The sequence below is a fragment of the Pleurodeles waltl genome, chromosome 2_2 (assembly GCF_031143425.1).
Source record: "Pleurodeles waltl isolate 20211129_DDA chromosome 2_2, aPleWal1.hap1.20221129, whole genome shotgun sequence".
Classification (NCBI taxonomy): Eukaryota; Metazoa; Chordata; class Amphibia; order Caudata; family Salamandridae; genus Pleurodeles; species Pleurodeles waltl.
In genome coordinates, this window is record NC_090439.1 from 284584739 (window position 1) to 284656827 (window position 72089).

The window sequence follows — 72089 nt, forward strand, 5'->3', positions numbered from 1 at the left end:
CAGTGTTCTCTCCGTTGGAGTCAGGTATCCTGTGTGGGCTTTGCCCATGTGATTTGGGCCCAGTGGTCCACGAACAATGCCTGCTACAATGCTCAGACTTGTACATTTATGTATATAAGAGTTTTTGATGTGTATATATTTTTTTTGGGCAGTAATACAATATATTACAATGTTTATAATCATTTCCTTTTGTATTTGCATTCTTCCGGGGGGTTTGGAGGGTGTCACTCTGATGTGTTGTTATGCATTGATTTGTGTGTTATAGTGGGTGGGGGTGAGGGTGGGTGTGTCGCGTATGTGTGTACCCGTAATAATTTCCCATCCCCCCTCCCCTGTGTCGTAGGTGCAGTACTCACTGTTGTCTTCTGCGCCGGCGTTCGTGCCCCTGGTAGAGGAGCAGGAACACTATAGCTGGGAGTATGTGGAGTTCGGGTTCCATGCTGTCCTGATTTCTCGTGGGGTGTATGGAGGTGAGCGTTTTCCCTTCGAAATGGCTGTTTCCGCTGTGTTTTTCTCGGCGGGGCTACCGCCCCGGAAAAGGTGGCATATTGGTAGGTTGTGATACAGTGGGTGGTACATTGTCTCCCGCCTGTCTGTTGGCGGTGACCGCCGCGCTGTTTGTTTTTACTGCCGTGGCAGGCGGTGTGTTGATGTGGCGGTCGCTGTTGGCGGTTTCCGCCAGGGTCGGAATTCCATTTTTTTTCCCGCCAGCCTGTTTGCAGTTTGGCCGCAGCTTTAACACCGACCGCCAGGGTTGAAATGACCCCCTATAAGTAGTAAGTGTGATGCATAGTAATGATAATTTATAATAACATATTTGGCACTTATGGGGTATTTTAGAATGCCTATATGATTGTTTTTCCCCACTGTTCAATAATGAGGCCCTCATTACAACCCTAGCGGTTGGTGTTAAAGCAGCTGTAATACTGCCAACAAGCCGGTGGTAAAAAAAATGGGGTCACGACCACAGTGGGAACCAACAATACAGCCAGCCACTTTAACACTCTGACCGCCACGACGGTAGCAACAAACACCTTGGCGGTAACCGCCAACAGCCATGTGGAAGACAATGTACCTCCCACCCAATCACAACCCGCCAATCCACCAGCTTTTCCGGGACGGTACCAACGTCATGAAAAGCACGGCAGAAACATGACTTGGAAGGGAAACCACTCACCTCTCGTCACTCAACGAAGACCCAGGACACCATGGAGCCCGAGCTGCAGGTCCTGCCCGTGCTGGTCTACCTCCTCATCTACCAGGGATACGAAAGGCGGCAACGACGACCACGGTGAGTACTGCACCTGGTACACAGAGGATGGGGGGAGGAAAAAGAGAGTGACACACACACGCAACAAGCAACACCCCCACCCGCACCCTGACCCACAACACCGTACACACAACAACATGCATCAACATTACATTTACACCCCGTAAACCCCTGGAAGAACGCAAAGACAAAAGGAATTGAGTTAAACAGCAATATTTTAGAAATAGGCAGATAGCCATAATAACTAGAAAAACTGTATATACAAAAATATACAATATGTACATAAGACAGTACATTGTCGTTTCAAAATGTCCGTGAGCCACTAGGCCAAAAATCATTGGCCAAGCCCACACTTGACTCCTGCCTCAATACGGAGAGAACACTGCAGGGGCATCGGGTCAAAAACACAGGCACCTCAGGGGGATGGGGGTGGGGGTACATCAGCCAGAAGATGGAATAACGCCACTGCTCCTCGAGGGGGCTCCATGCCACTCCTTGGTCCTGGGGAGTGCAAGGCCACAGTCTCTCTAGTGGCTGGTTTGCCCACTGCTTGGTCCTGTGTAGTGCAAAGCCACAGTCTCACAAGTCTTTCAAGTGGGTGATTTGCCCACTGCTTGCTCCTGGGGAGTGCAAAGCAACAGTCTTACAAGTCTCTCAAGTGGGTTGTTTGCCCACTGCTTGGTCCTGGGGAGTGCAAAGCCACAGTCTCTCAAGTCTCTCAAGTGGGTGGTTTGCCCACTGCTTTATCCTGTGGAGTGCAAGGCCACAGTCTCTCTAGTGGGTGGTTTTCCCACTGCTTGGTCCTTGGTAGTGCAAAGCCACAGTCTCACAGGTCTCTCAAGTGGGTGGTTTGCCCACTGCTTGGTCCTGGGGAGTGCAAAGCCACAGTCTCACAAGTCTCTCAAGTGGGTGGTTTGCCCACTGCTTGGTCCTGGGAAGTGCAAGGCTACAGTCTCTCTAATGGGTGGTTTGCCCACTGCTTGGTCCTGGGGAGTGCAAGGCCACAGTCTCACAAGTCTCACAAGTGGGTGTTTTGCCCACTGCTTGGTCCTAGGGAGTGCAAAGCCACAGTCTCATAAGTCTCTCAAGTGGGTGGTTTGCCCACTGCTTGTTCCTGGGGAGTGCAAGTCCACAGTCTCTCTAGTGGGTGGTTTGCCCACTGCTTGGTCCTGGGCAGTACAAAGTCAAAGTCTTAAAAGTCTCTCAAGTGGGTGGTTTGCCCATTGCTTGGTCCTAGGGAGTGCAAAGCCACAGTCTCATAAGGCTCTCAAGTGGGTGGTTTGCCCACTGCTTGTTCTTGGGGAGTGCAAGTCCACAGTCTCTCTAGTGGGTGGTTTGCCCACTGGTTGGTCCTGGGCAGTACAAAGTCAAAGTCGCACAAGTCTCTCAATTGGGTGGTTTGCCCACTCCTTGGACCTGGGAGTTGCAAAGCCACAGTATCACAAGACTCTCAAGTGGGTGGTTTGCCCACTGCTTGCTCCTGGGCAGTGCAAGGTCACAGTTTTCCAAGTGGATGGCTTCTTCTACTGGTTCTGGAGGGGGCTTTGTGGCCAGTGTGCTTCATCCTGCCTAGGAGGGGGGAGTGGATGCCTTCTTCCACTGATCCTGGAGGGGGCCATGTGGCCATTGTGCTTCATCCTGCCAAGGATAGGGTGAGTGGATGCATATCTCCACTGGTTCTGGAAGGGGCTTTGTGCCAAGTGTACTTCATCATGCCAAAGAGGGGGTGAGTGGATGCCTTCTTCTACTGGTGTCTGGAGGGGGCTTTGTGCCCAGTGTGCTTCATCCTGCCAAGAAGGGGGTGAGTGAATGCCTTCTTCCACTGGTCCTGGAAGGGGCCTTGTGCCCAGTGTGCTTCATCCTGCCAGGCATAGGGTGAGTGGATGCATATCTCCACTGGTTCTGGAGGGAGCTTTGTGCCTAGTGTGCTTCATCCTGCCAAGGAGGCGGTGAGTGGATGCCTTCTTCCACTGGTTCTGGAGGGGGCTTTGTGCCCTTTGTGCTTCATCCTGCCAAGGAGGGGGGAGTGGATGCCTTCTTCCACTGGTTCTGGAGGGGGCTTTGTGCCCAGTGTGCTTCATCCTGCCAAGGAGGGGGTGATTGGATGCCTTCTTCAACTGCTTCTGGAGGGGGCTTTGTGCCCAATGTGCTTCATCCTGGATGGTGCAAGGTCACAGTCTCTCACCTGGGTGCGTGAGGCACGGGATTTGCAGGGAACAGGTTGCATGATAGTCCATGGAGGCAGGGATAGACTCCATCCTGTGGCGGGTAAGGCTGCAAACTGGTGGCAGTGCACTGCTGGTGGGGGTGCTGCCAGTGGTGGTGGGAGGCTTCAGCCCTTCTCCTGCAGCCCCAGACAGCTGCCCACTGGGGCTACTGCTGCTGGTAGTGGTCCTACTGTCAGCAGTGCAGGTGGCGGTACTTGCGGCGGGACCTGCGGCAGTGCTAATGGCAGGGCATGTGGCGGTGCTGCCTGTGGTGCAGGTGCCAGTGCTGCCAGTGGTGGAGGGAGGCTCCAGTCCTTCTCCTGCAGCCTCAGACAGCTGCCCACTGGGGCTGCTACTGCTGACAGTAGTGGTGCTAGCAGCAGTGCTGGTGGCGGGGCTAGCGGCGGGGATGCTGGCGGTGCTGGCCGCAGTGCAGGTGGTGGGGATGGCGGCTGTGCTGGTAGCCACCAGGCCTTCACCTGCAGCCTCCGATGGCTGAAGTGCCTTGCTAGGTGTTTTCTGCCCCTGAGGAGGCCTTGCTGGGTGGTTCGTGCTCCTTGCCCTTGCTGCATACTGTCCCCCTCTTCACCTTGGCAGGTGGTGGAATGGTTTTGTCCTTTGCAGGGGTTGGTGGCACACTGGCTGGGCTGACGGGTGCCCCCTTTGAGCCTCTGTGAGTTACAGGTACCACAGCGGATGTCGACTTGGTGGCTGTGGTGCTGGCCTGGGTTCTGGACACCCTGGCCTGAGTGGAAGGATGGGGGGGACGGAGAGGGAAGAGGTCAATGTTTGCCAGGAAAAGCTTCTTAGAGACACTAGGGAAGAAAGAGGGAGAGGGTTTGGGAGCGGAGGAAGAGGGAGTGGTTGTAGTCTCCCCTCCTGTCCCCGTCGTGGTACTCCCCTCGCCCTCCGTCCCACTGTTGCCCTCACCATTGGTGGATTCGGTCTCCAGGCCCATGTGGGATGCAGCTCCCTCCATCGCCAATGCCCCTGCTCCTCCACCAGATGATGCTAATGCACACAAGGACAGGGTGACAAGGGGGGAGACACAGAGGACACACTTGGCCAATGCCAGCAACACCACTACCGTTGGCGTACACAATACACAGGGGGCAGCCCTATGCACTAGGCCATGCTCTACCAGTTACTAAGATAGTCACCAGCCAATGGGGTACAATGCCTACTGCCATTATCTGCACACCTGAAACCCACAGGACCCTGCCCAGTAGTAGATGCCCACTAACACTAATGGGGTAGGAATGCTCCAGAGCCTGCACAACAAGGCACCTACCCTGCCATCTTCGCCCTGGCTGAGGGGCACCCATAGCCCACATCCCCCTCCCAGGCACCCAAAATCATGATTCAGAATCTGTACTCACCCCCTAGTGGCTGCTGTGATGCCTTCAAGCACCCATCAAACTCCAGATATGCCACTGCCAGGATGCGGAACATCAGGGGGTTCATGGTGTGACGGGCACCCCTTCCTCATTGGGAGGCCAGTCCAAGCTGGACCTCCTCCGTCTTCTTTGCCCAGCGGTGCAGGTCCTCTCAACTTTTGCGGCAGTGGGTGCTCCGCCTGTCAAAGACCCCCATGGTTGGCACCTCCTTGACGATGGCACACCAAATACCCTTTTTCTGGTGGGTGCTGACCTGCAGGGAAAAGACAGCAGGAAAAGGATTAGTCATACTGTCCTGTCATCCTCATGGCCCACCATATCCTCAAATCCCCTTACACACATACAGTAGCCACCATACATGTGGCACTCTGCCCAGCACCCCTCAGCCCCCCTACATGTGGCTTACACACACAGCACTCCATACATTCATGGCCCATGCATCATGCTCACAGTGTACTCACCTGTTTGTCTGGAGGACCGTAGAGTAACGTGTACTGGGGTAGGATCCCATCCACCAGTTTCTCCAACTCCTCTGCAGTGAAGACAGGGGGCCTTTCCCTAGACACATGAGCCATTGTCGCTTCCAGACACAGGTCACAGCAGCACTTGCAGTGTAGGTCCTCTCTTGTTGAAGGTCACGTAGCAAGTGAGAGAACAGATAGAAAATGGCGGTCACGTCCTTGGCGGTGCGTACTGTCATCGCCGGTGTAAATCGCCATTGGCTCCTTGAACCCATAGGGCCCAATGATAACCAATGCTAAGTTGCGTGGCGGTCTTTGGCTGCCTACCGCGACGGCGCACAACGCCAGTGGAATTACCTTATTTTCACCTGTGACTCTTCACAGGTCAGGCAGACGCCATTTCAGGGGGGGGGCACAAGGCATGGCACCTAACTGCTTCACAGTAGACACTGGCACAGCAACTGACTTTTGGATTCACATACTGGTTCTGTAAAGGAAAAAAATCATCATTAGTGCAATAGATGTGTGAATATGACCCTCTGCTCACCATTTTCTTCCATAGTCTTCAACCGCTGAGGCTGAATATGAGATGGTGACATCCTCCAGTGTACAGACCACTGGTGGACCTTGCAACAATGGAGGACAGATACATTATCCTAACCTACAGACTTGATCGGGCCACAATCCAAGAACTGCGTTCCCAATTGGAGCCAGACCTGATGTCAGCTATCCGCCAGCCCACAGGTATCCCCACTCTAGTGCAGGTCCTGTCAGTACTCCATTTCCTGGCAAGTGGTTCCTTACAAACAACAGTGGCCATGGCATCAGGGATGCCTCAGCCAATGTTCTCCAACGTGTTGACAAGAGTGTTGTCAGCCCTGCTGAAACACACACGCAGCTACATCGTTTCCCCCAGGTGGATGATTTGGCCACAGTGAAAGCTGACTTTTATGCCCTGGGACATATCCCAAACATCATTGGTGCCACTGATGGTACACATGTTTAAAGGAAAGGAAAAAGCTATCACTCTAGGAATGTGCAGATGGTGTTTTTGGCGGACCAGTACATCTCCCATGTGAATGCCAAATATCCTGGCTCTGTGCATGATGCCTTTATCTTGAGGAATAGCAGCATCCCATATGTGATGGGCTTACTCAAGGGGCACCGGCTGTGGCTAATAGGTGAGCCCAAGGTCCCCACACAGTATAAGTAGGTGTCTGGGTATGGGGTTTTCCCTAAGGGTTAGTGTGTGTCTAACAAGTATCCCTCGATATTTGCAGGTGACTGGTTATCCCAACCTCTCATGGCTACTGACCCCAGTGAGGAATGTCAGGACAAGGGCAGAGGAACGATACAAAGAGGCACATGGGCATACAAGGAGGATTATTGAGCAGACCTTCAGCCTCATGAAGTCAAGGTTCCAGTGCCTCCATCTGACAGTTGGATCCCTGTACTACTCACCCAAGAAGGTGTGCCAGATCATCGTTGCATGTTGTATGTTGCACAACCTGGCCTTGAGACACCAGGTGCATTTCCTGCAGGAAGATGAGCCTGAAGATGGTGTTGTGGCAGTGGTGGAACCTGTGGACTGTGAGGAAGAGGAGGCAGAGGAAGATGTTGACATGCACAAGATGGCACCGATAGATACAATAACACTGCTTTTGCTGTATTATATGGGTGTGTTTCCCTGTATGATTGTGATTTCCCTGTCAGCTTTGCCTTGTGTGCGTGGTGATTTTGTGAGCTGGGTGAGTCTCTCTACTGGGCATGCTGTGGTGATGGGTGTTCATGGAGGTCTGTGATGGGGGCCCATGCATTGGTGTTACATGCAGAGCTTGGTATTGGGATGGGTGGGTTGTGATAGTGGGGTATGTGTGAGGTGGTGGAGTGATGGGGTGAGGGTAGGGGTAGGAGTTTGTTATGGCATGCAGGTAGGGCGGGGAGATAAAGTAGCAAAATTTGACTTACCAGAGTCCAGTCCTCCTGCTACTCCTGCGAGGCCCTCAGGATGCATTATTGCCAAGACTTGCTCCTCCCATGTTCTTAGTTGTGGGGGAGGAAGTAGGGGTCCACTGCCAGTCCTCTGTACGGCTACCTGGTGTCATGCAACCACGGAACGTGCCTTCTACCTCTTCCTGATGTCATCCCTAGTTCTGGGGATGCTGTCCCACGGCGTTGACCCTGTCCATGATCCTCTGCCATTGCTCCATCTTCCTTGCAATGGACGTCTGCTGCACCTGTGATCTGAATACCTGTGGCTCTACCCGGATGAGTTCCTCCACCATGACCCTTAGCTCCTCCTCTGAAAACCTGGGGTGTCTTTGGGGTGCCATGGATGTGGTGTGAGTGGTATGTATGAGGATGTGTGGGGTGATGTGTGGGGTGCTGTGTTGTGAGGTGCGTTGATGATGTATGGGTGATGATGTATTGTGCCTCTCATTGAGTGGGTGCTCGTGGCTTGTCTCTCTTTGCTTGCTATCTTTTTTTTTCACTGTAAGGGGTTGTGGGTAATGTGGGTGGGTGTTTTATAGTGGTGTGGGTGTGTGGGTGTAGTGTGTGTATGTGTGTCAGGTGTGTATAGTTTGAATTGTCCAATGTGGTGTAGTTTTGTAAGTATGTGTGTATTTTGAGCGCCGTGGTGTGTACCGCCAATGGCTTACAGTGGTTGAAAGACTGCTGCAGTGATCTGTGGGTCGTGACACTGTGGGCGTATTCCTGTTGGCGTAATGGTGTGCGTTTTGGTACCACAAGTTTATCACTGACCTTTTGTCTGGCAGACTTGTGTGGGTGTCTGTATAGTGGCAGATTTCTTAGTGTAGGTCATACTATCCGTAGCGGAATATCGCAGCGGTCACGGTATGTTGGTTGCCGTTGGCATGGCGGTAGGCGACATTTACCGCCAGAGTCCTAATGAGGGCCTGAGTCTCTTTACAAGACTTCATTTATAGTGTAAAAGTATGGAAGCTGAGACTAGTGTGACGGGGGAATGAAATACTTCATATTATATGTATGAAAACTTCACAGGGAAACACACCCGTATAGTATCAATTTGTTGTGTTTTATTATGAACAAATCTTTTTTCATTACAGATTGTGGAGCTTTAATGATCAAATTTATAATATGATACTTTAACTTCTATTTATGTTTTGTTCCTTTTTACACAGATTAAAGGACCCATTTGTTGCAGTAATGTAGGTCACTAATTGCACCTTTCTCCATTAACAGACCATCCATAATTATACCCAACTAGAGATAAGTAATTAGAGTGATACCATAATACACACTGATGAAAACACTGATTGACCCACATGTATACTTGTACACACACTAACTCACCAAAACACACATTCATCCATACACTGACACACCCAGCTATACTCTGATCAGGCACTGACACACCCGTAAACATACTCATGCATACACTCAGACACCAGCCATACTCTGACACAAAAACCAACACATTCAGACACACACCAATGCAGATAATGACACACCAAGCCAAATAATAATGCATCCAATGATACTCTCGGGTACACACTGATGCATAAACTGACACATTCAGGCACATATTGATGTAGACACTGACATACCCAGGAAAACACCAATACAGACACTTACACCCCCAGCATACACTGATGCAGGCACTGAGACAACCAAGCACACACTCATACATACACTGAGACACCCAACTATACACCAATGCACACACAGACACACCAGCCCAATCACTAATGCATTCAATAACACAGGCAGGCACACACTGATATGTACACTGACACACCCAAGCACATAACAGTCCAGAAACTGACAGTCCGAGCCGAACACTAATGCATTTCTTAACATACCAAGGCATACACTGATGCAGACACTGACACAACCAGGTTTACAATCAAGTTTACACTGAAACACTCCTGCACACATTCAGATAGAAACTAACATAGTGAGGCACACACTCATGCATATACTAGCACACTAAGTCACATACTCATACATACACTAATACACCCAGGCACACACTGACAAATACACTGCCACAGCCAGGTACATACTGATGTATTTGGACAAAATGGCCACAGCACACAGAAAGTATAGTCCAATAGTAAGGCAGGGATAAGTATCCCTGGTAGTATGTTGCTGAGGTACAGAGTTGAATGGAGTCTCAAGTCCTGTTTAGAGCTGGTGTCTTTTATTTGTAGATACTAGACAACATTATGACATCAACGAGATACAGCCAACACGTGTTTCGTCACACCAGTGACTTTATCAAGGCTGGGCTGTCCGGCCAGGATGGTACGTAACGGAGGTAAGTATTAAAGGGAGCCCCATGATCAGTTGAGTGGGCTTTGGAGCGTCAGTAGTAACTTCTAAAAGTAGACCTAACAATAGTGTGGCTGAGTAAGAAAATATGCAAGTGTGGAAAGGCAGGTAAGCAGACCCTGATAAGCCTGTGGTCGGAACCTGAGAAGGCGAGGGGATGTGTAGCACCAAGTAGTCACGATGATGCACTAACACACCCAAATACACACTCATGCATACACTAGCATACACAGACACACACTGATGTATGCACTAACACACCCACACACACACTGATACATTCACTAACATACACAGGCACACACTCATGTATGTACTAATACACCCAGGCACACACTCCTGCATACAATAACACACCAAGTCACACACTCATGCATACTCTGGTACACCCAAGCACATGCTGACACATACAGTGACACACTCATGCACACTGTCATGCATACATTGATCGACCAAGGCACACACTTATGCACACACTGATACACCCAAGCATATACTGATACATATACAGAGACATCCAAGCATACCCTGAGACATACACTGAGACACCGAAGTACACACTAATGCATACACTGACATACCCAAGCACACACTGTCAAGTACACTAACACACTGAAGCATACAGTGATGCATATAATAAAAGGGCAAAGGCCAGGCCCTGTAAAAAAATCATAAGTTGCAAGGATATTATAGCAGTAAAAAAACATAGACATTCACTTAAAAAACAAAGGTTACAGAGACATTGTAGTGAGGCAGATATTTCACATGCACTAAACCATAGAAATTCAGTATTTATAGTTACCTCACCTTACTATAACTTATGCCCCCCCAAAGCACTGCTTATGACCTCACAAGTTACATCACTGATGACATGGTCAGTAACATCACTGATGGCATCTCAAATAACATCCCTGATGACATCATCTGGTGAATGTAACTGCTTTCTTAGTATTTATAAGATTTCAAGATTTATAATCAGGCGCTACATATTTGAAATTACTTTTGTGTTCTATAGAATTAATAAGTGTTAGTTTTTGAAATATAGGTTTTCTGTACGGTTGTGTGAAGTTTTGTATCACTGGTTGAATGGATTTCTGAGTTGCTCTATGGGTTTGAGTCAGTGTCTGTGAGTGGTTATATATATATATATATATATATATATATATATATATATATATATATAACTGGGTGTGTGAGTGACTGTATAAGTCTGTGAATGGGTGTGTAACTAGATATTTAAGTGTATAATTTTTTAGGTGTGTGATCGGCTGCCAATACTTCAACCAGGAAGTGTTGGCAGCCATCCTGGGACTCGGCTTCAGTCATAGGAACAAAAGTGAAATCAAAAGAAAAGGGGCCAGGTTGGAGTCATCCTGACTCCTTAGCTCTGGTGCTGGGGTCCCGCCAGATGAAAAAAAAAAAAAAAACTTTAAAAAAAACAATGTTACCATAATTTCAGGAGAAAAAAAAGCACAGTCTCCTATGCTTTTTAGATTAAAGCCCCCAGGCCACCCCTCCTAATTTTTTTCCTTTCCCAGGAACTGCCACCTCCTGGGGGCTTTTTTTCCATATTACCTGGGAGGTGCGCACCGAGGACTCCCGCCTCCCTGCTTCAAAATGTATTTATTTTACTAGAGGGGCCCTGTGGACCCACTTGAGTACTGAGGATGCCACCTCCCCGGGGGTTAAAATGGAATTATAAACAGGGGGACTGCACAGTCCCTCCCAGAAGCCCCGGGGACCACCAGCTCCCCAGGGTTAATATTAAAGTATATACAGAGGGCCGTGCAGGCCCCACCGCAGCCCTCAGGACCGCTACTACCCTGGGGCTTTACTCATAATTAAGGGGGGACCATATGGCCCCCCCAAAGCCACAGGGACCGCTGTGTCTCCTGCGCTGAATTAAAAGGGAAATGGTTGCAGGCCTTGACCACCAGGCCCTGGGAACCACCACCTCCCCAAAACTACGTAATGAAAATTGTTGGTGGACCCAACCCACGCAGACCCCCTTGGGCCCCAGTGACCAACACCTTCCCAGGGCAACAACAAATAAATATATCGGGCCACACAGATCCCCCTGAGTCTTGACGATCACCACCTCTCTGGAACAGCATTAAAAAAATATATGGGGAGCTGCAAGGAACCCCCCCTCCTCCCGGGAAGCATCCCGAACAACGAGTCTTGAACAACAAAGCCATAGAAAACAAAAGTGGAACAACGCTTTTGTTTTCCACGACTTCCTTGTTCAGGGCCTTAACCATGCATGTGTGAACCACGTACATGCGTGGTTAAGGCACAGAAGAAGGGAGTCGACGCGATGAAGGAGGAGGTAAGATGGGCTGGGACTGGGGCTGTTTTTTGGGGGGTGGGGGCTCGGTGTGATTAAGGTTTAGGGGCGGGAGAACGGGGTGAAGGTTTATGTTTTAGGGGTGGGGGGGTTGGGGTGCTTTAGGTTTTAGGGGAGAAGGTTGGGGTTGGGGTAATTTTGGGGGTGGGGGATTGGGGTGGTTGTGACCGTGGGGGGGTTGTGGTAATTTTCACGGGTTGGGGGCTGGGGCGACTGATGCTGGAACCATGCATGCTGATCACTAATGCCTTTACCAGGAATGCCTTTACAACGAAAAATCGTTGTTAAGGCATTTGTGGTAAAAGCATTAGTGGTAACAACGAGGTCGTTGTTCCGACCTAGTTGTTCAGGCATGGGTGGTTGAAGCACTCATTGTTCGGACATATAACCCCCCGGGCCCTGGGGACCACCATTTCCCCGGAGATACATTTTAAAACAATATGGGGGGGGCTACACAGACCCTCCAGACTCCGGGGAGCACCACCTCCCTGAGTTTACATAATAAAAAAACTTAGGTGGGTGGTGGCAAACCTCCCGAGGTCAATGGGACCACCACTCCTCCGGGACAACACTCAGAAAATATATGAGGAATGTCACGGACACCCCTAGTCCCCACGGACCACCACCTCTCTAGGGCTACATAATATAAAAACGTCGGGGGACCATGCAGAGCAGCCCTAGTCCCAGTGACCACCACCTCCACAGGACACAATTAACAAAGTATATGGGGGAACCACATGGACACCACAGGCCTTGGGGACCACCACCTCCCCAGGGCTACATTTTAAAACTATGTGGGGAAATCACACAAACCCCCAGGCCCTGGGAACCACCACCTCCCTGTGACTTTTTAAAAATAATTTATAAGGGGGGGCCACAAGAGCCCTCGGGGCTCCAGGGACTAGCACTTCCCCGGGGCCAAATACTTTTTATTGAAAGGGATAGGGGCCACATTGCCCCTGTCCCTAGGTCAATTTGGCCCAGAAGACCCCATCCCTTTGGGCCGGGCCACATGTACCTTGGTACCCAGGTCACCCAGCATAGATTTCTAGGGACTGCAGGGTGAGCCTCAGGGCCCCTGTGGTCTCACCGGCTCCCATCTCCTGTGGGAGACGGCATTTCTCCAGCACGCAGGGAGCTGCCTTATATGGCAGCTCCATGCATGCAGGAGACATATTTTCATCTCTTTCCCTGCTCACATGATAGTGTGCAGGGAAAGAGATGAAAACTCTGCTTTTAGAATGCAGGAGCATTTTTAAAGCTTCTACTTGCTGACAGCAAAGTGTTTGCTTTTGCTTGGAGAAAGGGGAGCTGTCAACTCCTGCCAAGCCAAAGCGAATGGCTACCTCCTGAGGGTGGACACCTTGGGAGGTTGCAGGAGCCGGACCTAGGGGGTGGCTGTCCCCAGTGCCATGTATGGCTCCAAGAGGGGGGCCGGGATGCCCCCTTCCATCTTTGAAATTTTGCCCAAAGGGAGGTGGTGGTCCCCACAGCTGGGGTTTCACACGGACCCCCTATGAAAATATTTTTGTAGCCAGTGGAGGTGGCAGTCCCTCAGGGAACCCCCATTGTAATGTTTTAAAATTAAAGCCCCGGGCAGGCGGTGTTCCGACTATTAATAGATAGCATATGGGAGATGGTGATCCCTGGGGCCTGACTGGGTCCACAGGACTCTCTTGTATTTGTATAATGTCTTGGCCTTGAGACGAGGTGGTCCCAGGATAACGGGTAGCATGCGGCCCCCCCTCTGAATACTATTAACTGTAAGCCCCAGGGACGTGGTGGTCACCGTCCCTGGGGCTAACATAACCTGCCCCTTTTTCTTTTTTTTAACTGTTTTTTGGAACTTGGTTGAAGCTGAGTCCCAAAATGGCTGTCAACACTTGTTGCTTGAAGTGTTAGCAGCCAATCAGATCTCAGCAGGAGATATCTCTTGATTTGAGGCCCTAAGTATACCCATTTCCTTTCCCTTTAATATTTAAAAAATACTGAATGGATTTACACCAAATAAAAAAAAGGGTGTTCTGCTGACCAAAGTTATCTTTTTGCCTAAATTGGTGTAGTTCCATCAAGTGGTTTGGGCTGCAGGAGTGTACCAAGAGTCTATGGAAATTAACATGGGAAACACACTGTTTTTGACCTCTGCCCCCTTTTTCTTGCCCCTCACCCCCCACTGGATGAATCATCCCAAAATTTTCCTTGCACAACAAGCCCAAACTTGAGACTTGATACGAATATTATACAACAATAGTATAAAGCTGCTTTCAAAATACCCACTTGGGCTCAATGGTATTAAGAAGAAAGGAAATGCTGGCATGTCTGTCAATCCAACAGCATTTCAGCTATGGGTGCTGTATGCATTGCATGGAATTAAAATGGTCTCAAGGGATAAATGCAAGTTACAAGGCGTAGTTTTTATGTGATTATTTTTTATGTGATAGTTTAACAAATATGCGTTGCTGTTTTGGGTTTAGTGTTTCGTCTATCTTTATGGTGATGTCCTGAACTTGCACTATTGTAAATAGAAACAAAACATTGCACTTTCTGTCAGTAAACAAGGCGAAGGTAGCCAAAATACGTTTGCTGGTGGCATCAATGAATTGATTGAAACTTTTTGCAAGTATTTGAACATAACATGCATTGGTCCTTTCTTTTTCAAGAACATTGGCAGTCGCCACTAGATAGTTATAGTTAGGACCTAGTTTCTATATAAAAAGCATTCTTTTACTTGCCTATATCTTTAGTGCTGCTTGAAAAATCTTCACAAAACTTTCCAAAAAATATTTGTCAGTCTCATCTAGCTGCTGCCTGGAAGGTTTTGGGGTGATTTGGGGGAGGGGGGAGGCCAAGAAAACAGGGTGGTCCCAAAACACGTTTTCCCCATTCATTTTTCCATAGGGATTTTGAACAGCAATAGCACAAAAACTACTGGACAGAAGTACACCAAATTTGGCAGGAAGGTAGGCCCTGGTCCAAAAAAACAACCTTTTCTGTCTTGATGTAATTCTGTTCATTAGTTTTTGAGAAATTGAGAGGAAAACAAATTTGTATATCAAGGGTCGCAAAGGATTAGCGACCCCTTCCTATCTTGTGCTCAGATCTTATTGGCTGATAACACTTCAACAAAAGAAGCCGTTGACGTGTTGTCAGCCATCTTGGGACTCAGCTGAAGCTGAGTTCCCCAAAAAAAGTTTAAAAAGAAAGAAAAGGGACTGGGGCATGGGCTTGCTGACTCCTTAGCTCTATGGAGTAGCTGTGGATATGCTGATCCGCCATAAAATTTTAAAAAACTTAAGCGCAGTCTACAGCACTTCGTTATCATAATGTCCAAGGGGTGGGCCAAGTCCCAGGTTCTTCTGTGTTAAAAGAGGCGGCGGGCCTTCTGGCCCTCTCTCGCTGTCTCAGGGGACTGCCACCATCCAAGGGCTTATTATTTGTATGCAGGAGCCCTATGCCCCCTGTCAAGGGGACCGCTACCTCCCCAGGGCTGTGTTAATATGCAAGAGGCATGACCGGCCCCCTTCCACTCCCCGGGGCTATTAGGTAATAGTAAGTGGGCTGGGCCTGTGGCAACATGCAATTTATTTGAGGGGGCAACGTGCCCCCCTGTTGCCCCGGAGACCACCACCCCTGGAGCAACGCTGTATTTGGAGTGAGTGGACCATGCCCTGGTAACATCACCTCCTGGGGGACTTCCTTAAAAAAAAGAAAGTGGGTCCCAATGGGACCCCCAAGCCTTGGGGAGCAAGACCCCCTGGGGCTATGTCTACATTGGAGGGGGGCTGCACAGCCCCCCTCTAGAAGCCTCCGTTGACCCTAGGGACCGCCACCCTAGAGGGCTGACTCCTGCTTTGTCCCTGGGTGCCCACCTCCGGGACATAGCTATTTGCTGTGGCTTGGCTACAGCTGAAGAGCTGCAGCCCAGCCACAGCAAATAATTCATTTTTTGACAGTGGAACCTGTAAAGCAAGTCCTGCTGTCAGAAAACTGAAGCTTTTATCTTTGTCAGATGAAATGCTTCAGCAAGCACGGAGCTGCTGTCAAAGTAGCTCCATTCCTGCTGAAACAATGGCACTGCGAGGAAAGCCTTAAAGCTTTCCTCACACTACCAAGTACCCCATATTTTACATTGAACACAAATATCTCTTCTAAGTATATAAGCTATTAAATCCTAAACAAACTCTGGCCCTCATTGTGACTCTAACCCCACTTGTACCGCCAGGGCGGTTGGAAAGCCAGGCCAGAGATTAGCATCTCTGACCCGGCGGTCCAATGAAGACTGTCAGTGGTATCAAGAGTCAGCTTTCCACCATGGTTTCTGTCGTGGTAGCACTGCCATGAAAACCATGGCGGAAAGGCTACCGGTGACAGGAAATTTCTTTCCTGTCACCAGCAGATGACTTCCCATCCGTCTGCAATCTAAGTGCCACACCCCCCTCCATACCAAAACTGCCCTCCCCTAACCCCTTCTAGAACATCACCCCCAACCCCCATCTAGTACAGTGCCCCACCCACTCCCCGCATACACACACATGCACACAGACACTCACATGCACCTTGCATACACTCATTCACCAATACTTACATACACGCATTTACTCACAAGCATCCATACATGCATTCATTCACAAGTATCCACAATCACATTCACTCGCAAGCATCCATACACGCACTCACTTCAACAATCATACATGAATTCAAACACACATACACACACGCATTCAAACATGCATACACACAGGCATTCAAACATGCATACACATACGCATATACACATGTATACACACTTACATTCACACACGCAGACAACACCCACTCATACACACACACACACAACACCCCCCACCCTCCCACCTCCCTCCCCTGTCAGACGATCTACTTACGTTTTCCAGTGAGGAGGTCGTTTAGCAGGGAACGGGAACAGGCACTTCTACCATCAGTAGCACCCCGACATCAGGACACCACCAGGCCGTATTATAGGTCATAATATGGCTGGTGGATTCCTTTTGGCAGAGCGGGGCTGGTGGTGGAATTGCCCATGCACCTCTGACCACCAGCACGACTACTAGAGGATTTCCTCCCACTATGTGGTGGAAATCCTTCAGTACTCGTGTTTTTGACTTGGCTATATCATTGGCGCTGTTTGACAAATCTTTATGAAAGTTTCCCCCAAATGAGTGTCCTCTACGGTTTTGTTGTGCATGGAAAGCTTTGGAATGATCTGTCAAGTGGGGCCGAGAAAAAGTGGAGGTAAAAAAAACAGTGCATTTCCGGTTTCAATGCCCATAGAGATATCAGGCACAAATAAAGTCCAAATGCTGGACGGAAACACACCAGATATTGCAAAAAGATAGCTCTTGGTCCAGGAAGCCCCCTTTATGTTTTTTGGTGTAAATCTATGCAGCAGTTTTTGAGATATTTAAAGAAAACTAAATTGGTATTTCTGGGTGGAGCCTAAGCAGAGATCTCATGTTGAGATTTGATTTGCTGCCAGCACTTCAACCAGGAAGTACTAGCAGCCATCTGGGGACCAACATACATGATAGGACCTCGTTGAAATGCATTGTAGTGAATGGCAGCTTTTGAGGGTCACTAAAAGGAGAACATATAAAGGGTGATAACAGATTTTATTTACACTATATATATATATATATATATATATATATATATATATATATATATCTCATTTGTTGATGGTACCGTAATAATGTTAGGAATTGTGGTATGTTCTAAGGTGATTTTACTCTGTGAATAAGCCTTCTGCTGGTATTTCGGAATCATGTCTGAGAAAATAGTGTTTTCTCATGATTTTCCCATAGAGTTGGTGAATGGTGCTCCAGAAGCTAAAATGAGAGCATATGTTCTGTAAATTCACATTATCTTTCTAATTCATATGAGAATACATTCTGACACACTCAGTAAAGCATGTACTTTGAACAGGAGTAGCCTGCCAGTTGATTCTCTTGTGTTCTACTGCAGCCTCCCAGAGTGTTCCAAAAAACAACTGGAGAACTAACAGTCTTACTTCTGACAAAAGTGTGGCACACCAGAAGTCATCTTGATTGATTCAAACTGGTAAGTCTTAAAACATTTAATTTAGACAGGAACAAAATGACGGGGTTCATTCTGTCATAGCAATTGTGGTTAGTGCTGTAGAAGGACAAATTAGGACATGTTTTAAGTGAGTTCTCAGATATCTGTCTATTCTATTGTATTAAAACATCCTGACATGCGGATTGAAACATGCACTTTCAACACCAGCAACAGACTACCAGTTAACTCCCACGCGATCAAAAGCGTACAGTGTTCTAATGAACAAGTAGAGTGCTGGCATTCTGAATTTACCCCAAATATATGGCACATCTGAACAATGTCTTTTTGGTATCAAAGTGGAAAACTGAAAACCTTCACTACCTAGGATACTGCAGTAAATAAGGAAATTAGTTAGCTTCATACCAAATAAGATTCCCAAGATGACCACCAGAAAGAAAGTGCCCAAATCTAGCACACGTCACCCACATTTTGACCAAGTACAGCCCAATGACAGAAGTGTGCAATGCTCTTAATTGCTTAGTTTTGTTGCAGTTTTATCAAAGGCAGACTTGACCCGAAGGCATTGGAGTGCTTTACATGAACAACAGTTGCATTACAGAAGGACGCATCTATTGTGGTTTTAGGCGGGGGGATTAAATGATTTGCCCAGAATCACAGAATGTCAACCGAAACTCAAACTTGGTTCCCAAGTTGCAAAGTCTGCAGCTCTGGCTATAATGCCACATCCTTTCCCCTAGGTGTGACAAATAATGAAATTATCATTGGATAAATAAAACATAAAGATAGCAAATAATTTAAAAGTGCTTTGTCACTATTTGAGAGCTCAGAAAAAATGTCCTCATTTTATATTTTTAGAGCACTAACCATACTTTCTATGCAAATTTCATTTTTATGATCTTTAAAGGAAATGCTTTAGGTATTGCAGTTTTGATTACATCAAGATGATGACAGGTGTGCCACACTTTTGTAATAAATATAGAATGATAGCAATCTAGTTGTTCATTACAATACTGTGGGGAGGCAGAGATCAGGGGCATTAACTCAGATAATTGAAAGCAGGGAGAAGGGTGCAGAGGCAAGAAGATATCCAAGCTGGGCAGAGGAGAGGGGCAGTGGCAGCACAATGGACCATGGAGGGCAGGGGTAGGGGCAATAAATCAACCGTGCAGGACAGGCAGGAGAGACTGTGGCAATATAATAGACCACTGAGGGCAGAAGAAAGAGGCAGTGGCAGCACAACCATACACACCAATAAACCTAATTCAGGCAGGAGACTCACAATGTGATCCATACATGCACTCACTTCAACAATCATACATGAATTCAAACACACATACACACACGCATTCAAATATGCATACACACAGGCATTCAAACATGCATACACATACGCATATACACATGTATACACACTTACATTCACACACGCAGACAACACCCACTCATACACACACACACACAACACCCCCCACCCTCCCACCTCCCTCCCCTGTCAGACGATCTACTTACGTTTTCCAGTTAGGAGGCCGTTTAGCAGGGAACGGGAACAGGCACTTCTACCATCAGTAGCGCCCCGACATCAGGACACCACCAGGCCGTATTATAGGTCATAATATGGCTGGTGGATTCCTTTTGGCAGAGCGGGGCTGGTGGTGGAACTGCCCATGCACCTCTGACCACCAGCACGACTACTAGAGGATTTCCTCCCACTATGTGTTGGAAATCCTTCAGTACTCGTGATATGGTGGTCGGAAGACCGCCAGCACTGGTGGTCTTCTGGTGGCTGTGGCTTTGGTGGTCTGCTGAAAAGACCGCTGAAGTCATAATGAGGGCCTCTATCTCTTTCACTCTCACTTTCTTTTACACTTTTTGTCTCTCTTTCAATCAATTTCTACCACTCACACACCAACTCAGACACTTACTCACACACTCACAGACCCACTGACACCCATGCACCCACTCACAGACCCACTCAGACACTCACCAACCCACTCACAGACCCACTGACATCCTCATGCACCCACTCACAGACCCACGTACACACTTACGTACCCACTGAATTACTGCTATACGCACTCTCACACCCAGACAGACAATCTGAAGCTACTCCCATCCCCATATACACTCTCTCACACCTATTCTCATACCCAGAGAAGCAGTGGTTGGATTAACGCACAGTAATTAAAATTACTATATGTTAATAAAAGCATTAGAAATTCACTGAAAAAAACAAAGGTTACAGGGACGTTATAGTTATGAAATAGAATTAAACAACATAGAAATGTACTTAAAAAACCAAAGGTTACAGGGATGTTATAGTTAATCTCACATTTTAAACATACCAAACCATAGAAATTCACCTGTTATAATTAGAGTTTTCTCAAGTAACTATAAATTGTGCCTTAAGGTAACTATAACACCCAGCACTTTAACAACTTTGATAACATCACTAATAATATCAATGTAATACTTACAGTAAACTTTGTGTGAAAAAGCTGTGCATGGCAGGGGCAGGAGCTGCAGTTACCTTAGGGCACAAGATATAGTTACTTGAGATAACTCTAACAATAAATGGTGAATTTCTGTTGTTTGGTACATTTAAAATGTGAGCCTAATGATAAAATCCCGGTAACCTTTGTTTTTTTAAGTGAATATATATTTATGTATCTATTTCTCTCTATTTAGCTCTCTATAAATCTCTCTCTCTCTCTCGCTCTATATCTCTACACATATCTATATATATATTTATATATGTATATATTTATATATATATATATATATATATATATATATATATATATATATATATATATATGTACACCGTCAGTAGGTAGTTATAGGTTGGACCTAGTTTCCATAGGAAAACTGTTTTTGACTTGGCTATATCATTGGCGCTGTTTGACAAATCTTTATGAAAGTTTCCCCCAAATGAGTGTCCTCTACGGTTTTGTTGTGCATGGAAAGCTTTGGAATGATCTGTCAAGTGGGGCCGAGAAAAAGTGGAGGTAAAAAAAACAGTGCATTTCCGGTTTCAATGCCCATAGAGATATCAGGCACAAATAAAGTCCAAATGCTGGACAGAAACACACCAGATATGGCAAAAAGATAGCTCTTGGTCCAGGAAGCCCCCTTTATGTTTTTTGGTGTAAATCTATGCAGCAGTTTTTGAGATATTTAAAGAAAACTAAATTGGTATATCTGGGTGGAGCCTAAGCAGAGATCTCATGTTGAGATTTGATTTGCTGCCAGCACTCCAACCAGGAAGTACTAGCAGCCATCTGGGGACCAACATACATGATAGGACCTCGTTGAAATGCATTGTAGTGAATGGCAGCTTTTGAGGGTCACTAAAAGGAGAACATATAAAGGGTGATAACAGATTTTATTTACAATATATATATATATATATCTCATTTGTTGATGGTACCGTAATAATGTTAGGAATTGTGGTATGTTCTAAGGTGATTTTACTCTGTGAATAAGCCTTCTGCTGGTATTTCGGAATCATGTCTGAGAAAATAGTGTTTTCTCATGATTTTCCCATAAAGTTGGTGAAAGGTGCTCCAGAAGCTAAAATGAGAGCATATGTTCTGTAAATTCACATTATCTTTCTAATTCATATGAGAATACATTCTGACACACTCAGTAAAGCATGTACTTTGAACAGGAGTAGCCTGCCAGTTGATTCTCTTGTGTTATACTGCAGCCTCCCAGAGTGTTCCAAAAAACAACTGGAGAACTAACAGTCTTACTTCTGACAAAAGTGTGGCACACCAGAAGTCATCTTGATTGATTCAAACTGGTAAGTCTTAAAACATTTAATTTAGACAGGAACAAAATGACGGGGTTCATTCTGTCATAGCAATTGTGGTTAGTGCTGTAGAAGGACAAATTAGGACATGTTTTAAGTGAGTTCTCAGATATCTGTCTATTCTATTGTATTAAAACATCCTGACATGCGGATTGAAACATGCACTTTCAACACCAGCAACAGACTACCAGTTAACTCCCACGCGATCAAAAGCGTACAGTGTTCTAATGAACAAGTAGAGTGCTGGCATTCTGAATTTACCCCAAATATATGGCACATCTGAACAATGTCTTTTTGGTATCAAAGTGGAAAACTGAAAACCTTCACTACCTAGGATACTGCAGTAAAAAAAGGAAATTAGTTAGCGTCATACCAAATAAGATTCCCAAGATGACCACCAGAAAGAAAGTGCCCAAATCTAGCACACATGTCACCCACATTTTGACCAAGTACAGCCCAATGACAGAAGTGTGCAAAGCTCTTAATTGCTTAGTTTTGTTGCAGTTTTATCAAAGGCAGACTTGACCCGAAGGCATTGGAGTGCTTTACATGAACAACAGTTGCATTACAGAAGGACGCATCTATTGTGGTTTTAGGCGGGGGGATTAAATGATTTGCCCAGAATCACAGAATGTCAACCGAAACTCAAACTTGGTTCCCAAGTTGCAAAGTCTGCAGCTCTGGCTATAATGCCACATCCTTTCCCCTAGGTGTGACAAATAATGAAATTATCATTGGATAAAAAAAACATAAAGATAGCAAATAATTTAAAAGTGCTTTGTCACTATTTGAGAGCTCAGAAAAAATGTCCTCATTTTATATTTTTAGAGCACTAACCATACTTTCTATGCAAATTTCATTTTTATGATCTTTAAAGGAAATGCTTTAGGTATTGCAGTTTTGATTACGTCAAGATGATGACAGGTGTGCCACACTTTTGTAATAAATATAGAATGATAGCAATCCAGTTGTTCATTTCAATACTGTTTTGAGGCAGAGATCAGGGGCATTAACTCAGATAATTGAAAGCTGGGAGAAGGGTGCAGAGGCAAGAAGATATCCAAGCTGGGCAGAGGAGAGGGGCAGTGGCAGTACAATGGACCATGGAGGGCAGGGGTGGGGGCAACAAATCAACCGTGCAGGACAGGCAGGAGAGACTGTGGCAATATAATAGACCACTGAGGGCAGAAGAAAGAGGCAGTGGCAGCACAACCATACACACCAATAAACCTAATTCAGGCAGGAGACTCACAATGTTTTTAAGCCCCAAAGGGCTCTATTTTATTTGTTTCTTGCCTACAATCACCTCTTTTTCAATGTAAGCCAATGAGGAAAATCAATCCCCCAGGTCTTTTTTTCAAAATCTCCCTCTTACCAAGTTCAAACATGTTGGCAAGTATGGTACATTGGATCATGGAGAGCAGGAGGAATGAGGTAGGGACATGGACTCAAATAACAGAGGACAGGAGAGAGATGGGCAGGGCACCAAACTGACTTTACAAGGCAAGCATGAGGGGTTGCAGCAGCATAATATACCACACAGGGCAAGCGGAACAGCAGTGCAGCACAACGGATCATGGAAAGCAACAGGGAGAGGACAGGGCCATGTGTATGGACAACAGAAAGCAGAAGGGAAAAAGGCAAGGGCAGCAAGTTGACCATAGTAGACATACAGGAGGGACAGTTGTAGCATAACGGACCATGAAGGTCTGGAGGGTGGGGGCAGTGGCAGCACATTGGACCATGCAGGACAGTAGGGAGGAGGCTTGTACGTAGACTTGGACCGAGTGTAGGGAGGAGGTGGATGGGGCAGCAAGCTGACTCTTTAGGGCAGGCAGGAAAGGCAATGGCAGAACAATGGCCACACAGGGATGTAATGAGGGAGCAGGGGCATGGACTTGGACAATGGATGGCAAGGATGATGGGGGACAGGAGCAGCAAGCTTGGATGGGACAGCACAATGCCAGCAAGGCCCTGTGTCCAATCCCACCACCTCTACACCATGCATTGTGATGGGCATCTTACTTAATGTTTAAAAAAAAAACTGAGAAATTTACTAAAAATAACAAAGGTTACAGGGACGTTATAGTTAGGATATTGAAAAAAACCTTGCAAATTCACTAAAAACAAAGGTTACAGGGGCATTATAGTTAGTTTCAGATTTTACACACACAAAACCATGGAAATTCAGTTGTTAGAATTATTTCAAGTAACTATAACTTGTGCCCTAAGGGAACTATAACTCACGGCCTTGCTATGCACGATACATGTTCTATAACTCCACTTTTTCACAACCTGTCAAGTTCCTCTTTCAACTAATCCTGTAAGGCTTGTGGATTTTTGGTGTAACTCCTTCTTTTAAAATAATGTGATATTACTTTTTTTCAAAATATCCTAATTTGCTTGCAAACAACTTAAGAAAAATCTTGTGCAATAAAATTTTGCTCTATGATTAACACTTGGTTGGAATCATTATTGTATAAAACACGTCCTAGTGCATGTTGCTCTCTCCAGTCAACTGGCGTCCTGCACTTTTACACACTATGTACATCACCAATGCACACCTATTTTTATACTGCAATTTGGCAATACAATAATCCATCACTGGCAATTTGCTGCCCCACTAACCCTCAGGTTCCACATCTGTCAGCATCAGATCCCAGTGCCCTGGCTCTTCAGAGAAAGTCTTGTCTATTAGCACTAAAAGTGAACACGACTATTCCCATGTGAAAATCTGCTTTCTGTTCACCTTCAACATATATTTTGGCAAAGAAGAATCACCCTTTTTTTATTTTGGGTTCTTTACATCTCATACCCATCATGGTCATACATACTCACCATGTCATCAGTACCATCACTTTCCCTACTCTGGACCAGATTTGTGTTCTGCTTAGCATCCCTTTTACTATCTATTTTACAAACTTTGGAAAAATACCCAAACTTCTTGCATTTGTAACATCTGGTTTCGACTTTGGAAAAAGTGTGAGATTCCTCCATATTCTTCCTACTCCCACATCTATAGCATTGTCATTTTATCTTTCATCTAGTGCTCTTGTTGCGATTTGATATTTGTTTTTTTCTAATATTAAAATGTGAGAATTTTATGAAATCATTAACATCATTCTTCACACAGTGCTCAAATTTCCCTTTGCTTTGATCACTGATCAATTCTTTTACAAAATTTGAAGTGTTCTCCATACAACTTGCAATGTTTTTTTCTAAAGAGGGCTCCTTCAACCACAATAATTGTTTCTAGATCCTTATGTTAATGAATTTATTAATCATCTGACCGCTAATGATTTCCATCTAAAAACCTCTAAATTTACATGGGCTGCTAATGCTCTTAGCACCACTCAATATTGTTCTAATGTTTCACCTGGTAAAAGAGCTTGTGTTATGGTTGCAGGGAGAATCTAGACTGGCAGTACGGGCTGGACTGCTCCTACTGGAGCAGGATCAAAACTGATTTGCATATGGCTGGGTCAAAACTGAGGTGGCATGGTGCACAAAACAACAATAGGTTGGAATGCTACCTTGAGCGATTGCCAGTGGTTAAAAGTATTGCAAGTATTCCTCCCATCATATTTTGCCTGTGTGTATGCTAATGAATGTCTTTCAGAGTGGTACAGGTGGTGTTGACCTTTTGTCAAGCACTCTGAAAGTGACCAATTAGGCAATGATAAACAAGGAGGCTGTAGCCTGACCACTGAGCTATATCTGCTGGATGTTGTGTATTACATTCTCCTTTAGTTCATGTACATGGTATTTTTCAACAGTTTCATTTAAAGACTTTGTTTAGTTGGAATTTGATGAAATGCAAAAAAAAATACATTGAAAGATGAATGTCCTAGATGCAGATACACAAATGACATTTTTGATAGATTTTGTAATATTTGATGAAATTGCATTTGTACATGAATTTGCAAGAGCCATCTAGTAAGAAAAAAAACATTTCACAGCCAAGACCTGTAGGCTTTTTTATGATTGTTGTTTTTATTGTAATAGTTTTGGGAGTTTCACAAACCCTGGGGGAGAGTTCATGTACTTCAAATGGTTCATGATTCCCAAACCCTCCGTAAAAAAGTTTTTTTTCTCTTAAAATGTTAATTCCACAGAGTGGTTCCTTTGGGAGTCTCCACACTTCCCCAAGCAATTCATCGTTATATTCAGATACATAGAGTGTAATATTCTAATTATTACAATTGTTGAACGAAGGGATGGGCATCACCTCTCGTGAACTATGGTCCGATGACACAGAACAATGATAATAAATTACGTATTAAAATGTTCACAAGTGCATATATATCATATAAGCACAGTCACAGATACACACACAAACCAAATATGTGTATTTTAATCATGATTATTGTATATTTTATAATCATACGTCCTTATTATGCATTTTGTATTTTAATATTCAGAATATCTAAATAAATCTGTGAATCGCCCCACTAAATATATCAAGATGCATTACTTGGCTCCATTTTTCTCTTACCCTCTTCTTTTGAAACATAAACATTATTCTGGCCCACATACATATCTTTACTTAGAAAACATCTGTGCTTTTCATCAGCTATCTAAATTCTACATGGGAGATGTGAATCAAACTGCAGATATGGGTCTGTTCTGGGTCTTGTTATTGTATCCATGAAGGAGACGGGACAAAAGCAGAACGAGAGAGATTGCGTTTAATATCATTCGCCCATGCTTATGAAATTTTCATCATTTATCCACCTTCATACATGGCAGCATAAAAAATCCCTTTCAAGAGGAAAAAAACTAAGCTAACATGGAGTCAAATATTGTGGTTCATGCTTGGAAAATTGATGTGAAAAGACACAGCAAATGATGCAGATTAGTGGAGAACAGAAAATCTTGAAAAACTGAAATGTGCACTTTAAAAATGAGGCTCCTCTAGGCTGAGACGTGCTTCTGCCCCGACGAGATTAACCATGGTAATTGACTCTGTTATTCTTTCCCCTTAACATATTGTGCAGTGCTTTGCAGGCGGTAGTAATAAATAATGTGCACTTAGCTGCACCATTGGTCATTCACAGTCCTATCACAGCAACCTCCCCCCATTCAGGGAAGATAAATGTGATTTAAATTAATAGCTAGTCCTAAATAACTCCTCAGCTGGTAAACGATGCATTTATCAGGCCTAGACAGGCAGTGTCCTTTGATTCATGATCCCCTCCTTACAAAGTGAAGGGTGCGTACAAAAATTGTTATTACTTTTTAATAAAGTGTAGCAGTCAGTCTTCCGTCATTTATCAGAGATGGTGGCAGTCTGACAAACAGAAATATTGTTGTGGTTGCTGCATAAAGGGGATAAGGTACACATTTCTCAAAAAGAATAATCACTCCCTAAATAGCCTGACAAAAGTCAGTTCTAAGTATCTTAAATAAAACATGTATGCAAAGAATGAACAAGGAGCTGACACACTATTAAAAGAGAGTAAAATCCTATAGAGCAGTTAGGGTGAACACCATATCGCCACAAAGGGGAAACATAACCATAATATTAGTCGTCTCAGGGTGCGGCCTGTGACAATCAATAATCCCAATGATCAAATAACGGAACGCGTAAAAACTAGGCCCGGCAAACATCGCGCGTAATTTGGGGGAATTTCACGTTTTGTCTATTATCTGAGATTCCAGAAATGACAGGAACAATGTGAACAACTAGAATAGAATCTTGTGTTGTTCGCAGGACTGGTGTTTTGCGCCACTTTTAGCAGAAAATGCATCTTCACATCCGCAAACATCCTAGAGATGCATTTCGTGCTAAAATATAGGCTTAAGGGCTAGATTTAGATTTTGACTATCTTTGCGTACTTTTGCACAATTCCACTTAATTATACAAAAACAAATGACATAAATTTGCACACACCCCCCACCACCACTAAACAGCAGCTTAGAAGAGCAGTATGGGCACACAGATTCATTACGAAAATGTATAGGTAAACAGTTATTTGAGCAAAAGCATGCACTCAATATCTGTGGCACTGCAACAAATATAGGATATCTTGAGCACAAAGGAAGAACCAAAAACATTAGAAAACACATTTGCACAGATTTATGGGTTTTTTGATGCAGGGCAGTGCAGCAAGTAACCTTACTGCTCTGCCCTATTTCAAAAGAAAAGGGCAGGAATGCACTTTATCTATGCAATACTGTGTATTCCAGTGGTATAAAAAGGGCCCCCATGGTGCGGGAGCCCTGAGCTCCAGGGGTCCCCTTCAGCACAGCACCTGGCCTGAGTGAGTACTGAGGGGCCCTCCTCCAAGTTCTTTGCAGGGGCTCCCCCTTCAGTTTCATTACTTAGTGCCAGTTTGGCTGCCTAGCACCAAAGCAGGCGCCCTTGCACCATGGTGTAAGGGTGTCTGAGTTGCATGCAGGATTGTTTTTGTTCAGGAAGGGAAACCGTTCTGCGCAAAAACAGTCGTGGGAGGCTTTTTCCTCTTTCTATGTGTGCTGCACATTAAACGAGGAAAATAAAGGAGGAATAAAGATATTTCTACTAGTTTTTCCTCCCCAGGGAAAACGTAAGGTTTTGACACATTCCCAGGTTTACATGGCCTTGTAAAGCTTGGGAAGCATCAAAGTCCATGGGTGTTGCAAGAGAACACCCACTGCAATGCCCATGAAACACCTCCCTAATGCAGAGTAAGGCTATGCAGTAATTTGCACTTCTGTGCCTAACACCCTATCTATGAGGCCATACAAAGCCATACAAAGTAGCTTTGCATGCCCTCATAGCTATTGTTGGAAGGTTTGTTTTGCCATAACAGCAGCGAAAGCCTCTAATGAATTTGCCCCATTTTGTGTCCAATTAAGCACAGCTCTGGTCAGTGGTATTTGTGATTACAGAAACCCCCATCAAAACAAACAGCCTGATATATGTGAGTAGTGTTAGTAAATCCTCTGTGATGGAAGTGGTAAGTATTTTAATCTACTTTCTGGTGGGACTCTTGTGGTGGAATTGTCTCCACTATGCTACCACCATAGCACATGCACGTGTTTTTGAAAAGACTCGAGCAGCATAGAATTGTTGAGTGAAGTATTTGCCACTTCCTCCTGAAATCAGAGGATTACACTTTACAACACAAAATTAAACCAGAGTGAGACCCTTTTATGCAAAAACGTGCAAATAAAAACCTTAACAAAGCATTAGACAGCACAAGCAGACAATACATAGAAAGAAAGGAGCAGTGGACCCTAACACCTGCAGTGCCTTCTGAAAGGCAGATGTCAGCAACATCATAAACTCTCATAAAACACTTCTATAAAGGGTTGTGCCCTGTACTTTGCAAATATGACGAAATGAGCATAAGCCCATTGACATACAACTCTATCTCGCACACATTTCTGCAAGACTTGAGAGAAGAGCTCACAGGAAAAGAAAGTGTATCCAGATGACAACACCCCACAGGAATTACTACAGACAAAATTTGATTTCTACCAGATTGACAGGTTCCCACATTTCATAGGCGCCATCGATGGTACACATGTTGCTATCTGTCCACCATCTGCCACAGAGTATGTTTATCAGAACTGTAAAAATTCACATTCCATGAACATACAAGTGCCTCCAACATCAAAACCGATCTCGTGGCCAGATATCCAGGTAGCACACATGAATCCTACATCTTTTGCCACAGTGAAATTTACACAAGACTCCTAGCTGGGTAGTTTGGCTAAGGATATCTACCGGGTAATGTAATAGTTGACAATGATGCATTGATGTAAATGTGACAACATATAACAATTACTCATTTTACTCTCATGTCATTCCAGGAGACAGTGCTTACGCCGTGCGGTCCTTCATACTGACTCCCTACCTGAGTCCTGCAATGCCAGCCGAGAAGAGGTACAATGCTGCTCACAGGACAACCCGCAGTGTTGTGGAGACGAGCTTCAGACTGCTGAAGAGCAGCTTCAGATGCATCCGCAAGAGTGGTGGTGCACTACAATACAGCCCTGAAACAACATGCAAAATCGAGGCTACATGAGCTATGTTGCACAACATTGCAACAACAAGGGGCATACCTGTGCCACCCCTTCACCCAGTAGACAGAAGCAGTGCAGCACAGGGCAAAGACGTGCTGACATCATGTGCAACCATTTCTGATGTAACTAATGACAATACTACGTCTATTATATGTATTGCTGGAGGGAGCATCTTATTACCTTGACTTCAGGATAACATATGTGTGAATAGGATATAGCTATGCACTATAGAGAAACAGGTGCAAGTAACATTGTCACACTATTAGCATCATAGTATAACTGTATTGCTACATGTTAAGCTGGTCCCCTGTACCCCTCATCATCGCTTCTTACGTCAAGGCACTCCACTTGAGTACTCAGTGGCCTCGCTGGCACCTCTTGCGGCGGGTTCCAAGACAGTACTGTGTCTGGTGCTGCAATACCTAGGTTCCATCACAGGGGTTGTGAGACTACTGAGGTTAGAGAGCTCCTCACTATCCCCACCACCCAATTCGCTGTTTGTAGCACTCTGTGCTGTCTGCATTGTATCCAGAACATTGGTGATTTGCACCAATCCCTGTACAATGTCTCGACTGCAATGTGCCATCTCTACCTGTATGCCCACAGCATGTCATGATATCAAGGCAGTTGAGGTAGCGAGTCGATTGACCAATCTGCAGAATCCATCCAACCTGCCCATAAATTGGTGATGGCGCCTACAGTGGCCGACACGCTCCTGCTGAATCACAGTGCAGAGTTCCCTAATGGCGTTTGTCATCTCCTTTGTGTTTTCTGCTGCTGTTTTGCTGTCCCTCACGCAGCTTGCACACATTTTCATTCAGAGACTCCAACTGCTTGTGCAGTACTCCAATGTTGTCATTGTGAGACACCAACTGCCTGTGCATTGACCTCATGTGTTTGCATTGCAGGCGCTGCACTTTCGGCATGGAAGCTTCAAGGCCGCCAAAGAGTGATGGGCCCTCTCCTTCATCAGTGCACTGTCTGCCTGCATCATGACGCCTCCTAAGGGGAGTGGACTGATACTGGGGCATGGACAGCTGTGTTCCTGTGAATCTAGCCTCTGGGGGTGGTGTGGGTACTTCATCCGGCATTTCATCTGAGTCCAGGTTATACTCTGGGAGAGGTAACACTCTTGCCCTGCGTCTAGTTGGTGCAATAATGAAGGACTCACTGGTGTTTGAGTCGGACTGTGGCTGTGTTTCACTATCCCCAAAATTTACACCTTCTGCTGCGTAGGGCCCGGGACAGCTACAACGACAATGTGCAGCATGTCATTTTTGAATATTTCACAAAATGTTGCATAATAGTATTAAATGTACACTAACATCGTATCACTATGATTCGTATGTGTTGTTTCTCTATGTGGCTGAACTCTATCTTGCTATTTATGTGGTATTTGCACTTTAGGGGTGGGGACTACCACTCCCATAAGGCATTGTTGCGTTGTATGTAATATGTGGCATGGAATACTTATCACACTCCGTTGCGCTAATAGCTATTTTCTAGGGAGCATTTGTACATGCACATATGGGGAAACACATCATTACTGCCCTTACGTTTGCTGGTGCTGGGTGTCCCTTAGGTGTCAATGTCAGTGACACCACTGACAGCTTCAGGAAGCAGTGTGGACTCCATCATGTCATCCATTGGTGTGGACAGCGTCTGGTCCTCCTCTGGTGCTCCTTGCCTCCTTTAGCCTGCTGGCTACGCTCTCTTTGGCACAGGAACGCAAGTCATACCATTGCTTGCATATCTCCTCAACAGGGCCCTGCGCAACACCCACTGCGCATATTTTGGTCTGGATGTCTGACCACAGTTTCCTCTTCTCACTTTCAGGTACCTGGAGTGAGTTCTTGCCAAAAAGTTTGTTGTGGTTCCTGACCGCCTCCTCAGTGAGCACCTCCAATTCCTGCTCACTGAATTTGAGCTTCCTGTCTCCTTTCTCCTTCACATTCCCATCAGGGGGCATGTTTCTGTTTAGTCCTAGCTGGATCACAAGGCTGCCTCCCTGGTGTTGGGCTGTGTCTCTCTGCCTGCTCCTGTGGGTGTGGCTCCTGGAAACAGCATGGGCTGACTCACTTCCTGGTTGTGATGTCATCAGCCTGTTCTGGTTTGGCGTTTTCACAATTTGCGATTTTCAAATACCGATTCGCAATTTTTTTGAAATTCGGTATTTGCAATTCGGTATTTGCAACTCGCAAATTGCGCTTGTGAACTTTAAGAAATCACTTTTACTGACTCGCAATTTTGATACATCCCATTTTGCATTTCTTAAATAGCGATTTCTTAAAATTTGCTATTTAAGAAATGCAAACTAGGAGCTTAATACATCTGGGCCTTAATGAGGTGGGCAGACCTGCATGTTGCAGGAAAGGGTCACCATTGGACCAACCACCCTTTCGACCAACATACAAATTAATTTCTCAATTTGAATCTGCCCAATGAGTTATCTCATTGATTTTGAGGGTGCTTTAATTGTGATTTACTGCATTCTGCTACACATAGGTAACTGATCAATGCTCCATTACCTAGGAATGAACCTGGCAGGGAGTTTCCCATTCTTCATGCTGAGGTTCAGAGTGAGGAGGTTTCAGAAGTGCTTTGTTAGGATGATTATTTTGGAGACCGACATTTTGGTGGAGTTTATGAGCTGGATGAGGTACTGCAGCTCCTTTTATTGTATTGTACTTTGTCAGGTTGGCAAGATGGTCTGGTCTTGATCACTGTGGGATAATCTGGTGGCAGCTTTGCAGACTCTTGGAACTCTCTGTCATGGCATATGGCATTTGATCAGTGCACTGGTAGACACCCATTCCAAAGGTGCAGGAGTCGGATGAGTTTACATCCGTGGATGGGGAAATGTCCATTCATTTCAGTGGCAGACCATTCATCCACATGATGAAAATGGCCTTTAATATATTTTAATGGTATATGGCACACTAACTAACATGTGAAATTCGAGATGGCCGTGCCCTAAAAGGTTGCAGCTAGCAGTTCCAACATTACACATTCACACCAGGCTGCATTTTATTTAAGGCTAGACCTTGCTTTCATACCGTCCCCTCTCCTTCCCTTCTTTCTGTGACTTACTCTGGCTGACCTGACATTCTGTCATTGTGTCTCCCCATCCACCCTTTGTCTTGCCCTCACTACATTGCTTGCCACAGCATTGTGAGGTGGAGGGTGCAGGCATCATACAGTTTTGTAATGTTGAGAGATATGTATGTGCCCAAGATCACATCATGCACGCAACAGATAACTTTTATGCTACTGACTGGATTTTTGTAATTTTGGTTTCAAATAATTTGTTAACATTTACTCTATTTTTCTAAATTGGTGTGGGACTTTTCTTGTGTTGTGCTTTCACTTTATTGCTGTGTGTGTGTGCTGCATAAACATTTTACACATTGCCTCTAAATTAAGCCTGACTTTCTTTGTGCCAAGCTAACCATGGTAAGTACAGATTAATTGAGATAATTTTTGTGGTTAATTCTGCAAGGGATTGTGGCTGTTGCTTGACTAGGGCTCACACCTCAGTCGACCAACAATTTCTTCTGACATTGGTGTTAAGTTATGTGGATCATGACTTGTATTCATGCAGTGCTATACAGTGAATGTTATTACACAAAAAACAAGATAAATGATTTGCACCAAAGTTGACCTCTTTTTAAATTCTTCTTAGTTGTCAACTATCTGTTTTCTCTCATTTCTAAATTTAAGTGCTGTACCTTCCTTTTTGTACCAAGGAGATGGAGCTTTGCAACTTTGATACCCTCAGTAGGGCTGTGTTGCTGAAGCTCTGCAAGCAGAAGGGGCTGAAAGTAGACCAGAAGGCTACCAAACTGGATTTCCAGGCATCCCTCAGAGCATTTGCAGGATGTTGAGGTGCCAGTCCACATCAGAATAGGATTATGGTGATGACAATGAAGACAAGGGAGCACTGACAGAAGATGAGGAGAGAGAGGACTCATGCTAGGGTCTTGAGCTGTAATGAGAGCTTGACCCAAACCCAGCAGATGGCCAAGATGCCCAGGATGGAGCAGGGGGCAGTATATCTGCCAGGGGTCTGACCCCAGAGGAGCTGGAGGACAGAAAGGGGAGAGGAATCCTAAGCTGCAGCTGGCCCAGATTAAGTGGGATGCAGAGGAGAAGAAGGCTGAAGCTGAGAGAGCTGTAGAAGAAAAGAGAGTGTCCATGGAGGAGAGGAGAAGGGCCCATTAGCTCAGTTTCGAAGAGCTGGACATAAAGACCAAGAAAGTGAGGTCCAGCAGTGTTGGTGGCAGCCTACCTGCAATGGCCGTTAGAGAGGTGAGGGTCCACATACCCAGGGGTCTGCTGTCCCCTTATGTGGTGGGAGTTGATCTTAACAAATGGTTTTCAGCCTGTGAGATAGCGTTGAGGGTAGGCAAGGTCCCAGAGTAGTATTGAGGGATAGGTTGTGGAAGTACATGCCTACAGTCGGAAGGGATGCACTTCTTAAACTTGAGGAAGAGTGCCAGATTAAGTAAGCCCCCATGAATACCATCATTATTTTAAAGTTTGAGCTGAGCCTTGAAAAATACAGTCATTTTCAGAAACAGCCACAAAATCCCAAACCAATCCTGTGTACACTTCTTAGACCATTCCAGAAAAGCACTGAAGGACTGGGAGAGGGACAGCAAGGTAGATGATTGTGTTGTGCTGTAAACCTGATTCTGAGGGAGCACATGATAAATGCCTGTTTTACAGAGCTGCACCAACACCTGGTAGATAAAAAGCTGACTGACCCCAGGAAGCTTGCTGAAGAGGCAGACCTCTGGATCAGCACCAGAGTTTTCAAGAAGGCACCTGGGGGTAGGGGGCTCCCAGAAGGGTGGTCAGGGTTCCTAACAGAAGACGAAGAGGGGGCATAAAAGGAAAGAGTTCACTCAAGGCCCCAAAACACTTCTCAAGAGAAAGGGTCCAAGTTCCAAATTGTCCACCAGTACCATTATCTTTGATAAGAAAACTGGCAAGTTTGTCCACAAGTACCATCAGTGTTACCAACATGGGCACACCAAGGGTGATCCCAAGTGTCCCAAACAGGCACAGCCCCCAGTGGTAGGCAGACCCTGAGTTTAGCTAGTGTAGTACTTGAGAAGGAGGTCCCAGTTAGTCTGGGAGAGATAAGTGAGGTTACCCTAGAGTCCCTGCATGACAAGGAGATGGTTCGCAAATGTCACACGCTTTCTAATACTTTCACGTAGAGGCAGTAGTGGGGCCTTCAGGAAGGTGCTAAAGAAGGGGGTTAGATGGTTGGATTTAGCCCTTTTGAACTTCATGTTAGAGGGCTTCTAAGTGTGGTCCGGGGTAAGCTCCCAAGAACACCCTCCACTGCCCAGGATGTAGTTAGCTACATTCAAGTCCTCCAGAAACAGATAGCCATGTTCTGGAAGAAAGCTTAAGAGACCTTGGAGGCTGGTCAGAAAGCAGTGGTACGGACAGATGGCTACTCCTGTGAAATTCAGCCAAGACAGAAAATGTGGATAATGGAGCCTGTGAAGCCCAGGGCCCTCCAAGACCTATTTATGAATAGTTGAGAGGACTGGGGAGGACACCTAACTGGTGGATCTCACGATTCCCAGAAACCCCATAAGGGTACTCCATATCAAACGCCTCAAGCCACACTATGAGATGTCTGAGGTCATTATGCTGCTGGTGACAAGTGATGGGTATGAGAGAGGCTCTCTCCCTGACTGCCTGTTATCAAAAGTGAAAAATGGGCTTGTAGAGAATGTTAACCTCTCACCTACATTGACCAAAGAACAGCAAAGGGATTCTTATCAGTTACTGGAACAGTTTACTTCTCTGTTTTCCCACACTCCTGTGACTCCATATCTGTGTACCAATTATATTGACCCTGGAGACAGCCTCACTATCAAAAAATTAATTTTCAGGTTATCTGACAAAGGGAGGGCCAGCATCAAAGAGGAGGTCTTTAAGATATTGAAAGTGGGAATGGTTTAGCACTTTAGTAGACTTTGATGCAGCCCAGTGGCGCTGGTACCAAAAGCTGCCACACCACACACCACCCCAGAACTCAGGTTCTGCATGGACTACAGGGGGATCAACTCAGTCACTAAAACTGAAGCTCATCCCACCCCATGTGCTAGTGAACTCATTGACAGATTAGTGGCTACCAAGTTCCTAAGTAATTTTGATATACATTCAGGGTACTCACAGAATGCCCTGACTGGAGGGACTAAAGAAAGTCAGCCTTTTCCACACCAGAGGGCCACTTTCAATTTAAAGTGATACCCTATGGACTGAAAAATACACATGCTTCTTTGAAGAGGCTGGTGAACCAGGTCTTGGCTGGTATGGAAGCCTTTAGTATTGCTTACTTAGATGATGTATCTGTCTTCAGTAGCAACTGGGAGAACCACTTTTTTCACGTACAAGAAGTGCTTAATGGCTTGCGACATGCAGGCCTGGATTACAAGGACAGTAAGTGCCAGACAGGGCAGGGGTCTTTGGTGTACTTGAGAAACCTTTTGGGCTGGGGGAACATGCAGCACCTGTAATTCAAAAAAAGAGACCATACTGACCTGGAAGCTCCCAAAGTCTCCGACTGAAGTTAGGGCACAACTGGGCCTCACCTGATATTACTGAAGGTGTGTCAATTGGTATGGCACCACTGTTGCCCCTTGACTAAGCTAACTTCCAAGAACCAGCCAAAGAAGATTATCTGGACAGAGACTAGACAGAAAGCATTTGACTCCCTAAAACAAACCATATGCCACTTTCTGTGTTCAAGGCACCTGACTTTTCTAAGGAATCCATAATCCAAAGATATACCTGAGACCATGGCATGGGGCAGTCTTGTCACAACTCAATGAACAAGGCCTAGACAGACCTGCAGCTTTTATCTCTAGGAGGTTACTCCCTAGGAAACAGAGATAGAGTGCTGTTAAAAGAGAAGCATTTGCGGTGGTCAGGCCACTGAAGAGGTTGAGACTGTACATCGTTGGGACTCTCTTATGGGTTCAGACAGATCACAGGCATTTAAGATTTTAAGATGGGCAATCCAAAATTGTTGAGGTAGTTCATCTCTTACAGGGAACAAGATCATTCCAATGCTGATTGTTCATCCAGGTACTTCTACCTTAGTGATGAGAACTCCCAGGAGATTGGGTAGTTCTCCTCACTTTCAGCTGGGGACACTTGTTAGATATGCCAGCTTTAGGGAGGTCTCCCCTCCAACATTTAGACTACCTATATCCTTTTGTGCTTAAATTTGTTTTTTTGGGCCTTAGGCTCTGCACTTTACCACTGCTAACCAGTGCTAAAGTGCTTGTGCTCATTCCCCTAAACATGGTCTGACTAGCTTACATCTGATTGGCATTGGCATTGGAGTGGTATATCATATATCCAGGGCCTATAAATTAAATGCTAACCGCAGACCTGCAGCACTTATCATGCCATCCACTTCAGTAGTATTTTAATACAATTCCGAGGCATGTCAATGCTGCTTGAATGCAGTTTTAAACTGGCAGTTTGACTTAGCAATTTAACTACCTTGCAAAGACTTTAACTCCCCTTTTACTTCATTTGAGTCACCCCAAGGTAGGCCGTAGGTATTCCATGGGGCAGGATGCATTTCAATTAAAAGGATGGGTATATACTTTTAGGTTTTACTTGTGCTGTTATTGGAAACTTCCTAAATTTACTTTTCATTATGGTGAGGCTTACCTGCCCCATAGGATAACATTGGGTTGCCTTATTACATTTCTTCAGTACTAATGTTTGATTGGGATGAGGTGTTCAGTTCATGTTTGGCATCTCTGAAATTGTAATGAAAAATCCTCTCTCATGGTAATAGAGGATTTGTATTTACAAGTTTTAAATGCCACTTTTCAAAAGATGACATTTTTCTGCCTTTAACCTTTTGTGCATGTAGCCTGACTTGGGTCACATTGCTGGGTGTAGCTGACAATTATACTTCGTGAATTCCTCTCAGACAGTCACACAATAGAGGGATTAGGTGTGCCTGAATGGGCCACCTGCTGGCAGAATAAGGAGGCAGAGCTGAGCACAGCTCCACTTGCAACTGAATAAGGAGTGTTCTACCTTCACACAAAGGACCTATCACCTCCACCTTGTTACTGCAGCCACCAACTTTAGCCAAGTGACAAGGGAATCAGGAAATTCCATGCATTTCAAAAAACCTTTCTTGAAGCCTCCTCGACCAGGGTATAAAAATGGAATCTCCAGACCCACTCTTTGGTTCACTCCTGGGACTGTGGAAGGACTCAGAGGTCTGTCCGCTGCTGGGATTTGCTGTACACTCTTCAAGACTGATTTGCTGTGCCTAGAAGGTCTGCTTTGCTGCCTCTAGACTGCCTTGAACCGTCAGAGGGCGGTCCTGCTGTTGAGCCCCCAATCTTCACATGAACCTAGAGACCCTGAGTGTCTCTAAGGGCTAGTATGCTAGCCTCTTGCCAGAGCCATAGGGACAGAAAAGGATCACACCATCTTGACCTGGACCCAGACTGAGTGTGTCCTGAACCCCCAAGTGCTACTGGACCCTTGGTTGTGGTGCAAAAAAAATGTTTAGGCCAAAAATTGCTCACAGCAATAGGAGGAGACCAAGATCATCCTGCTTGCCTAGTCCCCTGAGGTACATTGCGGGTTGGATTCACTTTGTAGCTTCTCCTGATACTTTCTTCCCCACTGCAGGAAATCCTGTTCAATGGTCCTTCGTCAGAGGGTATCTGGCTTCATGGAACTGTCTTCAGCTGCAGACCTCTGCCTGGTCCCACTGGAGATTTTTGACTTTAAAATAAAGAATAAGTCTGAACGTAGAACTCTTCACCACTGCTTCAACCCAAGGCTCCACAACAATGATGCTTCCTCCTCAGACACTTACTGCAGCCTTGCTCTGTTGAACTTTACCTACAAAGAACACTTTTTCTCAGAATTTCTTCTAAGTCCAAAAGTACACACTGACCGGGCCTAATCCACTTCTTGTATCCGAATCACACTCCATTGCAGTCAACCATATTTTCGACTTTGACATGAGCTCACAGGACTAAATGTCAGCTTTTGGTGCTTTGATCTTTTAGTTCTCACTAAAACCTTTGAAAAATCATAACTCTGTTTTTTCTAATTGGATTTTTGATATTTTAATGTCAAATAATTTAATTAAATTTACTTTATTTTTCTAATTGGTGTGGGAGCTTTCTTGTCTTGGGTTTTCCCTTTATTACTGTTTGTTTGCTGCATAAACACTTTACATATTGCCTCTAAGTTTAGCCTTACTTCTCTTTGGTGCCAATCTACCCAGCCTAAGCATAGGTTAATTTAGTGACTATTTATGGTTCATACTGCAAGGGATGGGGGCTGTTGCTTGACAAAGGCTCACCCGTCAGTCAACACGCAACCAGATTTCTCACAGCACATTTTGCCAATTAGATGCATCTAAAGTTAAAAAAAAACATAGTAGCTTGAACGCTATGAAGAGTATCAAGGGTACCATGTTTCCTTTACTGGATAATTCACAAAACAAAGGATGACATTTAAAATTGTAAGTCTGGACTTAATAAAGTTTATCTGTATAATCTGAAACACTAGGATACTGACAGTGTTATAGATACATCACAATTATGCATCTAAGGTTTTTCCTGTGATACAATTATCACCAAAATAAGATTTACGAGTTCAGTGGTGATTGAAATGCTCCTGGGCGTTTCCTAAAGCTTTGAGCTAGATAGGTGAATGAATATTTGGTATTCTAAAACATTAACTAAATTAGGTATTGTGATGAAGGAGTAATGCAATATGATATAACAATTAATTGCTGATGTTAATCGTTATTTTATATTCCTTTCGAGTCAAACAGGTCATCAATGGTGTGCTATTTGTGTTCTGTGTACAGCATGCATCTTGCAATAGATGATAAAGTGGCTTTAAACTAAAACTCATGTGAAAGACCCATCAGGCAAAGATATCCAGACAGTTGCTCAGTTCTGCTCATACTATGGCTTCTAAAACCACTACTGCTCTACATGCAAAACCCATGACAGAGACAATAGTCCACTGTCATTAATGAGGGCATGCTGGATGATGTCCAGAATAATGTCAGACAGCAATCCATTGAGGAATAACACTAAGGAATGGAGAAAATATATTGATGATATTTTCATCATGTGGAAACAGCAGTAAGATTAATTGGATGGCCCAACATACATAATGAACTTCTGAAGTTCACCTGTCAATGAGCAATATTCTTACATTTTTTTAAAACTGAGTTGTCCCTCGACAAATCTTTTCTTCTCCCCTAACGTGATTTGCCCTTTGACAAACCTCCACAAAATTTTCCAAAATTATATTTTACTAAGCTCAGCTTCTGTTTTGAAGGTTTTGAGGTGATCTATCAAGGAGGGCTGAGAAAAAGAGATGGAGTCCCAAAACACATTTTCGTCAATCATTTTTCCATAGGACTTTAGACACCCTACAGCCCAAACCACAGAACGGAATTACACCTAATTTGTTACAAAGCTAGATTCTGTTACGCAGACCAGAGGTTTTGTGATTTGGTGTGGATCTGTTCAGTAGATTCAGAGAAATTTAAGGCCAATATAGATATATAGGGATGCGGATCCTGATTGCCTGCCCGCAACCTGAGAAAAATGTTGCAGCCGCCAATTTCTTTTGTTTGTAAATGATCCCCCGTGCTGACCCCATGGGGGTGATATGGTCGTAGTGATAACACAACTAATGGCGTTGAAATGCAGAAAACGTTTTTTTTTTTTTTTTACTCTTCGTGAGATCTGCGAATCCACCCACGGGGTTCAGCACGGCCCCCAGTGTGAATCTGCGGTTGGATCCGCGGTGCTAGGTAAATGTAAAACTAGAGTAAATTCTAATAGAGGCATTCTCATACTGATTCCATTAGCTGTTGTAGATATTTTTTGGCTGAAGGTAGGCAGTGAGGTTTTATGATTTGTAAGTATATGTTGGACTGGGTTTAGAAAAATAGGAAATCAGTAAAAATAGCTGTGATATGTTCACTCTAAAAGATTCAACCACACCTGCTAAATGTGGCTTGAGACTAAGCATGCTCTAGTCAAAAACTGTTCTGAGTTTGTGACCTAGTGCAGTAGGGTGTTGCAGACTGTGTAACCATGGTAACAGAGCTACAGGAGCATGAAGGGGAAGGGAACAGAAAAAAGACTAGAATGTGAATTTATTTTACCATATACATAAAGTAAGTAATGATTCATAATGATTATTTGATGCTATGGTTTGGTTTTGTGTTCCAAAAAAGTGTTTGTATGGATGTGCATTTTTTTATAAGATCAGAAAATTATTTCTGAACTTCCCCATTGGTCTGCAATTTCACCCGAAATTTACACAAGGGGGCCGTACTGAGTGCCGCAGTGGATCTGCAGACTTGGCAAAACTCACATTGTATTGGCTAACGTTTTCAGGAGCGAATAGGGGGAACTATACAACCAGTGAGAAGCTGTAGAACATTATATTAACATGAAAGGGAGAGTGTGATTGGTTTACTGACTCAGCAACCTTGAAAAGAGAGTTGAAGAGGTTACCAGTACTGGTTGCCTGCTTTGAGAGTGGACCTCCATTCTTGTGGTCGGTTTTCTGAGCTTTGGTCAATGAGAAGAAATTCTAACTGATATTGAAAGAGAAACATAGAGCACAAGAAAGAGAATCATCAGGTATGTGTAGTAAAATGTATTTTATTTTACAAAGTGTTAGTATATTGGTATATTAATATTAAGTGAAGGAAAGTGAGCAGTGTGTTCACAAAATTCTATAAAAGAAGAAATACTATGTTTGTGCTTTATGTCAAGGAATTATGCAAGTAAATCATTATATCTGAAAGGTATTCAGCTTAACTTGGATGTGTCCAGTTTCTATCAGTATATTAAAGTGATCCCTCATGTATGCTGAAGCTAGTATGGAGAAAGCACTAATGGGTAATTTAAAGGTAAAAATGTTATATTGAGATCTACAAATGTTATGTGTTTGTCTATACAGAAAAGGATATGTATAAAGGCAATGTTGAATTAATGCAGAGAGTCGCACAGTATTGAGAGGTGATAGAAGTTATTTCACTATGAGTTAGACATTGATATCAGTGTAGTATATTACTTGAAAAGGTAAGAAAAGGATTGAGTGAATGCAGGTTGAACTGTTTTTTCTGTAAAGTCCTATATATATGACCTGTAGTAGAACATGTGGTACGTATATAGCTAATAATAAAGAAAAGTTACAGTCATTCTTGTATCTGGTGAAATAATGATGAAGTCACTTATGTATTCACCAATGCAAATACTAATATACCAAGCCATACACCAAGGATCACATTGATAGGTTTAATAACACAATCAAGGACACACTAATGTATACACTGACACACCTAGGCACACACTGATCTGAACACTGATACAACTATGTACACTGTAATGTATAGACTAACATACCCAGGTGTTTACTAACAAGTAGAGTGACACACCCTAACATGCACTGTAGCACGCACTGACATAATCAGGTGGACACTGATGGACTGATGAAAACACCCATGTGCACTGTAATGCATATACTATAATACCTAGGTGACTGTGATCCATGTACTGCCAAATCTAGAGACACAGGGGGTCATTCCGACTGACCGGCGGTGCCCCGCAGGGCATTCTGACCGCGGCGCTTTGGCCGCGGTCAGTGCAGGAAAACCGGCGGTCTCCCGCCGGTTTTCCACTGCCCGTCAGAATCCTCCAAGGCGGCGCAGCATGCTGCGCCGCCTTGGGGATTCTGACACCCCCTACCGCCATCCTGTTCCTGGCGGTTCGCCCGCCAGGAACAGGATGGCGGTAGGGGGTGTCACGGGGCCCCTGGGGGCCCCTGCAGTGCCCATGCCAATGGCATGGGCACTGCAGGGGCCCCCGTAAGAGGGCCCCGCTTGTATTTCACTGTCTGCATAGCAGACAGTGAAATACGCGACGGGTGCAGTAGCACCCGTCGCACCTTCCCACTCCGCCGGCTCGATTACGAGCCGGCTTCATGGTGGGAAGGTCGTTTTCCCCTGGGCTGGCGGGCGGCCTTTGGAAGGCCGCCCGCCAGCCCAGGGGAAAACTCAAAATACCCGCCGCGGTCTTCCGACCGCGGTACGGTATTTTGCCGGCTCCCGCCGGGCGCGCGGTGTCCGCGCCCGGCGGGAGTCAGAATGACCCCCACAGTGACATATACACTGAGACACTTCAGGATGCAGTAATGCATGTAGTGGGACACAGAGATACTTTCTATACACTGACATAGCCAGACACACACTGATGTATACGTGACACATCCAGACACACTCTCTTACATATATTGACACATCCAGAGATGCAATTATCCATGTACTGACAGATCCAGGCACACATTGGTGCATGCAGTGACACAGCCAGGTGGACACTGATGTATTCAGAGATTCATTCAGATGTACACTGAGGTATATAGTGAGACACCTAGGCAGACAGAGAAGGATAGAGTGACACTCACGCACCTAGGAGTACACTGTTGTATATACTGCCACAAACAAGCACACACCAATGCATACACTTATTCTCTCAGATAAATATATATATAGATATAATAATGAGACACTTAGTTGAACATTGACATATAAAGAGGTACATGGGTAGGTACACACTAATACATACACTGATATACTGACGGACAGATTGATGCATAGACTTAGACAGGTAGCTACACACTAATGTATAGACCGACACACCCAGGTACACAGCTATGCAGAGGCTGATACACCCAGTCATATGGCGATATATATACTGACGCACCCAGACCTGAATACTGTCAGACATCTTGAGAGAGATTAATGTATACAGTAAGAGACTAAGGCCCTCATTATGACATTGGCAGTAAATGCCAATTAATGCCACGGTGACGGCCACCAACATACTGCCGCAGTGGCGAATATCAGTTCGTCATATTATGGTACACACACACCAAACCAACAGAATACTGCCATATACACAAATTCGCCAGCCCAAAGGTCAGTGGTAAAGTGTTGTTACAAACACCCTTACCATTATGCCATCAAAACAACGTCCACCACATTATGACCCACGAATCTCCACGGCGGACATTCAACGGTGGTAAACCATTGGCGGTACACACTGGCGCCCTCAGAATGGCCACCCAAATACAAAACAACACATCATTGGCCAATACCAGAAACACACACCTGACACTCATACACACACTACAACCACACACCAACTGCACTATATAACACACATGCACATTACACACAACCCTGTATGAATACCAAAAAGCGCCACAAGACTAATGCGTAGAACACTGAGACAACTACACACACACACCACAAACACCCATCTGTCCGTCACGCACCCCACATCCCATACCCCACCACATCAATTAACATCCTCTGCACAACTCACAATACCCATGTCCCTATTAAGGCACCCCTGTTTCACTGATGAGGAGTTGTGGGTCATGGTCGAGGAAATAGACAGGGTAGAGCCACAGCTGTTTGGAGCACAGGTACAGCAAATATGAAGATGGAGCTATGGCGGAGAATCATGGACAGGGTGAACGCTGTAGGACAGCATCCAAGAACAAGGGATGACATCAAGAAGGGGTGGAACGACCTACAGGGGAAGGTTGTTCTGTGGCAGCAAGGCACCAGCTCACCGTCCAGAGCACTGGTGGTGGACACCCACCTCCTCCCCCACAGCTCACAGCATGGGAGGAGCAAGTCTTGGAAATATTGCATCCTCAGGGACTCACTGGAGTTGCCGGAGGACTGGACACTGGTGAGTCAATATTTACTACTTGTCACCCCTCCATACCTGCATGCCATCTCACCCCATCACCCTCACCCTCACTCCCATTACTCCACTCCATCCCATACATTGACCTACACATCTGACTAACCCCAATGTCAAGCTCTGCATGCTATACCAATGCATGGACAGCCCTCCCAGCCCTGCATGGACACCCATCACCAAAGCATGCAAAGCATGGAGAACTAACAAGCACACAATCCATCACCATACACAAACAAAGGTGGCAGGACAATACCAACAATAGAGGGGAAGAAAGGGATGTACAATATGTCACAGATAGGACATATAATACATCACTTACATTCCCACAGGTGAACCAGCTAATCTCAGCAGCGAGGAGGTACCCCGACTAACTAGTCCCCCAACAGAAGACTCCCCCAGTGATGACAGTAACTCTGGACTTTAGGATCTGGATGAACTACCTGGCCCATCAGGGACCACTGGTCAGTCGGCCACCCAAGCACCCTCACAGTCCACCACAGAGCCTCCCCCGTATGTATCCAATACCACAGCACCCACCCACCGTCCCCACACCTCTGTCCCCAGGACACGTCAATCAGCAGTGTGCCCATCTGTACATGGAGCCCAGTCCACACCTCACACCCAAGACAATCAGGGACCTGGGGTCAGTGGCAGTGGGCACACCCTTCAGGGGACAGAGGCACGGGGAACAGGGACAATGGGAGGACCACTGTGCCCCAGGGGGATGACAGGCCCAGGGAACCGACTCTCCAGGAGGCACTCTCTAATGTCCTGGGGGCTTACCAACAATCCCAGGACAAGATGGGCCAGATCCTTACTAACATGCAGGAGAACAAGTGGCTGCAGCAGGTACACCATCAGAAGATCAGGAAGGATTTGCAGGCCCTCAACAACAGCATATATAGCCAACATCATGAGTGAATGGACAGCACGCCAGCGAGCCCCTACCACTAGCCATTCTACTGACCAGCCCACCACTTCTGCTGCAGCCAGTGGGAAGGAGGCCCTGCCACAGGACCCACAGGCCACCAGCACCCCTCCTCCTGCAGAAGGTGAACTACCCCACAAACGTTCCCTGCGACCCAGGCAGAAGCCAAAGACACTTGCCAAGACCAAGACCACCACCAGGAAATGAGACCCTCCTGAATGTCCCACTTGCGTCCCACCTTGTCACCTTGTCCACTTTGAACTGCCTTTGCTCCCCTTCCTATGGCCCCTTGGACACTGGATTTGTGCTTCAAACAGACTGGAACAATGCCCTGGACTTTCCTTAACAATCACCCCATTCCATTGCACTTTTCCATCAATTACTTGCACTACAAAAAAGTACCTTAACACAACCTAGGTGAAAGTATTTAATATGATGAAAATGTTCATATATGGAACAGTCACATCATGTGCAAATGATCTGAACACTATGATAGCATGCATTTTATGACCTGTATCTGTCTGTAGTCATCACAACAGTACACAGTTGTCATATCACCAACATCTACAAAATAAGAAGCCATGGGTGACAGCAAGGAGAGATGCAAAAGAAGTGAATGCCATCCTGTTACAGCCACACAGAAAACATCAATAATCAGAGGAATGGTCACTTCCACTGTCTCACCTGTGCGTCATTGGAAGTATTGACGTATAAGTGATGTTATGTTGTCCACATTCTCATCCTCTGCCTCCTCCTCATCCTCACTGTCCTCAGGGTCCACTGTTGCCACAAGTGCATTTCCAGTCTCCTCCTCCTGAAGAAAAGGCACATGTCATCTGAGGGCGAGGTTGTGCAACATGCAGCATGCTACTACTTTCTGGCAGACCTTCTCGGATGATTAGCACAGGGATCCACCTGTCAGATGGAGTCATCTGAACCTGTCCTTCAGGAGGCCAAAGGTCCTTTTAATAACCCTCCTGGTTCGCCCATGTGCATCATTATAATGATTCTCAGCCCCTGACCTGACATTCCTTACAGGGGTCAGGAGCCACAATAGGTTTGGGTATCCAGAGTCACCTGCCAGTATTGAGTGACAAACATTAGCATTATACAACGCTATGGGATCAACACCAAAAGGCATACGCTGACATACATTTGGTGGGGAGTCACGCCGACCAATTAGCCACAACCTGTGCCTCTGTAGTTGTGCCATCAATTTGGGATGCTGCAGTCCTCAGGACGAAGGCATCATGCACCAACGCAGGACACTTGGCAGTGATGTGGGAGATGTACTGGTCAGCCAGGCACACCATTTGCACATTGAGTGAGTGGAATCTCTTCAGATTCCTGAACCCTTGTTCATTCTGGCGGGGGGCAAAAGCAACATGTGTACCGTCAATCGCCCTAATAATATTGGGAATATGTCCCATTACATAGAATCCTACCTTCACAGTGGCCAAATCTTCCACATGGGGGAAAGCATGTGTTTCACCAGGGCAGACAAAACCCTTGCCAGCACGATGAGAACATTCCTGCTGCCAAGCCCATTGTCACTTGGAAAGAACCAGTTGCCAGGAAATGGAGCACTGATAGAACCTGCACTAGAGTGGGGATCCCAGTGGGATGATGGATAGATGATATCAGATCAGGCTCCAATTGAGCAAACAGCTGTGTGATTGTAGCCCTATCCAGTCTATAGGTGAGTATTATGTGCCTGTCCTCCAGTGTAGCCAAGTCCACAAGAGGTCTGTACACGGGGTCTTGTCTCCTCCTCCGACTCCTCCGCAGTAGTAGGAATCTAAGGGACACAAGAGTAAGTAGGCTGACACAATTTGAACAATGGAACCACCACATCAGTGTACATGGAGCAGTAATGTGATGGGACATTGGTAATGGCAATGTATGTGCAAATTATAGAAATGATGTAGTTCTCGACCCAAAAATGGCAACCACTTGTCCCGTATGTAGGGACAGGAGGAAGTGAAGTAACTCTGCCGTCATTGCGCGTCATGGCGGAAGGCGGTCTTGCACCGCCATGCCATTCCTCATTAGATAGCATGGGGCTCTATGGAGTACATTGGCCAAGGGGGATCACCGGTGGTGGTGACGGTGTACACAGCCGCGGACGTGCCTGCCATTTTCTGTTTATAACCTCACTTGATTCCTGACTTTCTACAGGACAACACCCACACTGCCTGTGCTGCTGTGACCTGTGTCTAGATCTTGCCATGGCCCTTGTGAGTGGGGAAAGGGCCCTTGCCTTCACTTTGGAGGAGTTGGAGCAGTTGGTGGATGGGGTTCTGCCCCAGTATGGGCAGCTGTATGGGCCTCCAGACCAACAGGAGAGTACACCTTAGGCACGAGGCATGTGACAAGGTTGCATGGAGATGTGTGTGCAAGTATTGTGTCATTTGGGGGGTCGTATGCCTGCATATAGTGTACATGGTGGGCGCTGGGTGATGTGTGTGCCAATGGGGATGGCAGGGGATTTGTGGCCATATGTGTGACAGGCTGGATTGTATGTGTAATGGTGTCCTCCTGTCTGTGTTTCCCCTGTAGGTCAGCACCCATTAGAAGAAGGACATGCGGACCATAGGGGTCTACAGCAGGTGGAGCCCCCGCTGTAGGAAGAGGTGGGAGGACCTGAAATGCTGGGGATGCCCTCCCAACGAGGGTGGGGTGCTCGTCAGAACCTGACCCCCCTGATGGCCCGCATACTGGCGGTGGCCTACCCAGAGCTGGATGGGCTCTTGAGGACATCACAGCAGCCACAATGGGGTAAGTACAGTGTGAGTTAAAACTATGATTGGTAGGTGGCATGGGAACCTGGTTGTGGGTGCCAATAACTGCCCCTTAATGCCAGCTCAGAGAACTCAGCATGATCCAGCTCAAGGGTAATGGTTTTATTGCTAAATCTATTAACCTAGCTAGGTTGTATTCCATGTCAGACAGGGCTTACTGACTCCCAGGAGGGGTGCAGTTGGCGGGGGCTGGCTCATATCTTGCTGTGGTACCTAGCCTACGGAATGCCACAGCGATGCATGGTGCTCAATTGTGATCCCTGTGTATGACGGTAATGTGTATGTCATCTGTATTGTTGGTGCTGCAAATGACCAAGTGCTCCCTTTCTCTCTATCTCCTTTTTTCTTCTTTCATTCTGTCCATGTGTGCATTGGCATCATCTGGCAGAGGAGCAGGGGCACAGGCGACAGAGGGAGCTGCATCCCACAGGACCCAGGAGGCAGAGTCCACTGACGCAAAGGGAGCCAGTGGGACAGAGGGCGTGTGGAGCACCATGGCGGAGACAGTAGGTGACAACACTGATTCAGATACCTCCTCCAATGGAAGCTCCCTGGTGGTGGCGGACACCTCTGGGACCACCCCATCTACAGGTACACCTGCCACCCCCTACCAGCACTGCCCTCCCAGTAGCCCCTCACTGAGTTGCCAGTGCCCGCTCACACAGGAGGGTGGGCATCTCCTTTGCCCCAGGCACTTCAGGCCCTGCCCCCATCAGCCCTGCTCCCCTGAGTGTGGAGGCTATTAACCTCCTGAGATCCATCTCTGTAGGGCAGTCAACCATTGTGAATGCCATCCATGGGCTGGATTCCCAGATGCAGCAATGCAATGCATTCCTGGAGGGCATTCACGGTGTATTGGTGGCCCAATGGAGATTATTCCAGGCTCTGGCCTCCTCTCTGATGGCAGCCAAAGTCCCTGTTCCTACCGTCCCCCTCCAATTACCACTTCCCAGTCCCAATCTCCTCGACTCCAACCCATCCCATGCACACATACAGGCAAGCATGCACAGAAAACATCACACAAGAGTTGCACAGACAAACACAGACAGCACACTTTGAGGCCACAAGCACTCACACAAACAACAGACAGTTGCATACACACAACATCCACTACCTCCACTGTCGCCCCTCCACCTTCTCCTCCCTCACTGTCACATCCGCACTCACACCTGCATGCACCGCTTTAACAGCCACCACCACCATCACCACAACAAGCAACACACTCACCTCACTTGGAGACACCTCTACAAAACATCCATCCATGCGTCTCCTGTGTCCTATCCTACCCTGCCCGCCCCCTCCTAAGAGACACAAACGCATGCACTCAGACACCCAACAGCCATCCAACTCACATCAGCACACTGCCCATGCACCTGCACCCAAGTCCAGCAGACATACACCTCCAACAACCACTCCTTCAACCTCCACTCCCATCCCTCCTCCCTCATCCTGTCACACCGTCCCTAAGAAGCTTTTCCTTGCCCAACTTGACCTCTTCCCTCCCCCCGTTCTGCCCATAAGAGCAGGGTCACAACGATCCAGCCCAGCACCTCAGCCAAACAGTCCATGGGGACATTGGAGGCACATCCTAGTTAGATGCAAGAAATGAAAGGATTCCACTCCACTACCAAGAGGGGGAAGAATCACACTCCACCACCCAAGAGACGGAGGGATCCCACTCTACCACCACAGAGAGGGAAGAATCCCACTTCACCACCCAAGAGAGGGAAGGATCCCACTCCACCAACTAAGAGAAGCAAGAGGCAAGAGGCCCCCTCCAACAGCAATGAGCAAGGAGCCGTCACCTCCAGCAGAGGCTTGCAGGGTATCCCCCCCAACAGCAGTGGGCAAGAAGCCCTCACCTCCAGTTGTGACACAGCAGCCCTCATCTCTGGCTGGGACACAACAGCCCTCACCCCCAGTTGGGACACAACAGCCCTCACGCCCAACTGGGACACAGCAGCCCTCACCTCCAGTTGGGACACAGCAGACCTCACCTCAGTTGAAACACAGCAGCCCTCACTTCACTTGGGACACAGCAGCCCTTACCTCCAGCTGGGACACAGTAGCCCTCACCTCCAGTTGGGACACAGTGCCCTCACCTCAAGCTGGGACACAGCAGCCCTCACCTCCAGTTGAGACACAGAAGCCCTCACCTCCAGCTGGGACGCAGCAGCCCTCACCTCCAGTTGGGACACAACAGCCTTCACCTCCAGTTGGGACACAGCAGTCCTCACCTCCAGCTTCGACACAGCAGCCATCACCTCCATTCGGGACACAAAGGCAGTTGGGACACAGCAGCCCTCACCTCCAGCTGGGACACAGAAGCCCTCAACGCCAGTTGGGACACAGCAGCCCTCACCTCCAGCTGGGACACAGCAGCCCTCACCTTTAGTTGGGACACAGCAGCCCTCACTTTCAGCTTGGACACAGCAGCCCTCACCTCCAGTTGGGACACAGAAGCCCTCAACGCCAGTTGGGACACAGCAGCCCTCACCTCCAGCTGGGACACAGAAGCCCTCAACGCCAGTTGGGACACAGCAGCCCTCACCTCCAGCTGGCACACAGCAGCCCTCACCTCCAGCAGAGGGCATGTAGGTCACCCTCCAGGGACTGTTGTACAAGGAGCCCCCTCCAGAACCAGTGGGCAAGTTCCCTACCTCAGAGACTGTGACCGTGCACTCCTCAGCAAATTGAAATGGGCATGCAGCACCCTCCAGAACCAATGGGCAAGTTTCCCACTTCAGCTGAGGTGCCCTCCACCCCCCTTTCCCATAAGGTGCCTGGCCATTCCCAACACGATGCCCCTGCACAGTGTAGTGTGGATTATGTCAGGGAACAAGTTGGGCCTTGGACTGTGCCTTGTGGCCATGTGGGCCTTTTGTACTTTGGACTGGCCATTGGCCCTTTCGGAACAGTGACTCATGCATTTCTTGCCCTATGGACAATATGGTGGCTGTTAGCATCAAATTACCCTCTCAGTTCTGGAAAAATGTGGTCCATGCATTATTATGACGTGGGTCCTGTGACATTGGCTTTCCTCTGCAGCTGATTGTGTGTATGAATGGCGTGTGTTGTGCGTGAGTGTGTCACTCTCTTTCTCCTCCCTCTCTCCCTTGTGTGCTAGGCGGTTGCCCTTACTGTCGTCATCTTCATCGGCGTTGGTGTTCCAGGTGGAGCATGGTGTAGAAGAGCATCGGGAAGCCTTGAATTTCCAGTTTCATGGCGCTGTTGATCTTCACTGTGTCTCTATTGGTGAGTCTTTCGTCTTCTGTGTTCTGCTTCTGCCATCGTTTTGATGCAGTTGGTACTGCCCCAGAAATCGTGGCGGTTTGCTATGTCTCAATATGGTGGGTGGTACTTTGTCTTTTGATGGCTACCTCCGTGGTCAGTGGTGTTAACGTCCTACGGTTGGTGTGGTACATTGGCTGTCTATGGGAGTTATCACTGTCATGGTCATAATTTCGCAGTAACTATCGCCAGCCTCTTGGCGGTATTACCGCCACTTTAACAGTCACCACCAACGTCATAATGACCACCTGAGTGAGACACATATCCATAGAGTGATACAAGTGGGAGGGAATAAATATATAGAAAAGCTGTGAAGGCGACAGTGATATGGCGGTATGAACAAGGTAACACCTATGAATATTGAGACACAGGTAGAGATACAGTGGTACATTGATTGGTAGATGCAGGAGAAAGTCTTGTGTTCAGTGATGCAGTAATAGACAATCTAAAAAATAGATTCACAGTCACAGGTAAACAAATGTAAATTTAGCATGAAGTAAACTTTGTATTAGAAAATGTTATTGTTAACATTTTTTTTTACATGTGTAAATGCATTCTCTATTTGGTGTCTGGGTATTATTATTATTTTTAAGTAAGAAGATTGAGAATGCCTGGCAAAAGAGAAACAAGGAAAAATAAAAAAAACTGTACTATCCGCTCAAAACAAATAGTAAAAAACTAAATAAGGTGGAAAATGTTCAGAAGAAGAAAGGAGATACTGGTAAGAATAATAAGGACTTTAAAAAAAAAATATGCCGTAAAATGCAAAATGATAGGAGTAAGTTAATTAAAAATATAAATTTGGAATGTAGTGATGAATTGCAATGTATGGATGTTCTAAGAGTTATGAAATCTAATAAGAAGTCTAAGATTTTTCCACAGCAACAATTTATGGAGTTGAGAGTAAAAATGTTTCAAAATGGAGTATTTCTAAATTTATGGAAGAAGAAGAAGTGTAAGAGGAGAAGTGCTGTTACGAAACAAAAGCACTATATTGAGAATGTAATCGACAAAGCATTTGTTGTGAAGTGGAAACTTTTTATTTTAATATTGAATAGAATGAAGACACTGGATAAAACAGTCATGTCCATGAGGAAGAGTAGTTTAAGAAAGAGAATTATTAACAAAAGTAATTTTTGCAATTATTCCAAAGGTGACTGGAGGCACACATCTAGTACAGAACCGTTTTTTAATGAAGAGAGTTACTTCCATGAGAATGCTTTAGTACATGCATTTGATACAAGTGGTTGTTGTTATGAAGTGAAATATGATAATCCTATAGCAAAAGAAAAGATAGTTACATGTAGAAAAAATGATAGCTGAAGAACTACAAGGAAAACATAAACAAGCTCATGTGTACACGTGGAAGTGTAGTTGTATTTGTAGTATCCTCAGGAGTCAATGAATAAATTGAAGACATTTTTAAGATTTTGTTCATAGAGAAGTCTAAAACAAACAATTAAATGCTTCAAGAATTAGATCCTTGCATAGTTAGAAACTATAGTAACTTACGAGGGCATCCTAGGTTTCAACCATTTATTCCTTATATATTCCATCTGTTTTTCGAGAGTGATTTCTCTGGACTCTCATATGCTGTGAACCATATTCTGCAAAAAGAATAGTTGATGGACAGAATGCAGACAAAATCAAACATTCACCTCCAGTCACAGATCTGGGTTTAATCCACCAGTTTTTTTGCTCACCATGCCATTCCAGTTTGGACCCAGCCATATGCAAATCAGTCTTGACCCTGTCAGAAGTCCACTGGGCATGGCCATTGGGCAGGGGGTCATGACTCCTGTCTTTGCTAAGACAGGAGTTATTTCCATGGGGGTTGTGTGTCAAAAAATGGTCCAAGTCCGGGTAGAGCCATGATTTAACCTGACTTGCACCATTTTTTGATGCACAACCCCCATTTTCCCCTACGCTGGCGCTGCCTGGTTAGAGTCATTTTTTTACGCTGACCAGCCTGCAGCGCCGGCTAATGTCAATCCTTAAATAAGGCGGCCACCTGGCACGTAGGAGTGGTGTTACCCGGCGGTAAAAAAAATTACGCAAACCAGCGCCAGCGCTGGTTTGTGTCAAAAAGTATAAATATGGGCCATGGTTTGTTGCTGACAGTTCCATCGCTGTTGCCCGATATGCCACTTCATACATCACTAAGTCAGAAAAAACAGAGCCAAAGGAAACATGGGAGGATATTTCTACAGAAATGTCTCTATCAAACAAATTGTACTTTTTCAGCTTGAAAATGCTTTCACACAGAGAGGTAAGTTCTTATGAGTGCTGTGATAAGTTGAGTTCAGCTAGCTTCTTCTCAAAGTCCATAGGAATTGTTTGGGTTAGCCTAGGCCTTGTGAACACATTAAACCGAGATTCAGTACTTAGCAAAATGTCATCCAGAGAGTACAGATATTATAAAAACAAATATAGTAGACATATACTATTCAAAAAGAAGTATACACCTTGAAAATATGTGTCTTTTTGAAATTCTACAACACTATACATATAGAAGTAATGGTTAAAAAAACATTGAAGAAGGCAAATATAGTGTAGCTGGTTGTGATGGTTTTTTAGTTTGGCATGTGAAGGGTAAATTAATTAACCATAGAAACCTTACTTGTGAAATTGATGAAAACAGATAATTGTTCTATTTGCCACTTTTTCAGCTATTCAAACCTTGGCAATCTGAAAAAGAGTTACTCTGACAATTTGACTGCTTTCAATGCTGTGAAAGATACTATTCATTGTGCAATAGTTCCAAGCTATATGAATATGTTAAATTGAGAAATTGAACAAGAAGAAACAATTGCTACTGAGATTGCAAAGGAAAGTTCACAAAGCAGACAAAGTTCTGCACCTCTTATTCAAGATCTTCTTGGACAGCCAATAATAGAAAGTGAAGCTGCCATAGCAATGAATGAAGTGGAGACAGCAGTGCAATAAGTAGGAATAGAAAATGTTACATTGGAAGATTTCATAGAACAATTCAATAGTGAGCAGAAAGAAATATATATATGTAAATCAAAGGAAAAATATTCCACAAATTACTGCATAAAAGTAATCAAGGTAGGTGTTCAAGTTTAAAACCAATTCTTGTATATGTCAGTGGACAAGCAGGTACTGGAAAAAGCTTTCTAATACAAGCTATAACAACATATCTATAGAAGACTACAGACTCCATTTTATTGTGTGTAGTAACAGCTCCTACTGGATTGACTGCACACAATCTCAAAGAAATAACCTTGCATCATCTACTAATGTCCCCTTAGGACACAGCAATACATTTGGGTACCAAATGTTATCTGGTGAATCTTGCCACAACGTTTCAAGAGTTTTGAAGAAACTAAAGCTTTTCATTATCAATGAGATGAGCATCGTGTCAAAGTTAGTGCTTGCTTTTATGCATTTGAGGATACAACAGATATTAAAAACTGACAATGATGCGCTCTTTGGAGAAAAGCTTGTGATTATCTTTGCTGATTTGTTACAACTTACCCCAGTGGAAGGACAAACTATATTTACGACTCGCGACCACATGAAAAAACTCATAGTTTTTTAGGAAGCATTGAAATTGTAAATATTTGGGTATATTTTCAGTACAAGGAACTGATTACAAACATGTGTCAGGCATCCGATGAGGAATATGGAAGTATTTTGAAGGATGTAAGTGTTGGAATACTGTCAAAAGAAGGAAAATGTTGTTTGGAAACGTGACTTATAAGAAACATATTTCCTTAAAAAAGTGCAGCACAGCTAATGTTTTAATCTATTCAAGAAAAAAATCAATTCTCTACTTAATGCCTACCATTCCTCTATCATTCAAGAATGCACATATTTTAATGAACAATTACTACAACTACAGAATGAGCAAATATTAGAGTTGCTGTCAATTAATAAAATGGAACACAAAGGAGTAACAACACTAGTGAATGACAAACTACAGTCAAAACTGGATTGTTTGGAAAAATCTGTTTCCAAAACTGTGGATTAGAAAAGATTTTGCATGCTTGTAAGAACTGTAAAGTAATTTTGCGATGTATTTTAAATGTTTAAGTAGGATTAGTTGATGGAACTATTGGAAAAGTATTAGATTTTATTCTTTATCCAAACGGAAGTGAAGTTCTGGCAATTAAATGTGATGATCTTGAGGATATAAAAACAGAGAGCAAGATCTGTTGCGTGTTTCTTACTTGTGAAAACCTGTTGGTACGTGGAAAGCACTTTCCTGTATCTCTAGTTCATGCTATAACAGAATATGAGTCTCAAGGTTTAAGTGTAGATGTAGCTTTTATTAATATTGGCAGCACTGTATCATGCATAGAAGATTTGTATGGTTTGGATCTAATAGACTGTGATGACATTATATCAAATGCTGATTCCAGTTGTGTATTGGAGTACAACCGTTTGAGAACCCTGTATGCTCCCCACCAAGAGCAATATCCCATTTATAAAAACCTACTATCTTACCAAAATGAAAAATTACAAAAGATCTGACTGATGGTCAAGAAAAAAGTAGAAAAAGAAAAGACGGAAGTATCAGAGAAAAACAAGAGTACAAGTAATAGTGAAATTGTAGGTTACCAGTTATAAAACTTGTCTGGAGTCAACTGCTACACTAATATAGTTGTTGGTGCACTGTTTATCCTACCTACTGTTGTCCATGAACTTAAAGAGAAAAGGGAAAAACAATTGCACTATTGGCTTTGTTAGAACGTTTGTCAAGTGATAGTACAAAAACATACTCTGCATCTTCTATTAGAGATATTGCAGATATGTGCCCTGGATCTGTACAGATTAGAAAATAAACTCAAGAAGATGCATAATAATTTTTGATGGTCCTACTAGGAATTTTAGAAGAAGGGATGATACCTATTGATGAATTGTTTGGGCTAAGTTTCCCATGGCAGCATGAGTGATGTAATATGTGAGGTCATAAGCACTGTATTACCGAAGTGCAAGTTCTGGTTAGCTCAGGTAGCTACAACTGCTGAATTTCTATGGTTTTATACAAGTAAGTTCAGAACCTAACGATAACGTTCATGTAACTTTTGTTTATATATATATATACATATTTGTAATTTGTTTTCACTAAAAAATAAAGGCTACAGGGACGCGATAGTAAGGTTCAGATTTCACTCAAACAAAACCATTGAAATTCAACAGTTATAGTTAGAGTTATTTCAAGCAACTATAACTCATGGCCTAAGGAAACCATAACTCACATCCTTTCACTCCACAGTTTTTTCTTCAATAATTTGACTACTAATGTTTCATTGCTGTTTTTATTGATGTTATAAAAGTTGTCATGAGTGCTATAATATCTGGGGTAATTAGCAGTGCATATGGGGTCGGGAGTCATAGTTACCTTAGGGCATAAGTCATAATTACTTGAAGTAACTCTAACTATAACCGCTGGATTTCAATGCTTTTGCATGCTTGAAACCTGAGCCTAACTAGAACACCCCTGTAACCTTCTTTTTGTGTGAATTCCTAAGGGTCTTCAAATTGTATTTCTATAACATCCCTATATCATTGTTTTTCAGTGGATTTTTCTGGTTTTTCATGCTATTTCCTAACTATAATGTCCCTGCAACCTTGGTGTGTGAAGGTGTGTGTGAGTAAGTGTGTGACTGGTTGTGTGGGTGAGTGAGTGTGTGGTAGGTGCATGACAGTGTGTGTAATTGACTGTGGCGGTCTGTGAGTGGGTGTGAATTGGCTTTGTGAGTAGGTGTGTGAGTGGCTGTGTGAGTGGTTGTATGGGTTTGTGAGTGGGTTTGTGAGTAGCTGTACAGTGAGTGGCTGTTTGAGTGGTTGCATTGGTATGTAAGTGGGTGTGTGAGTGGATCTGTGAAAGCTGTGTGGTTCTTTGAGTGGCTATGTGAGTGGTTTTGGGGGTCTGAGAGTGAGTGTGTGAGTGGCTGCTTGGGTGTGTGAGTGTGTGCGTGTGTGGCTATATGTGTGTGTGAGTAGGTGTGTGGGTGTGTAAGTGGTTGTCTGAGTAGGTGTGTGAGTGGCTGTATAAGTCTCTGAATGGGTGTGTGTGTGGTTTTGTGGGTCTGAAGGTAGGTGTGTGAGTGGCTGTATGGATATGTGAGTAGGTGTGTGATTGGTTGTATGGGTGTGTAAGTAAGTATGCAAATGTGTGTGTGAGTAGTAGTATATATCTCTGAGTGAGTGTATGTTTTATTTTAAATTGGGGTCTGGATTCCCCAATCCTCCCTGAATCCACCCAAATATACCCAAATCTGTGAGGGTCCTGGGAGGACCCAGGTAGGATCCAGCGAGGATCTGAGGCTCCTTGCATGGTAAATAAAAAACGTTTTTTGTCAATTTCATGCCCATAAGGGTGTGCCTCAGAGGACCCCGTCATTAGACCTGTGGAGTTAGAGTACCTCTACCGTGATCCCTTCTATCACTTTTTATTTCTATTTTCCCTCCTGGGAATCGAGTCCTGATGAACAAAACGACGCAGCCAGCCAATCACAACATTGCTGTTGGCAAGTGGATTTGCGAATGAAAGGAGAATCCACAGAGAATCTGTGGAGGATCAGTGTCCCTATATATACATTTTTTAAATTTTCTTTAATATCTCAAAACTACTTGACGAATTTACACAAAATCACAAAAGAGGTTGCTTTCAGGACCAAGGGCTAGCTTTCTGCCAAATTTGGTATAACTCCATCCAGCGGTTTGACCGCTATTCCTGTTCAAAATCCCTTTAGAAATTAACATGGCAAAAACATCCCCAGCCCCCTACTGCCACGGGGACCAACACCTCTGTTGGACCAATGCAATATGTTATGCAAGGGGGCCATGTAGATTTATATGTGTGTGGGGGGCTGCACAACCCCCCGGCATCACAGGGGACTGTCACCTACACGGGGAAAATGTAATATGGTATGCGGGAGGTGCACTGCCCCCCCCACAGCCACTGCTCCCACTAAGTAAAACAAACACTCCATGCTCCACAGGTGGGAGCTGCCAAAATGATGATCCTGCTTGCTGGAAGCAGAGTTTTCATCTCTTTCATTGCTGCAGACATGCTGGCAGCCAAAGAGATGAAAGTATTGCTCCCACAAGCAGGGAACTGCAGTTCCAGCAGGAGGTGGGGAGCTGACTGTGACCACCGGGGCCTTGAGGCTCTACCCACGTTCCCACATTCTTGATGCCTAGGAATACGATCACAGCTGCAAACAAAGAAGCATTTAATTTTGTACAAATTACCCAAGTGTGCTCTCTCTACTGTTCCACCTTGAAAAGTTATCTGATTAAGATGCTTGAGGAACAACTACATTGGAAAAGACCGAGCAGCAAAGGAAGAGAGGTTGGTCGCACCTTGGAGCCAGGTGAGAGCGATTGAGAGCCTTTTCTGGCCTGCTTTGTTCAATCCTTCATCAGCACCCATTAAATCACAGTTTGAAGCCGCAACTAAAAGATGCTCTTAAAAAATCCACAAGCATGTCAGCTTGAAGAAATGGTTGCACCTCATCCAGAAAAAACACCAATTCACTTGCTGTAGGAATATGGTATCAAGACTGGTAAACCTCTTTTGTCTGACTTAGAGAAGGCTAAGGGCAAGCTAATCTTCTAAATTTTCCATATAATGTGACTGTGGATGAAATAGTATGCACAAGATAAGGTCCTAGTAAGAAGATTGCAAGACACAAAGCAGCAAAAGCGGTCTTGAAAACCATCAAAAGAGATAGCAATTTGAGCTTGTCAGTGTCCAGCCCTGCAATTCTGCGAGGAGCAACCAAATCAGCCTAATCCTACTGGTAAATAACAGAAACTAGCAGTTAAAAAGGGATGCTGACTACCTTAATATTCACTTGCCCAGGACACTGGGCCTTACACAAGAGAGAATTTTCAATGACATGCCAAGTAGAAGTGTTTAGAGAAACAGGAACAGGAACATAAATAAGAATTGCAAAGCAAATTACTGCTGAAAAATTACTTGAAAAGCTTAGTAATGTCCCCGAAGATGGCATCTACATTCCCCAGGTACTTAGAGTGGACAATAATGTGGGATGCACATGGGACTCTTTGAAGAAATCAACTGGAGAGAACGTGCCCTTGCTGAAGAGTAGTCCATTAAATATTCCCAACTGTAAATATGCCAAAATTTTGGAAGAAGTAGCAGAAGAGCAAAAGTTTGATGTCAGGTATTTACATATACATGAACTGAGCATGAACGGTCAGTACCAGTGTCTTGCATAGTTGTGACAAAACCAGCTACTATTTGTCATGGAACTGGAATCTCCTGTGGTAACGCTCACAATGGTGCTGCCCACAATGCATTGCACTATTTACAAGTTATGGTGTTAAGAAAATGAACTTCAAGCAAATATAACAGTATCCTTGAAAAACTACTGCCCTTCAAAATGTTTCCTAGTTGAGTATTTTTGTATTGTTGAGGGCTCGTTTGTGATGTGCTGAGTATAGTCTAAGTAGAGAGAATAAAGCGTATGTAATAATGCAACCAAAATTATAACGGTTAAATTGGCCATCGTCTTTATTATCTTTAGAGGTTATCGTATTGAATGATTCTCCTAATTGAACTCAATATGGCGTACATGAGAAACAATTACTCTAGCATTGAAATGATCCTTATTTTTAAAATCATTTATCTATGTTGCAGCTACTTGCTTTTTGAAGGAAATTCTGTATACTTGTGACTGTAAAAATGGCTTTCATTGAAGTTTTAAAGAATAGCAGTCATACATTTTACTCTTTTGTGTATACTTTTCCATTTTATTTGCCGTTATAGTTAATTATAAAGCAATACCTTTTGAAAGTATTTAAGACACATTAAATTGCAGAGGGAACGGCTGACTTCTGAAGGAATCTGTTTTTTTTCACAAAGTCTATTGCGCGTTTTCATTCTGTAATAAATTGTTTGCTGAAGCATTGGCAAAGTTTTACACGCACTGGGTCACTGGAGACATTACCTCAGTGTCCTTTGCAGCTGTAGTGTAGGAGATGTACTGTACATTTACCCAAGGAGGTAGGACTTAGTAATTAGAATTAAAGAAAGTACTCCAGTTGGGTAGACATTCTGCACAAAACCCTGGGCTGTTTTGGATAAATATGCAGGGCAGGACTCATTCTGGCATGATGCTCTTTTCACAGAAATTAAAACCTCAATAGGAAACATTTATTTACAGATATAAACAAAGCAGGTGTCAATTTTGAAGCTCCACTTCTATAAAGTAATTATCATCCTAATTTCTTGTGCATGGTCAAAGCAAGCAATTGTTTTTTCTCTGCCTTTCTGCTTTGAAAAGTTATATGTAAACCTTGATGGAGGTGTCTGCATCCTGCTTTTTTTTAGCGCAAAATCTCATATAATGACTGTGATGAGTGGGTTCTTTGTTGTCATCTCTGCTGAGACCAGAGATTGTGTTCTCTCTTTAAAAGCTACAAGTATGTGAAATAGGCTAGAGGCCCTGCCTTTTTGATCCCACCCCATATACAGGACCGGTATGCAACGTCTTCCAGCCATTTTCTATAAGATGCACAGCATACTAAAAGGACCCCTAGACCGCATTTCCGGCCAATTTTGGAGCCACGTTCTTGATGCACAGGAATATGACCACACCAAACAGAAGAAGCACATCATGAGTTGCGTGGGGTTGGGTGCTTATAGGGGATAGGCGCAGGGCCTACTCGCAGATCGGGCCCTGTGGTCAATCCCTGCCACAAGCCAGGTTGGGTGCTTATAGGGGGTAGGGCATAAGGCCTGGCTGTAGGCCAGGCCCTGTGGTCAATCCCCGCCACGGGCGGCCAAAGTGGTTAGATTAACATAAAGTAATTAAAATTACTTAATGTTAAAAAAGAGTTACAGAGACATTATTGTTATGAAATAAAATGTACAAAACCATAGTAATTCACTTCAAAACAAAGGTTACTGGGAAGTTATAGTTAGGTTCTGAATTTACTTGCACAAAACCATAGAAATTCAGCAGCTACAGTTATGGTTAACTGAAGTAACTGTACTCATGCTCAAAGGTAACTATAACACTGTTGAAATATATATTTACCTACTGGCAATCGCCAGTGGGTAGTTATAGTTAGGACCTAGTTTCCAAAGGAAAGACATTGTTTTTTTTTTTGTTTGCTTATAACATTGCTTGCATGTTGAATCTTCACAAAATGTTCCAAAAAATATTCCCTACTTTGTCTATTTATGCATGGACATTTTTGGGGTGATCTATTAAGCTGGGGCTGAGAAAAAAGGGGTCAAACATTTGTATTTCCCATGTTATCTCCACCCACAGAGATTTTAGAAATGACTACAGCCCTAACTGCTGAACAAAATTATACCAAATGTGTCAGAAACCTACATCTTGGTCCAGAAAAGAGCCCTTTCTGTAATTTGGTGTAAATCCAAAGCATAGTTGTACAGTAATTAAAGAAAAAAGAAATGTGTATATCTAGGGATGCGGATAATCCTTGTAGCCGACAGCTCTCATGCTAAGATCTGACTGGCCGCCAACACTTCAGCCAGACAATGACAGCTTCTAGTTCTGTTCTCAAGGGGGGGTCACCAAATCAATGGATAAATGGCAGGCCTATTGGTTTTGTCAAAGGGTGACCACATCAATATACAAGGTAAACCTATAGGCTCTGTTAAGGGGTCACCACATCATTATGTGAAGACACACTGTTGGATCGTGTCCTTTCTTCAGGGTCCCCACAGATATTTGCATGCCTTTGCTGAACCTCTTTTTGTTGGCTTTTAGTTTCTGTGCATTTTACTCCTGCTAACCAGTGGTAACATTTCACAGTAGCAAAGCTAGCTCTTCCATAGACTAACACAGTATTACCATATCACATTTAATAAGTGATGAAGTCAGTTTGGGAGGAAATAGAGAGATACTTTTTCCACGCATATGAATTGTGATGTAAACTTCTCTTTAACGGTAAAGTCGGATTTTAAATTTCTATTCTGAAAATGTCTAAAGCAAAAGTGCCTTTCTGCCAGTGTCCAGCGTCACATGACTTAATGGACCTGTCTGAGCCCTGTTGCTGCACTTGCTGGGTTGAATCCTGACCCACAAGAGGTGCTTTTCCAGGTCCTGGACCCCTGACTGGTGTCAGAGTGTACTCCCCCCACTTACAAACTGCAAGAAGTATACTCCTGGTGAACCTCCAGAGGTTCTGAGGTCTTCACATCGTACAGAACCATCCTCAATCTTCTTGTGAAGACAAAAGGACTTCCTCAAGGACAACAAGATATTTGTATCTGACTGCCGACAAGACCTTCCTGGCTCAAGACTCAGGAAGTCATTCAAGCTGTGTTCTCTCAATGACTACCACTGGCGTTTTCTGTTATCCATGAAGATATCTATTGTGATTAGAGCTAGCACTTTTTCTTCAGGTAGTATACTGGGAGGGTTACAAGAACTTGCATCCTCTGTGTGCCCTATATGTGACAAGATATCTGACTGAAGTTGTTTGGTCCCTGGTCTGTATGTGATAATAAAATCAGAATTGCTGAAAAAGTGAAGCCAGCACATTTGTCTAGGGGTCAAAATCTTAACTCAAATAAGAATTGCAGATTATTATGGTCAGTGTAGATGGTGACAGTGTGTTTTACTCCCAGAAAATTATGTCACCACTCAGTAAATGATGTTTCAATAGCTATTAGTTCTCTTTTAGCAATGATATAATTTTGTTCAGCTGGAAGGAGTTTTCTGGGGAAAAAAGGCTACAGAATAGAGATGCTCTGTTTGTGAATCTTTTTGCGATAATACACCTCCCAGAGTAAATTGAAAATCATCAGCTTCAAAATAAAATGGCTGCTTAGGATCGAGGTGAGAGTTATGAAGGCCTATTCTGCTGCTCAAGACCAGATACATGGTTGTCCCTTCTTTAATAAGGTGGTTATAGGGACCACTATATGTGAGAATTGTTGGATGAAGCACCTATAAAAAATGACAAAACCAAGAATCTTTTGCACATCCTTAACAGATGTAGGGGTTGGCCATGAAAGAATAGTGTCTACCTTTTTGGGGTCCATGGTAATGCTGCTGGGTGATAAGTGATATGCTAGAAAGTCTACTTAGTCAGTGCTAAAGGTACATTTTTCTAATTTGTCATTCAGGGAGTGTTCACATTCATTTCAGAATGACGCTAACATGCTGAGTGTGTTCCTGCTTATTTTTTATAGAATATCAAGATGTGATCTATTTAAATGACAGCGCAGGCTTCTAGGAACTCATGTAATATACCATTGATAAAGTATTGGAAAGCTGCAGGGGCGTTGCAAAGCCCAAAGGACATCATAGTATGTTCAAACAAATCAAACCATGTCCATAAAGCGGTCTTCCATTTATCTCCTTTCTTGACATGGATCGGGGATATGCACCATGCAGCTCTAGCTTGGTGTAAATGGTGGACCTCCTGACTTGGTCCAACAGGACAGGAATCAGAGGCAAGGGGTAAAGATTTTTGATGGTTGCTTTATTAACCATTCTGTAATCAATACAAGCCATCAAATCTCCAGATTTGTTTGCCACAATGAAAAGAGGCAACCAAATGGTAGAAGCAGAATGTCTTATAAACCCCAAATTCAACAATTCATCCAAATACTTGCACAGAAATTGATTCTCTGGTTCTGTTAATGGATATATTCTACTACAAAGAAGGACTGCTCCAGGAACTCGGTCTATCTGACAATCATAAACCCTCTGGGGTGGCAACTGAGTTGCTTTGACTTGTTCAAAACCATCTTGGATTTCCTGATATTCCTCTGGTAGAATAATGGGAGAAGGGTCAATGGTTGCGGCACAATGTACGGGTGTCACAGGACAGGGGGCTTCTTGATAGCCTGTGGTCATGCAGAAGGAGGAGTCCAAGGCGACTGTTCGAGAAACCCAGTCAATTTTAGGATTGTTCCGTTCCTGAAGGGGAATACAAAAAATAACCCCGAAGGTGGGGGTATAATTTAAGTCAAAGGTTGTATTTTCTGTAAGACCATTGTCACATACTATGATTAACGGATAAAACCGAGCCATCAACTGCCCTAACTGTTTCGGGTACTGCCTTGGTAACATGTGACATTCACAGCTTGGCCGCTAGGGACAGATCAAGAGAGTTATCTGTAGCACCTGAGTCTATGAGCACTGACAGACTTTGTCTATTCTGAGGGGATAGAATGAGGGTTACTGTAATGGTCAGGTGTCTAGATACACGGTTTAGGACATTAGTCAAGAATTGGGAGATCTGGTAAAGGAACTCTCTCTGAAAGGTGACAGCTTTTTTCTTTTTAGGTTTAACTGTGCAGTCTTGTGCATAGTGACCGGATTTACGACACTATAGGCACAGATTGGCTTTATGACACAGTTTCTTCTCTTCAAAAGATAAAGGACCTCTAACTCCCCCAATTTACATGGGTTCTGGTTCCTGTGCTGTTTCTTTTATTTCTTCTTTATCTGTTCTTAAAACAACTACCTTGGGTTCACTCAGAGAACGTTCAGATTTCCTTTCTCCTAACCGATGATCTAGTCTCACTACTAAATTAATAAATTCAACGCAATCTTCTGATAATTCAATGATATGGGATAGTCTCAGTAATTAACCGGTTGAAATTATTATTAATGTAAGGAGGAGATCCTAGGACCTTTGTCGTAAATTTTATAATTTTTTATCATAAGACTGGATAAAATATGTTTCGCAAACAATTACATTAGGGCTGCCTTAAAGGTGGAAATATTATGTAGGATGGGATCATTGTTTTCGATAAGTGGAATTGACTAATTGGCAGCAACACCGTCAGGATAGGAAACTACAAAAGCTACCTTAGCAGCGTCTGAGGTAAATATTTGAGGTTTATACAAAAAAATGTGATTGGCATTGGCTCATGAAAGCAGCAAAGTGAGAACAATCCTCAGTGAATTTTGCAGGGTTGGCCAACGGCACAGATGTCAGAGTGCTCACTGTTACATGTAGACTGTGGTCAGACGGATTAGCGGGAGTGGAAGTGGAAGGTTGAGTACCAAACTCTGGGGGATTAATAATGGGCCTTGGACCTGAGGGATCTCTCCATTACGTGAAAATTTTTGAATGTGTTAGTTTCTCCCTGAGCTCTTGATTCTCGGTTCATAATTTCAGGACTTGTTCCTGTGAATTTTGTACTAGAACTGCCAACTTCTCGGTAGGGGTTAAATAATCTGAATCAGATACAGACTCATGATCCATGATTACTTTGTACCAAGGGAACTTTAATGTTGTGGCTTGACTTTCTGTTCTGTGCGAGCCACTCACTTGAATTCCAGGTGTTCCAATGGGAGGGTGTGACAATTCCCCAATCCCGGTGAGGACTAACATGACTGTGATGATGAGTAGATTGCCCTCTCAGAAGTGCTCAAGGGGAAGGGGGTTTTCAGAAGAGAAAAAGAGAAAATACCAGCTTCTGCTTCGTGGACGGCAGAATCGGGCTCCTGGACCCTGGACTGCGTGTCGTAGTGGGAGTCAGGACTTCTGATTTCTCAAAATACTAGGTTCTTGGTTTTTTAGGATTCTGGGCTGGAAAAGAATTTGTTCATTAATACATTGAACTTGCATAAACTATTGTACTTTGCAAGTTATTGTTGACAAATTGTGCATATGTTTCCATAAGGCTGAACAAGTCTCTTCCTCTTTTTACAATACTTTCAGAGACTTTGCCATTGGTAGTTCTGATAAACTTGCTCTATTTCCAGTCTCCTGATTCTCAGGGGAGCACTTCTTTCAGGAAATATGTCTTTCCTTAATGTCTGTTTAGTGGTATCTTGGTTTCCCATCAAAATGATAAATCAAGCTAGTTCTTATTGTCATTAAATATTTAAAAATTTAAAAAGAACCCAAACGTTTTTTTTTACCTTTCTTATTTTCTCTCTTTCACAAGAAATATGGGATCGTCAGCAGAAGAGGGTAGAGGGAAGAGGAGAGCAGGTACTCTGCGGTACTTCCGGAGGACGAAGATCGTCCTAACATGATTGAAGGCTGTCCGGAGGACAAGAAATGCTGGAACTCGACTGGAAGCTGGTCAGAAAACAAGGAACACTGGAAATTGGCTGGAGATAGGCAAGAGAACAAGGAACTTGACTTTCTCTGGAACATGACTGCAGGTAGGTTAGAGGGCAAGGATCTCGACTTGACTGGAAACAGGTGAGCAGAGTAATAGGTGTGAAGCCAAGCGAGGCCTCAGACTCACAACCATCCCTAAATAATAAAATGTTCACATGTGCCTTTTGGCAGTTGATTGCTTGTTAAGGAAAGGAAAATTAACTTCCTGATTGTGGCAAATGTTCAATACAGATCACATTGTGAAGCGCACATGTTTTGACATTTACATTTGGAGAAGGTGGAATACAATGTGCATGATCAACAAGCATTAGTTATACTAAATGAGACATTTAACAAGCATTGGTTATTGCAAACTTGATGTTCAAGAATGTAATGAATATACCCAAATAAGTCTGAATGTTGAAAGCAACAGCATCTTACTGTAATCAAGCTCTTGGCTGTGCTATTCTACCGACAACAGGTGGTCATTTACTCCATCTCCCTGATGGAGAAACGGGCCACCTGCCATTATATAGATTAGCCCCTAAGTTACAAGGTAAACACTCCACTTGGATGAATCTGGTACCAGTATTCAACCCACTTACCTTCATGGTAGGTCTCAACTCACTTACACACACAAGTATATCACTTGCATGCATCAATGCTTACATTCTTAATTTTTAAATTCTGTGCTTTAGTGATTTCCAAGCAAAACACAAAGCACAGTGCAGTTCAATGTATTTTGTAGCAACCCAATAAAATAATTAAAAGCAAGAACATCTCAATTAGTTGCACTGTTCTCTTACATAAGAAGGAAGAAGAGAAGGGAAAGCCACTCAGCCAAGGAAAACAGGTGCATATCTTAACAAAGGGATTGCAGTCTTCTTACATATCAAGCCACCTGGACCCTTGAGGAGCCAGACTCACAGAGGAGGAGTACCCAGTGGATCAGCCTTCCTTGATTCCAGAGCAGCCTCAGACTCTTTGGGGCAGGATCTCACTGGTATCAACTCCCAGTAGGTAGTCAGTTGCTCCTGGCAGTTGGATGCCCTTTGAAGCTGGCTGGCCCTACGTGGCAACAGACATCGATCCCAATGCTTCACCACGCGGCACTTCGCTAGCAAAAGAATCATTACCATCAATTTACACATGTCCAGAGGAACATCCTTCATATAACCTGAAAGTGCAACTCGTGGTGATCTTTCTGTGCAACTTCTCAAGCATGTAGTATAATCTATGCAGATCTTTGAAGTGCACTACGTGTAGTCTATAGTTAGGATAAAGAGCCCTGGATTAAGTTCAGCAATATTTCCACTGATCATCAGTGAGAGGGGGTCGCCAGGTCCATATCTCCCACCCATCGAGCACTGGGGACACACACAGGCACAGAATCCTGCATCTAAGCATACAGCCTTGTAACTAGCTTGAGCAGAGAAGGAAATGTGAGAGTTTCTTCAAGTACCAGAAACTTAGGAATGGCCAAAGAAAAAGAGTCATACAGCATCCGGACGGCTGCCCAAAGTTGATAGTATGTGAACCTGTTCAGTAGAGTCACGTCGGAGCCTTGCTGGGCCTGCTGTTGCATGACGAAGGTACTCTCCAGGTACATAGCTCCCATGGAATCACCTTCAGAGAGCGCGCCGAGTGTGGGAGCCAGCATTAAGTGTGATTGGGAAGGAAGGATGGGCAATCAGCACCGAGGGAGCTCAGCTAAGGTCACAATTGAAGTTCATTCCATGCCCATAGTGTGGAAACCTCGGTGTCCATCCATGCGCATGGGCACTTGGAGGTCAAGTACAGTGCCAGTTGAAGGGTCATGGTGCAACATGGTCTTGCTCAGGCCATGTGTTGCTAGAAACTACGTGGGGTAAAGCCAGTAATGTGCACACCGCGCTGAGCACTGTAATAAAACAAATTCATATCTGTATCCCCCAGTGCCCCCTGCTCAAATGGGGGTGTCAGTATCTCCACCGCTATTAAAGTTGTCCATCCTACCATGCAAGAATCACCATGCACCACCAGAGCTGTGGGTGGAAGTACAGTGGGAGTGGCAGATTGAGAATCAAATAAAGAAACTTAGGAAGAACCACCATCTTTCCAATGGCCAGCCGCCCAGTTAAAAACAATGGGAGCTTCAGCCAGCCCTCCACATGGTTCTCTAGCCCTGTCATTAAGCAGCCTTAATTAGCTCACCACAAGCCATCCAGATTTCACCTTAGCCAAATCCCCAAGTATATCATAGACTCTTGCATCTGTCAGGGGAAACAGGATCGACTTGGTTCAATTAATAGTGATGCTTGATATTCCACCAAATCTAGTAAAGTCTTGTATCAATGGGTCAAATTATCCTGTGTGATTCTCACATACAGGGTAATGTAATCAGCATGTTTAGAGACTGGAATCCTATGAGGTGTAAATGCCAATCCCCACTGGGAGTGATGCTGTCGCAACCGTGACACTCAGGCACTCTTGTGAACTGGATGGAAAGGCGAATGACATGTTGCTTATTCTTCAAATTATGCCTATGAAATAGCTATATTAATTCATAAGTGATCATTATGGTGCACATTCAAAGTGATAGGTGACCAACAGGGCCGGTCTATACTACTCTCTGGTACATTGCAGGGCCACCCGCTCCTAATGCTGTTGGTGTATGACCCAAACATAGGCAACCACTGCTTCTTAACAGAGGTTTGGAAGTTGGTGGGCATGATGGGGCTAGGGGCCACTTGTTTTGGGATCATACTTCAATGTGGTACTGGATCCCCGGACTAATGTCACAATACCCTCTTTCACCCTCAGTACTGTGGGTTTGGCGCACAGGGCCCATGTTGTATTTCCCCTGTAGCACTTCATTGCCTCCTATGACACAAGGAAATTCACCCCTTTCAGAGCACATGAAGGTGTAGAACCTCTTGTACCATTGTTCACTTATTTGTTTCAGTTTGCACAGTTGTGAAGGAGAGCCATGTGTTTCCAGGTTTATTGACTAAAACTACCATGGCCTGTTGGCTTCACCCGCTAATGTTAAATGATTCCACCTGCTAATGCTTATTGGTTCCACCACCCATGGTTTATTGGCTCCAAATGCCTATTGACTTTTTTTAATAATGCTTAGTGGTTCCAACTGTCATTTTCACCTGCCTTCAGTTAAGGTCAAAACCATTATGCTGACATATGTTCTTACCCAGGGCTTGTTTGGAACTTCCCGGTCTCCCTTGTGAGCCACATGCCTTTCAGAAATCAGCCTCACCAATTGAGTATTTAATCCATGCACAAACCTGAGTTGGTGTTTGGCCTCAGACCTATCCTGAACAAGCATCATCCCTGCACTCACCTTCTGAGTTGGGATCCTAGTCTTCCCCTACCTAAGACTGCTTGCCGATTCTGTGATCCTGACCCTGTTGATGTCTCCTTTGTCTTCGTGTTCAATATACCGATTTCTTTTCCTCTTTGGCTCTCAACACCACAACCACAAAGCCTTCCTCCAGTTTCCAGTTTAAAGATTAAAGACAAGGCTAAGTACTTGGTCACAGGTTAGTGCGCACTGATCTCTAAATTAAGCACAGGACAAACAACAATACTTATTTCTTTCAAAAAAAGAAACCATCTTTTGGAAATCAATCATTATTTTGTTCCCAATGTATCTATGGTCTTAGCGCTACAGACACATTTACAGAGTGGGTGCTCTGAACCTTAATTGCATCAGAGCTGAAAACCCTCACGTCAGTGTTTCTTGGCAAGTTGTTTTTACAATGACAAGAGAAGATTTAAAGTGCACAATATATATAACTGAGCTTGAACTGTAAACTGTATATTAACTGATTCTTGGGAGTACCAGAAACTTCAGCTTTACCTCTAAATTGTACCTGTCTCATGCAGTGTTTCTGGTGAAGCCTGGTACTGCATCCACATCAACACCCAAAAGTTCCAGGGAATGCAGATATTCCTATGCAGTGTTGCAAGGCAACAAAGCAGACCCAGTGCTGCAATGAGTTTATCTTTTCTTCTTCTATCCAAACACTCCTCCCCCCAAGGGGCAGTGTGTGTATGAAGGTTTTGCTTACTTTTTTCAATTGCTAGTACAGGGGGACTAAGAGGTCCAGCATCATCTCAGGGGCTGGAAGTGGGTGAGTCCGTGACAGACGACAGCTCCAGAGTCTTCCAGTGTTCTCACCCGATTGCAGCTGTGCCTAATAATGACTGACGATCACCTCACTGACCTTTGGTGTCCTAGACATACTGATACAATGGAGGTCACATGTATAACTGCTACACAGACCACTTGGTTGAGGTTAGATTACTGGCTGTCAATGCACAATATAGATACATGGAGCCCTAGAGATCATGCTCTGGTTCTGCTGGAGATGAGATCATTGGATGGTGCAATGTGTGCCTCTGCATGGTGCCTCCCATCTGGGACCCTGTGACACCAGGTGTTTCAGGAGGACTTTAGAGTCTCTATTATCGAATATTTAGAGGACAGTGAGTACTCAGTATTATTTCAGTCTACCCTGTGGTAGTAATAAGGAGAGTCTGCATAGCAAAGCAGGAAGGTGTGCTGCGAGCACTGTGTGGCACGCTTGTGTGCCCTTTGAGGGAGAGATTTGCACTCTAGAGCTCCAATATTTTTATGCTCTCATGTCAATAAGCTAAAGCATAACTTCATTCAGAAATCTATTGTGAAAATGATCTGGTGATGTATTAAGCAAAAGCTTTCTGTATTTGAGCTTTTATTATCTACTTCTTACAGGTACCACGGATACTTATCCTGACAATGATGCTACACCAGCTACAAATGAAGGATGGGAGGCAATCCAGGAGAAAATCCTATATTCATCCAATGACCTCTTGCAGTGGCTGCTACTGCAGAAAAAGACGGCGATGAACAGTACATTGTTGAGGAGGATGAGCTGGAGGAGGATCCAATATTAATAGTCTTCTTCCAAGGTCTTTTCGGAGGATTACTAGTTCCAGATACTATCTCAACACCTTCACACAGCCCACAACCTATACATTCCTCATTTGAGTCTTCTGTAGAACACTTCCATGCAGGTGCATATTCAGTCTTCACTCATTTATCTGAAGAACAGGACACCCATGGTAAAGAGAAGCTCTCTCTCACTCAGTCCCAGCTCATATTCTATCATTCTGAGCCCATATCCTCCCAGATAGCAAGCCTCCCTATGATGAGCAACCTGCTTGCCATGTCAGATGGCAGTGCACGTAGGCGAAGTTTCATGGCCGGCAAAATCCTGTTCTCTGGGAGGGTATGTTTTTCAAAAGCAATCTACTGTACAA

The 72089-nt window shown here is 44.6% G+C and overlaps 1 pseudogene; it reads left to right on the forward strand.

The window, feature by feature from the left end:
• The first annotated feature begins 1208 nt into the window (after nucleotides 1-1208).
• LOC138276017 (interferon-inducible double-stranded RNA-dependent protein kinase activator A homolog B-like) lies at nucleotides 1209-60070 on the forward strand (annotated as a pseudogene).
• The last annotated feature ends 12019 nt before the right edge of the window (nucleotides 60071-72089 follow it).